Genomic DNA, 72,089 nt, shown 5'->3' with positions numbered 1-72,089 from the left:
TCAGATCTTTTAGTAAATGTAGAAGTACTCAGATCTTGTAATTGAGTAAATGAAGAAGTACTCAGATCTTGTACTTGAGTAAATGTAGAAGTACTCAGATCTTGTAGTAAATGTAGAAGTACTCAGATCTTGTACTTGAGTAAATGAAGAAGTACTCAGATCTTGTACTTGAGTAAAAGTAGATGTACTCAGATATTGTAGTAAAAGTAGAAATACTCAGATCTTGTACTTGAGTAAATGTAGAATTACTCAGATCTTGTAGTTAAAGTAGAAGTACTCAGATCTTGTAGTAAATGTAGAAGTACTCAGATCTTGTACTTGAGTAAATGTAGAAGTACTCAGATCTTATACCTGAGTAAAAGTAGATGTACTCAGATATTGTAGTAAAAGTAGAAATACTCAGATCTTGTACTTGAGTAAAAGTAGAAGTACTCAGATCTTGTAGTAAAAGTAGAAGTACTCAGATCTTTTAGTAAAAGTAGAAGTACTCAGATCTTGTACTTGAGTAAAAGTAGAAGTACTCAGATCTTGTAGTAAAAGAAGAAGTACTCAGATCTTGTACTTGAGTAAATGTAGAAGTACTCAGATCTTATACTTGAGTAAAAGTAGATGTACTCAGATATTGTAGTAAAAGTAGAAGTACTCAGATCTTGTACTTGAGTAAAAGTAGAAGTACTCAGATATTGTAGTAAAAGTAGAAGTACTCAGATCTTGTAGTAAATGTAGAAGTACTGAGATCTTGTACTTGAGTAAATGAAGAAGTACTCAGATCTTGTACTTGAGTAAATGTAGAAGTACTCAGATCTTGTAGTAAATGTAGAAGTACTCAGATATTGTACTTGAGTAAAAGTAGAAGTACTCAGATCTTGTAGTAAAAGTAGAAGTACTCAGATCTTGTAGTAAATGTAGAAGTACTCAGATCTTGTACTTGAGTAAATGTAGAAGTACTCAGATCTTGTACTTGAGTAAATGAAGAAGTACTCAGATCTTGTACTTGAGTAAATGTAGAAGTACTCAGATCTTGTAGTAAATGTATAAGTACTCAGATATTGTACTTGAGTAAAAGCAGAAGTACTCAGATCTTGTAGTAAAAGTAGAAGTACTCAGATCTTGTACTTGAGTAAATGTAGAAGTACTCAGATCTTGTAGTAAAAGTAGAAGTATTCAGATATTGTACTTGAGTAAAAGTAGAAGTACTCAGATCTTGTAGTAAAAGTAGAAGTACTCAGATCTTGTAGTAAATGTAGAAGTACTCAGACCGTGTACTTGAGTAAATGAAGAAGTACTCAGATCTTGTACTTGAGTAAATGTAGAAGTACTCAGATCTTGTAGTAAATGTAGAAGTACTCAGATATTGTACTTGATTAAAAGTAGAAGTACTCAGATCTTGTAGTAAAAGTAGAAGTACTCAGATCTTGTAGTAAATGTAGAAGTACTCAGATCTTGTACTTGAGTAAATGAAGAAGTACTCAGATCTTGTACTTGAGTAAATGTAGAAGTACTCAGATCTTGTAGTAAAAGTAGAAGCTTCAGATCTTGTAGTTGAATAAAAGTAGAAGTACTCAGATCTTGTAGTAAAAGTAGAAGTACTCAGATATTGTACTTGAGTAAAAGTAGAAGTACTCAGATGTTGTAGTAAAAGTAGAAGTACTCAGATCTTGTAGTAAATGTAGAAGTACTCAGATCTTGTAGTAAATGTAGAAGTACTCAGATATTGTACTTGAGTAAATGAAGAAGTACTCAGATCTTGTACTTGAGTAAATGTAGAAGTACTCAGATCTTTTAGTAAATGTAGAAGTACTCAGATCTTGTACTTGAGTAAATGTAGAAGTACTCAGATCTTATATTTGAGTAAAAGTAGATGTACTCAGATATTGTAGTAAAAGTTGAAGTACTCAGATCTTGTACTTGAGTAAAAGTAGAAGTACTCAGATCTTGTAGTAAATGTAGAAGTACTCAGATCTTGTAGTAAATGTAGAAGTACTCAGATATTGTACTTGAGTAAATGAAGAAGTACTCAGATCTTGTACTTGAGTAAATGTAGAAGTACTCAGATATTGTAGTAAATGTAGAAGTACTCAGATCTTGTACTTGAGTAAATGTAGAATTACTCAGATCTTGTAGTTAAAGTAGAAGTACTCAGATCTTTTAGTAAATGTAGAAGTACTCAGATCTTGTAATTGAGTAAATGAAGAAGTACTCAGATCTTGTACTTGAGTAAATGTAGAAGTACTCAAATCTTGTAGTAAATGTAGAAGTACTCAGATCTTGTACTTGAGTAAATGTAGAAGTACTCAGATCTTATATTTGAGTAAAAGTAGATGTACTCAGATATTGTAGTAAAAGTCAAAGTACTCAGATCTTGTACTTGAGTAAAAGTAGAAGTACTCAGATCTTGTAGTAAAAGTAGAAGTACTCAGATCTTGTAGTAAATGTAGAAGTACTCAGATCTTGTACTTGAGTAAATGTAGAAGTACTCAGATCTTGTAATTGAGTAAATGAAGAAGTACTCAGATCTTGTACTTGAGTAAATGTAGAAGTGCTCAGATCTTGTAGTAAAAGTAGAAGTACTCAGATCTTGTACTTGAGTAAAAGTAGAAGTACTCAGATCTTGTAGTAAAAGTAGAAGTACTCAGATAATGTACTTGAGTAAAAGTAGAAGTACTCAGATCTTGTAGTAAAAGTAGAAGTACTCAGGTCTTTTAGTAAATGTAGAAGTACTCAGATCTTGTACTTGAGTAAATGAAGAAGTACTCAGATCTTGTACTTGAGTAAATGTAGAAGTACTCAGATCTTGTAGTAAATGTAGAAGAACTCAGATATTGTACTTGATTAAAAGTTGAAGTACTCAGATCTTCTAGTAAAAGTAGAAGTACTCAGATCTTGTAGTAAATGTAGAAGTACTCAGATCTTGTACTTGAGTAAATGAAGAAGTACTCAGATCTTGTACTTGAGTAAATGTAGAAGTACTCAGATATTGTAGTAAAAGTAGAAGTACTCAGATCTTGTACTTGAGTAAAAGTAGAAGTACTCAGATGTTGTAGTAAAAGTAGAAGTACTCAGATCTTGTAGTAAATGTAGAAGTACTCAGATCTTGTACGTGAGTAAATGAAGAAGTACTCAGATATTGTACTTGAGTAAATGTAGAAGTACTCAGATCTTGTAGTAAATGTAGAAGTACTCATATATTGTACTTGAGTAAAAGTAGAAGTACTCAGATCTTGTAGTAAAAGTAAAAGTACTCAGATCTTGTAGTAAATGTAGAAGTACTCAGATCTTGTACTTGAGTAAATGTAGAAGTACTCAGATCTTGTAGTAAAAGTAGAAGTACTCAGATATTGTACTTGAGTAAAAGTAGAAGTACTCAGATCTTGTAGTAAAAGTAGAAGTACTCAGATATTGTAGTAAAAGTAGAAGTACTCAGATCTTGTAGTAAATGTAAAAGTACTCAGATCTTGTACTTGAGTAAATGAAGAAGTACTCAGATCTTGTACTTGAGTAAATGTAGAAGTACTCAGATATTGTAGTAAAAGTAGAAGTACTCAGATCTTGTACTTGAGTAAAAGTAGAAGTACTCAGATGTTGTAGTACAAGTAGAAGTACTCAGATCTTGTAGTAAATGTAGAAGTACTCAGATCTTGTACGTGAGTAAATGAAGAAGTACTCAGATCTTGTACTTGAGTAAATGTAGAAGTACTCAGATCTTGTAGTAAATGTAGAAGTACTCATATATTGTACTTGAGTAAAAGTAGAAGTACTCAGATCTTGTAGTAAAAGTAGAAGTACTGAGATCTTGTAGTAAATGTAGAAGTACTCAGATCTTGTACTTGAGTAAATGTAGAAGTACTCAGATCTTGTAGTAAAAGTAGAAGTACTCAGATCTTGTACTTGAGTAAAAGTAGAAGTACTCAGATCTTGTAGTAAAAGTAGAAGTACTCAGATATTGTAGTAAAAGCAGAAGTACTCAGATCTTGTACTTGAGTAAATTAAGAAGTACTCAGATCTTGTACTTGAGTAAATGTAGAAGTACTCAGATCTTGTACTTGAGTAAATGTAGAAGTACTCAGATCTTGTAGTAAAAGTAGAAGTACTAAGATCTTGTAGTAAAAGTAGAATTACTCAGATATTGTACTTGAGTAAAAGTAGAAGTACTCAGATCTTGTAGTAAAAGTAGAAGTACTCAGATCTTCTAGTAAATGTAGAAGTACTCAGATCTTGTACTTGAGTAAATGAAGAAGTACTCAGATCTTGTACTTGAGTAAATGTAGAAGTACTCAGATCTTGTAGTAAATGTAGAAGTACTCAGATCTTGTAGTAAATGTAGAAGTACTCAGATCTTGTACTTGAGTAAATGAAGAAGTACTCAGATCTTGTACTTGAGTAAATGTAGAAGTACTCAGATCTTGTAGTAAAAGTAGAAGTACTCAGATATTGTACTTGAGTAAATCTAGAAGTACTCAGATCTTGTACTTGGGTAAATGTAGAAGTACTCAGATCTTGTAGTAAAAGTAGAAGTACTCAGATCTTGTACTTGAGTAAAAGTAGAAGTACTCAGATCTTGTAGTAAAAGTAGAAGTACTCAGATATTGTACTTGAGTAAAAGTAGAAGTACTCAGATCTTGTAGTAAAAGTAGAAGTACTCAGATATTTTAGTAAATGTAGAAGTACTCAGATCTTGTACTTGAGTAAATGAAGAAGTACTCAGATCTTGTACTTGAGTAAATGTAGAAGTACTCAGATATTGTAGTAAAAGTAGAAGTACTCAGATCTTGTACTTGAGTAAATGTAGAAGTACACAGATCTTGTAGTACAAGTAGAAGTACTCAGATCTTGTACTTGAGTAAAAGTAGAAGTACTCAGATCTTGTTGTAAAAGTAGAAGTACTCAGATATTGTACTTGAGTAAAAGTAGAAGTACTCAGATCTTGTAGTAAAGGTAGAAGTACTCAGATCTTGTAGTAAATGTAGAAGTACTCAGATCTTGTACTTGAGTAAATGTAGAAGTACTCAGATCTTGTACTTGAGTAAATGTAGAAGTACTCAGATCTTATACTTGAGTAAAAGTAGATGTACTCAGATCTTGTAGTGAACGTAGAAGTACTCACATCTTGTACTTGTAGTAAAAGTAGAAGTACTCAGATCTTGTAGTAAATGTAGAAGTACTCAGATCTTGTACTTGAGTAAATGAAGAAGTACTCAGATCTTGTACTTGAGTAAATTTATAAGTATTCAGGTCTTGTACTTGAGTAAAAGTAGAAGTATTCAGATCTTGTAGTAAAAGTAGAATTAGTCAGATATTGTACTTGAGTAAAAGTAGAAATACTCAGATCTTGTAGTAAAAGTAGAAGTACTCAGATCTTGTAGTAAATGTAGAAGTACTCAGATCTTGTACTTGAGTAAATGTAGAAGTACTCAGATCTTGTACTTGAGTAAATGTAGAAGTACTCAGATCTTGTAGTAAATGTAGAAGTACTCAGATCTTGTACTTGAGTAAATGTAGAAGTACTCAGATCTTATACTTGAGTAAAAGTAGATGTACTCAGATATTGTAGTAAAAGTAGAAGTACTCAGATCTTGTACTTGAGTAAAAGTAGAAGTACTCAGATCTTGTAGTAAAAGTAGAAGTACTCAGATATTGTAGTAAATGTAGAAGTACTCAGATCTTGTACTTGAGTAAATGAAGAAGTACTCAGATCTTGTACTTGAGTAAATGTAGAAGTGCTCAGATCTTGTAGTAAAAGTAGAAGTACTCAGATCTTGTACTTGAGTAAAAGTAGAAGTACTCAGATCTTGTAGTAAAAGTAGAAGTACTCAGATAATGTACTTGAGTAAAAGTAGAAGTACTCAGATCTTGTAGTAAAAGTAGAAGTACTCAGGTCTTTTAGTAAATGTAGAAGTACTCAGATCTTGTACTTGAGTAAATGAAGAAGTACTCAGATCTTGTACTTGAGTAAATGTAGAAGTACTCAGATCTTGTAGTAAATGTAGAAGAACTCAGATATTGTACTTGATTAAAAGTTGAAGTACTCAGATCTTGTAGTAAAAGTAGAAGTACTCAGATCTTGTAGTAAATGTAGAATCACTCAGATCTTGTACTTGAGTAAATGAAGAAGTACTCAGATCTTGTACTTGAGTAAATGTAGAAGTACTCAGATCTTGTAGTAAAAGTAGAAGTACTCAGATCGTGTACTTGAGTAAAAGTAGAAGTACTCAGATGTTGTAGTAAAAGTAGAAGTACTCAGATCTTGTAGTAAATGTAGAAGTACTCAGATCTTGTACGTGAGTAAATGAAGAAGTACTCAGATCTTGTACTTGAGTAAATGTAGAAGTACTCAGATCTTGTAGTAAATGTAGATGTACTCATATATTGTAATTGAGTAAAAGTAGAAGTACTCAGATCTTGTAGTAAAAGTAAAAGTACTCAGATCTTGTAGTAAATGTAGAAGTACTCAGATCTTGTACTTGAGTAAATGTAGAAGTACTCAGATCTTGTAGTAAAAGTAGAAGTACTCAGATATTGTACTTGAGTAAAAGTAGAAGTACTCAGATCTTGTAGTAAAAGTAGAAGTACTCAGATATTGTAGTAAAAGTAAAAGTACTCAGATCTTGTAGTAAATGTAGAAGTACTCAGATCTTGTACTTGAGTAAAAGTAGAAGTACTCAGATCTTGTAGTAAAAGTAGAAGTACTGAGATCTTGTAGTAAATGTAGAAGTACTCAGATCTTGTACTTGAGTAAATGTAGAAGTACTCAGATCTTGTAGTAAAAGTAGAAGTACTCAGATCTTGTACTTGAGTAAAAGTAGAAGTACTCAGATCTTGTAGTAAAAGTAGAAGTACTCAGATATTGTAGTAAAAGTAGAAGTACTCAGATCTTGTACTTGAGTAAATTAAGAAGTACTCAGATCTTGTACTTGAGTAAATGTAGAAGTACTCAGATCTTGTACTTGAGTAAATGTAGAAGTACTCAGATCTTGTAGTAAAAGTAGAAGTACTCAGATATTGTACTTGAGTAAAAGTAGAAGTACTCAGATCTTGTAGTAAAAGTAGAATTACTCAGATATTGTACTTGAGTAAAAGTAAAAGTACTCAGATCTTGTAGTAAAAGTAGAAGTACTCAGATCTTGTAGTAAATGTAGAAGTACTCAGATCTTGTACTTGAGTAAATGAAGAAGTACTCAGATCTTGTACTTGAGTAAATGTAGAAGTACTCAGATCTTGTAGTAAATGTAGAAGTACTCAGATATTGTACTTGTGTAAATGTAGAAGTACTCAGATCTTATACTTGAGTAAAAGTAGATGTACTCAGATATTGTAGTAAAAGTAGAAGTACTCAGATCTTGTACTTGAGTAAAAGTAGAAGTACTCAGATCTTGTAGTAAAAGTAGAAGTACTCAGATCTTGTAGTAAATGTAGAAGTACTCAGATCTTGTACTTGAGTAAATGAAGAAGTACTCAGATCTTGTACTTGAGTAAATGTAGAAGTACTCAGATCTTGTAGTAAAAGTAGAAGTACTCAGATATTGTACTTGAGTAAATGAAGAAGTACTCAGATCTTGTACTTGAGTAAATGTAGAAGTACTCAGATCTTGTAGTAAAAGTAGAAGTACTCAGATCTTGTACTTGAGTAAAAGTAGAAGTACTCAGATCTTGTAGTAAAAGTAGAAGTACTCAGATATTGTACTTGAGTAAAAGTAGAAGTACTCAGATCTTGTAGTAAAAGTAGAAGTACTCAGATCTTTTAGTAAATGTAGAAGTACTCAGATCTTGTACTTGAGTAAATGAAGAAGTACTCAGATCTTGTACTTGAGTAAATGTAGAAGTACTCAGATATTGTAGTAAAAGTAGAAGTACTCAGATCTTGTACTTGAGTAAATGTAGAAGTACTCAGATCTTGTAGTAAAAGTAGAAGTACTCAGATCTTGTACTTGAGTAAAAGTAGAAGTACTCAGATCTTGTTGTAAAAGTAGAAGTACTCAGATATTGTACTTGAGTAAAAGTAGAAGTACTCAGATCTTGTAGTAAAGGTAGAAGTACTCAGATCTTGTAGTAAATGTAGAAGTACTCAGATCTTGTACTTGAGTAAATGTAGAAGTACTCAGATCTTGTACTTGAGTAAATGTAGAAGTACTCAGATCTTATACTTGAGTAAAAGTAGATGTACTCAGATCTTGTAGTGAAAGTAGAAGTACTCACATCTTGTACTTGTAGTGAAAGTAGAAGTACTCAGATCTTGTAGTAAATGTAGAAGTACTCAGATATTGTAGTAAATGTAGAAGTACTCAGATCTTGTACTTGAGTAAATGTAGAAGTATTCAGATCTTATACTTGAGTAAAAGTAGATGTACTCAGATATTGTAGTAAAAGTAAAAGTACTCAGATCTTGTACTTGAGTAAAAGTAGAAGTACTCAGAGCTTGTAGTAAATGTAGAAGTACTCAGATATTCTACCTGAGCAAAAGTAGAAGTACCCAGACCTTGTAATTGAGTAAAAGTAGAAGTACTCAGATTTTGTACTAAGGTAAAAGTAGAAGTACTCAGATCTTATACTTGAGTAACGGCCCGTCTATACTACAGGCATCAAAAAATCTTGAAGCTGGACGTGTCTGAGGCTTGGCGATTTCTCGCGCCAAAGGCAACCAACAACCAATCAGGAATCTCCCGCCCGCCCCCGGCATACAAAGCCTTGTTATGCCCTGTATATTATGCTACATTACTAGCTTTCCATTCAATGTTAAAACGAAGTAAACTGGATATAAACTCCCAAAACAGTTGAAAACCTACCAGTTTCACCAACTATGCCTGGTTCCTCCGGTTTAGGTCCCGGTAGGTGAACAGAGTACAGTCATACAGGACTGGGACACTTGCCGCGGCAATGATTAATTTATCCTCCATTTTATGACATATGGAAAATAGTCAAGACCTGCGGTATCAGCATACACGCGGTTTGATTGGCTAGCGCTTGTACTGGCGGGAATTGCATAAACGGGATTTGATTGGCTGATGCCAAGCATCGAGCCTCAAAAGTTGAACATTGTTCAAGTTTTGATGCTGATAGATGCTCGTGATGCTTGCAAAGCCATGCCATGCTCCCCACAATGCAGTTCGGCGAATATTAAAATCTTCTACGTCACCCCATTCAAGTGAATGGGCGAAGCGTTGAAAGCATTTTTCGATGCCTGTAGTGTAGACAGGCCGTAAATGTAGAAGTACTCAGATCTTGTAGTAAAAGTAGAAGTACTCAAATATTGTACTTGAGTAAAAGTAGAAGTACTCAGATCTTGTAGTAAAAGTAGAAGTACTCAGATCTTGTAGTAAATGTAGAAGTACTCAGATCTTGTACTTGAGTAAATGTAGAAGTACTCAGATCTTGTAGTAAAAGTAGAAGTACTCAGATCTTGTACTTGAGTAAAAGTAGAAGTACTCAGATCTTGTAGTAAAAGTAGAAGTACTCAGATATTGTAGTAAAAGTAGAAGTACTCAGATCTTGTACTTGACTAAATTAAGAAGTACTCAGATCTTGTACTTGAGTAAATGTAGAAGTACTCAGATCTTGTACTTGAGTAAATGTAGAAGTACTCAGATCTTGTAGTAAAAGTAGAAGTACTCAGATATTGTACTTGAGTAAAAGTAGAAGTACTCAGATCTTGTAGTAAAAGTAGAATTACTCAGATATTGTACTTGAGTAAAAGTAGAAGTACTCAGATCTTGTAGTAAAAGTAGAAGTACTCAGATCTTGTAGTAAATGTAGAAGTACTCAGATCTTGAACTTGAGTAAATGAAGAAGTACTCAGATCTTGTACTTGAGTAAATGTAGAAGTACTCAGATCTTGTAGTAAATGTAGAAGTACTCAGATCTTGTACTTGAGTAAATGTAGAAGTACTCAGATCTTATACTTGAGTAAAAGTAGATGTACTCAGATATTGTAGTAAAAGTAGAAGTACTCAGATCTTGTACTTGAGTAAAAGTAGAAGTATTCAGATCTTGTAGTAAAAGTAGAAGTACTCAGATCTTGTAGTAAATGTAGAAGTACTCAGATCTTGTACTTGAGTAAATGAAGAAGTACTCAGATCTTGTACTTGAGTAAATGTAGAAGTACTCAGATCTTGTAGTAAAAGTAGAAGTACTCAGATATTGTACTTGAGTAAATGAAGAAGTACTCAGATCTTGTACTTGAGTAAATGTAGAAGTACTCAGATCTTGTAGTAAAAGTAGAAGTACTCAGATCTTGTACTTGAGTAAAAGTAGAAGTACTCAGATCTTGTAGTAAAAGTAGAAGTACTCAGATATTGTACTTGAGTAAAAGTAGAAGTACTCAGATCTTGTAGTAAAAGTAGAAGTACTCAGATCTTTTAGTAAATGTAGAAGTACTCAGATCTTGTACTTGAGTAAATGAAGAAGTACTCGGATCTTGTAGTAAATGTAGAAGTACTCAGATCTTGTACTTGAGTAAATGTAGAAGTACTCAGATCTTGTAGTAAAAGTAGAAGTACTCAGATCTTGTACTTGAGTAAAAGTAGAAGTACTCAGATCTTGTTGTAAAAGTAGAAGTACTCAGATATTGTACTTGAGTAAAAGTAGAAGTACTCAGATCTTGTAGTAAAAGTAGAAGTACTCAGATCTTGTAGTAAATGTAGAAGTACTCAGATCTTGTACTTGAGTAAAAGTAGAAGTACTCAGATCTTGTAGTAAAAGTAGAAGTACTCAGATATTGTAGTAAAAGTAGAAGTACTCAGATCTTGTACTTGAGTAAATTAAGAAGTACTCAGATCTTGTACTTGAGTAAATGTAGAAGTACTCAGATCTTGTACTTGAGTAAATGTAGAAGTACTCAGATCTTGTAGTAAAAGTAGAAGTACTCAGATATTGTACTTGAGTAAAAGTAGAAGTACTCAGATCTTGTAGTAAAAGTAGAATTACTCAGATATTGTACTTGAGTAAAAGTAGAAGTACTCAGATCTTGTAGTAAAAGTAGAAGTACTCAGATCTTGTAGTAAATGTAGAAGTACTCAGATCTTGAACTTGAGTAAATGAAGAAGTACTCAGATCTTGTACTTGAGTAAATGTAGAAGTACTCAGATCTTGTAGTAAATGTAGAAGTACTCAGATCTTGTACTTGAGTAAATGTAGAAGTACTCAGATCTTATACTTGAGTAAAAGTAGATGTACTCAGATATTGTAGTAAAAGTAGAAGTACTCAGATCTTGTACTTGAGTAAAAGTAGAAGTATTCAGATCTTGTAGTAAAATTAGAAGTACTCAGATCTTGTAGTAAATGTAGAAGTACTCAGATCTTGTACTTGAGTAAATGAAGAAGTACTCAGATCTTGTACTTGAGTAAATGTAGAAGTACTCAGATCTTGTAGTAAAAGTAGAAGTACTCAGATATTATACTTGAGTAAATGAAGAAGTACTCAGATCTTGTACTTGAGTAAATGTAGAAGTACTCAGATCTTGTAGTAAAAGTAGAAGTACTCAGATCTTGTACTTGAGTAAAAGTAGAAGTACTCAGATCTTGTAGTAAAAGTAGAAGTACTCAGATATTGTACTTGAGTAAAAGTAGAAGTACTCAGATCTTGTAGTAAAAGTAGAAGTACTCAGATCTTTTAGTAAATGTAGAAGTACTCAGATCTTGTACTTGAGTAAATGAAGAAGTACTCGGATCTTGTAGTAAATGTAGAAGTACTCAGATCTTGTACTTGAGTAAATGTAGAAGTACTCAGATCTTGTAGTAAAAGTAGAAGTACTCAGATCTTGTACTTGAGTAAAAGTAGAAGTACTCAGATCTTGTTGTAAAAGTAGAAGTACTCAGATATTGTACTTGAGTAAAAGTAGAAGTACTCAGATCTTGTAGTAAAAGTAGAAGTACTCAGATCTTGTAGTAAATGTAGAAGTACTCAGATCTTGTACTTGAGTAAATGTAGAAGTACTCAGATCTTGTAGTAAAAGTAGAAGTACTCAGATCTTGTACTTGAGTAAATGAAGAAGTACTCAGATCTTGTACTTGAGTAAATGTAGAAGTACTCAGATCTTGTAGTAAAAGTAGAAGTACTCAGATATTGTACTTGAGTAAATGAAGAAGTACTCAGATCTTGTACTTGAGTAAATGTAGAAGTACTCAGATCTTGTAGTAAAAGTAGAAGTACTCAGATCTTGTACTTGAGTAAAAGTAGAAGTACTCAGATCTTGTAGTAAAAGTAGAAGTACTCAGATATTGTACTTGAGTAAAAGTAGAAGTACTCAGATCTTGTAGTAAAAGTAGAAGTACTCAGATCTTTTAGTAAATGTAGAAGTACTCAGATCTTGTACTTGAGTAAATGAAGAAGTACTCGGATCTTGTAGTAAATGTAGAAGTACTCAGATCTTGTACTTGAGTAAATGTAGAAGTACTCAGATCTTGTAGTAAAAGTAGAAGTACTCAGATCTTGTACTTGAGTAAAAGTAGAAGTACTCAGATCTTGTTGTAAAAGTAGAAGTACTCAGATATTGTACTTGAGTAAAAGTAGAAGTACTCAGATCTTGTAGTAAAAGTAGAAGTACTCAGATCTTGTAGTAAATGTAGAAGTACTCAGATCTTGTACTTGAGTAAAAGTAGAAGTACTCAGATCTTGTAGTAAAAGTAGAAGTACTCAGATATTGTAGTAAAAGTAGAAGTACTCAGATCTTGTACTTGAGTAAATTAAGAAGTACTCAGATCTTGTACTTGAGTAAATGTAGAAGTACTCAGATCTTGTACTTGAGTAAATGTAGAAGTACTCAGATCTTGTAGTAAAAGTAGAAGTACTCAGATATTGTACTTGAGTAAAAGTAGAAGTACTCAGATCTTGTAGTAAAAGTAGAATTACTCAGATATTGTACTTGAGTAAAAGTAGAAGTACTCAGATCTTGTAGTAAAAGTAGAAGTACTCAGATCTTGTAGTAAATGTAGAAGTACTCAGATCTTGAACTTGAGTAAATGAAGAAGTACTCAGATCTTGTACTTGAGTAAATGTAGAAGTACTCAGATCTTGTAGTAAATGTAGAAGTACTCAGATCTTGTACTTGAGTAAATGTAGAAGTACTCAGATCTTATACTTGAGTAAAAGTAGATGTACTCAGATATTGTAGTAAAAGTAGAAGTACTCAGATCTTGTACTTGAGTAAAAGTAGAAGTATTCAGATCTTGTAGTAAAATTAGAAGTACTCAGATCTTGTAGTAAATGTAGAAGTACTCAGATCTTGTACTTGAGTAAATGAAGAAGTACTCAGATCTTGTACTTGAGTAAATGTAGAAGTACTCAGATCTTGTAGTAAAAGTAGAAGTACTCAGATATTATACTTGAGTAAATGAAGAAGTACTCAGATCTTGTACTTGAGTAAATGTAGAAGTACTCAGATCTTGTAGTAAAAGTAGAAGTACTCAGATCTTGTACTTGAGTAAAAGTAGAAGTACTCAGATCTTGTAGTAAAAGTAGAAGTACTCAGATATTGTACTTGAGTAAAAGTAGAAGTACTCAGATCTTGTAGTAAAAGTAGAAGTACTCAGATCTTTTAGTAAATGTAGAAGTACTCAGATCTTGTACTTGAGTAAATGAAGAAGTACTCGGATCTTGTAGTAAATGTAGAAGTACTCAGATCTTGTACTTGAGTAAATGTAGAAGTACTCAGATCTTGTAGTAAAAGTAGAAGTACTCAGATCTTGTACTTGAGTAAAAGTAGAAGTACTCAGATCTTGTTGTAAAAGTAGAAGTACTCAGATATTGTACTTGAGTAAAAGTAGAAGTACTCAGATCTTGTAGTAAAAGTAGAAGTACTCAGATCTTGTAGTAAATGTAGAAGTACTCAGATCTTGTACTTGAGTAAATGTAGAAGTACTCAGATCTTGTACTTGAGTAAATGTAGAAGTACTCAGATTTTATACTTGAGTAAAAGTAGATGTACTCAGATCTTGTAGTAAAAGTAGAAGTACTCACATCTTGTACTTGAGTAAAAGTAGAAGTACTCAGATCTTGTAGTAAAAGTAGAAGTACTCAGATCTTGTAGTAAATGTAGAAGTACTCAGATCTTGTACTTGAGTAAATGAAGAAGTACTCAGATCTTGTACTTGAGTAAATGTAGAAGTATTCAGATCTTGTACTTGAGTAAAAGTAGAAGTATTCAGATCTTGTAGTAAAAGTAGAATTAGTCAGATATTGTACTTGAGTAAAAGTAGAAATACTCAGATCTTGTAGTAAAAGTAGAAGTACTCAGATCTTGTAGTAAATGTAGAAGTACTCAGATCTTGTACTTGAGTAAATGTAGAAGTATTCAGATCTTATACTTGAGTAAAAGTAGATGTACTCAGATATTGTAGTAAAAGTAAAAGTACTCAGACCTTGTACTTGAGTAAAAGTAGAAGTACTCAGAGCTTGTAGTAAATGTAGAAGTACTCAGATATTGTGCAGACTATATACTGTGCAGCGGGCTGCGGAGGAGAATACTGTGTGGTGAGCAGTTCTACTTGCGTGCCGATCCTTTGCACGTTAGCGGAGAGGTTCCGGAGAGTCTCCACTACCTCACGGAGAACCACAGCGTGATGCCCCACGAGAGCGCCTGGACTGGCCAGGGCTTGGCTGAGTTCGTCCGCAGTCTTGGACTGGTGGCCTGTGTCCGCTGGGTCCATGCTGGCCAGATCGTTCTGTTACGGTATCTGAGAGGACCCAAACGCAGGACACGGCAGAGTGTTCAAAAAGGGTTTATTAGTGAACAAAAGGTGCGGGAAGGATAATCCGGCAGGAGTGGCGAGGAAGTGGAGGCTGGTGACGACAACACGGCGGTCAGAGAATGATCCTGGAGCACAGGAAGAAAACACGTTAGCGTCAGAACATCTAGAAATAAGGTAGCTGATAATGCTGAGTAGCCTGGAGGTTTACCACTGTGGTTTAACAACGATCTGGCACCGACAGGTTGTGGAGCCTCTGCTGATATGCCGTTGTAGATGGCTGATGAGAATCAGGTGTGAGGGTGAACAGCTGATTGCAGCAGTCACATGCATTCCGGGGGCCAGAGCGGGCGACGTTGAGGCGCATCTTAGACTGCTGGCTAAAAATTAAAAAAAAATAAAAAATAAAAAATAAAAATAAAATAAAAAATAAAAAAAATAAATAAATAAATAAACGTAAATACAGTAGGATTGTTATTCACGTCGGTGGTAATGATGTTCGTTTACGCCAATCAGAATGCACCAAACTTAATGTGGCGTCGGTGTGTAGTTATGCTAAAACAATGTCGGACACCGTAATCTTCTCTGGTCCCCTCCCCAATCTGATCAATGATGACATGTATAGCCGCATGTCATCATTTCAGCGCTGGTTGTCTTGGTGGTGCCCAGCAAACAATGTGGGCTTCGTGAATAATTGGACAGCCTTCTGGGGAAAACCTGGTCTGATTAAGAGAGACGGCATTCATCCTACTTTGGAAGGTGCAAATCTCATTTCGGCAAACATTTCAGGGCTCTATGGACTTAATCCATGACAAACTGGAGTTGAGACCAGGAGGCAGAGTCGCAGTCTTACACGCTTCTCTGCGCTCTCTCCTAGGCAGTCATCCATAGGAATCCCGAACCCAATAAAATACTGAAGGATTATTTGAATTATTTGAAGTATTAAAGTAACGGGGTATGACAGGAAAGTAAAATCTGGTATATTCATTTTGGTGTCACCTTATATATGTTCATGTGTGTTAAATTTGAAGGGACAAAGTATCCTTTCCTCCCCCAATATATTGAGGTGAAGTCCTTGTGTATGGAGAGAGAGGTGAGAAGGGGACACCATATTTGGGAATAGTGCCAGACGCTGGAATGTTTCCCTCGTAAAAGAAGGGTGTGTTTACACAGGCTTGAAGCAGATGTGTGTGTGTGTTTTCATTGCAGTAAATAGATCTGCTACATGATTACTGGTCAACTATACCTCTGTTCTTATTCTTTCATGTGTGGGTACTAAATGGCTACAAACATTGTGGAGAAATTAGCTTAAACATCTTTTATTACTCCATATGAAATGGAAGCAGTTTTTATGACAGGGACGAGAGAGGTGGGGGAGGTAGCGCATTCCGAGGAGTTTCAGCATGTCAATTGTCAGGGGAATCGACTTGTTTTCAATAGAGGTGTGTGGTTAGTTACTTTGTGTTAATAATAGCAGTATGTGTAAAGGAAGCTGGAAATATACAATGTGAAACCTTTTATTTGAAGTAAAGATGTGAACAATAGCTCAAACAAATGGAAGGGCCATAGGTAAGCCTGTGAGAAGTTTGACTATTTGAAAAGCATCTCTAATACTGCTTAAGAGCATAGGTAATGTGTTCCTCGTTGTTATTGATATGAAAGTAATTAACATGTATTACGTATATTTAGCCAACTATAACAACTATATCTTAAAACATACTTTTAACTTGTGTGTGGCAGTCAGGAGGCGGGAAGATGGACTCGGACAAAGGGCCATAAAGGAGATGTGTGTGTGCTGGCTACAAGCTGCTGTGTCGCACTGATTGGGTGCGACAGGCCATGTGTTGGTCTCTGCCAATAAGATGACCTCGGGGGGAAAGCACGTACACCTCCTCCTCCTGTGTTTTAGTATGAAAGACTGTGTTTTCCTTTGGTTCGCGCTCTTGTTTTTCACCGGCCGTTCCTGAGACCTGTCTCACACGGGTGGTAGAACCTGAGCCCGGAGTACTCTGCAGAGTGCTTCGTGATTTCTTTGTATTTGTATCGTTACTGTATATCATTAAAGCAGGATTATTGTTTAACTTGTATTCTGGTGTTTCTTAATCCCTCCCTTTTCCCGAATTCACCTAGCTTGTCAAACGACACGCGGAGACGAGGTTGGTTTGCAACATCCTCCAAATCTCCAACAATACCCAATATTAACGCTGTGTGTGTCTGCCCAAGGACAATTTAAGGTAAAACCTAATAGAGGTGTCATACATAATAACCTAATAAAAGTAAATGTAACAACTACTACAGTGCAACAAAACAGGAAGATTAAATGTGGTCTCTTAAACATAAGATCTCTAGCATCTAAAGCAATACTGGTAAATGATTTAATATCAGATTATAATATTGATATAAGCTGTCTCACTGAAACTTGGTTGAGACATGAAGAATATGTCAGCATAAATGAGGCCACTCCACCCAGCCATATCAATACTCATATTGCCCGAGGCACGGGCCGAGGAGGTGGAGTTGCAGCAATCTTTGACTCAAGTTTACTTATCAATACTAAACAAAAATTAAATTATACCTCCTTTGAAAGCCTCATTTTCAGTCTTACGCATCCGACCTGGAAAACTTTGCAGCCAATCTTATTTGTTACAGTGTACCGTGCACCAGGTCCTTATTCTGAATTCTTATCAGAATTCTCTGAGTTTTTATCAGCTTTGGTTCTTAAAACAGATAAAGTAATTATCGTAGGTGACTTTAATATTCATGTTGACGATGATAAAAATAGCCTTACTGTTGCATTTAACTCTATATTAGATTCTGTTGGTTTCTGTCAGAGTGTAAATAAACCAACCCACTGCTATAATCACACTCTTGACCTTGTTCTGACTTATGGTATTGAAATTGAGCAACTATTAGTTGAACCGCATAATCCTGCTTTATCCGACCATTTCTTAGTAACTTTTGAAGTACTGTTACTAGACTACAAAGCATTAGCCAAAAGCTCCTGCAGCAGAAACCTATCTGTTAGTGCTATAGCCAAATTTAAGGAAGAGATTCCACCAATACTTAACTCGATAGCATGTCTGCATGTAGGGGAGGAAACTTATACAAAATGTACACCACCCCAAATTGATCATGTTGTTGATAGTGCTACAGATGCGCTGCGAATAAAATTAGACTCTGTTGCTCCTTTGAAAAAGAAGAAAATAAAACAACATAGATTAGCTCCATGGCATAATGCCGAAACCCGCAAAATAAAGCAAAAGTCGAGACAACTTGAAAGGATATGGCGTTCCACTAAACTTGAAGAATCTCGTTTAATTTGGCATATTACTCTCAATGAATATAAGAAAGCACTGCGTAAAGCGAGAGCAGCATACTACTCTTCATTAATAGATGAGAATAAGAATAATGCAAGATTTCTTTTCAGCACTGTAGCCAGGCTGACAGAGAGCCACAGCTCGACTGAGCCTTCTATTCCCATAGCACTCAGTAGTAATGATTTTATGTGCTTTTTTTAACGATAAAATTGTTACTCTTAGAAACAAAATCAATGACCTCTTGCCTTTGACCAGTATAGTGTTATCAACAGCTCCCGGAAACGTAAGTTCTAATAATATTACACTAGATAGTAAACTAGAATGCTTTTCAGCCATAAACCTTGAACAATTAAATTCAATGATTCTCTCTTCTAAACCATCAACGTGTATCTTAGACCCGATTCCAACTAAGCTGTTAAAAGAAGTTTTTCCATTAATTAGCACTTCTTTATTAAATATTATGAATATGTCTTTATTATCAGGCTATGTTCCAAAATCATTCAAAGTAGCAGTGATAAAACCGCTTCTTAAAAAGCACAACCTCGATCCAGAGGTTTTAGCCAACTATAGACCTATTTCTAATCTTCCGTTCCTCTCAAAAATTCTTGAGAAAGCAGTCGCAAAACAGCTGTGTGATTACTTAAGAAACTATGATTTATTTGAAGATTTTCAATCTGGCTTTAGAACACAACATAGCACAGAGACAGCTCTGGTTAAAGTCACAAATGACCTTCTAATAGCCTCAGACAAGGGACTTGTCTCTATTCTTGTTTTGCTCGATCTCAGTGCTGCATTTGATACTATCGACCATGATATCCTATTGCAAAGACTAGAGCACTTAGTTGGCATACAGGGAACTGCTTTAGGCTGGTTTAGGTCTTATCTATCTGAACGCTCTCAGTTTGTACGTGTCAACGATGAATCTTCCATGCAAACCAAAGTTAGCCATGGAGTGCCACAGGGCTCAGTGCTTGGACCTATTTTGTTCACCCTATATATGCTTCCGTTAGGCAATATTATAAGGAATCATTCTGTAAACTTTCATTGTTATGCGGATGGTACTCAACTATATTTATCAATCAAGCCTGATGAAATTAATCATCTAAATAAAATTCAAGACTGCCTCAAGGACTTAAAAACGTGGATGACCTTAAATTTTTTGATGTTAAACACGACCAAAACTGAAGTTATTGTACTTGGCCCGAAGAATCTACGAAACAAATTATCTAAAGATATATTAACTATGGATGGCATTAATTTGGCCTCCAGTGAGACTGTAAGGAATCTTGGTGTTATATTTGATCAGGATTTATCCTTTAACACCCACATAAAATCCATTTCAAGGACCGCCTACTTCCATCTACGTAACATTGCAAAAATCAGGCATATCTTGCCTCAAAACGATGCAGAGAAACTAGTCCATGCATTTGTTACTTCAAGGCTGGATTATTTTAACTCCTTATTATCAGGGTGTACCAAGAAGTCAGTCAAGTCGCTTCAGCTGATTCAAAATGCTGCAGCTCGTGTACTAACCAGAGTTAGGAAAAGGCACCACATTACTCCTGTTCTGGCTGCCTTACACTGGCTCCCTATAGAACACAGGATAGAATTTAAAATTCTTCTTCTCGCCTACAAAGCCCTTAATGGGCAGGCGCCATCTTACCTTAAAGAACTCATTATACCCTATTGTCCTACTAGGGCATTGCGTTCCAAGAATGCAGGGTTGTTGGTTGTTCCTAGAGTCTCTAAAAGTACAATGGGAGCCAGAGCCTTTTCTTATCAAGCTCCACTTTTGTGGAATCAGCTTCCAGTTTGTGTTCGGACGGCAGACACCCTATCCGTTTTTTAAGAGTGCGCTTAAGACCTTCCTTTTTGATAAAGCTTATAGTTAGGGCTGATTAGATTCAGCCCCTAGTTTTGCTGATATAGGCTTAGTTTGTCGGGGGACATCTTACTTCTTCCTTCTCTCTGTCTATACCTGTGTACTCTCATGTTCCGATTAACCCAGCTTCCCCAAATGTCTTTCTTTTTGGTGTCTATATACGCCGGGATCCGGAGTCATGGATGATCCTGCGGTCCTGTGTCATGGATTGCGAGTCCTGGATCTTGAGTCGTGGCTGCGGTCCTGGATCATAAGTCCTGGATGGATATCCTCGTGGATTCATCTTCTTATTATACACACATGCATTTCAAAACATTTGGACTACCTATGTTGCAAATGTATTATCTTTTCAATTTACACACGGCATCTATTGCACGTCTGTCCGTCCTGGGAGAGGGATCCCTCCTCTGTTGCTCTCCCTGAGGTTTCTCCCATTTTTCCCTTTAAACTGTGGGGTTTTCTCTGGAAGTTTTTCCTTGTACGATGTAAGGGTCTAAGGACAGAGGGTGTCGTATTGTCATACTGATATTCTGTACAAACTGTGAAGTCCACTGAGACAAATGTAACATTTGTGATATTGGGCTATATAAATAAACATTGATTGATTGATTGATTGAGTGAGCCGGGAGCCAGAGTGACAGCCACCACGCCCACACAACAGGCAAAGGGAAAACATCCCCAAGGAGGCGGCTGGAAATGGACAGCCACCACAGTACCCCCCCCTTAAGGGACGCCTCCAGGCGGCCTACCTGGTCTACCAGGTCTACCAGGGTTATCCCGGTGGAAGTCCCGTACCAGGGACGCGTCGTCGATGTTTCGCCGGGGAACCCAAGACCTCTCCTCCAGGCCATAGCCCTCCCAATCCACGAGATATTGGAATCCCCTTCCACGGCGACGAACGTCAGACAATCGCCTGACGGTGTAGGTTGGGTGACCATCGATGATGCGGGGGGGTGGGGGAAGAGTCACTGGAGGAGACAAGGGGCTGCTGGCAACAGGTTTTAGCAGAGAAACATGAAAAGTAGGGTGAACCTTCATGTGTGGGGGAAGCTTGAGCTTGACTGCAGATGGGTTAACAACAGAGTCGATGATGAAGGGGCCGACATAACGTGGCGTGAGTTTTTTAGACTCTGTCTTGAGTGGGAGGTCTTTGGAGGAAAGCCAAACACTCTGACCTGGTAAGTAGTTGGGGGCCGGGGTCCTCTGACGGTCTGCGATGAGGCGGTTGCGGGCAGCGGAACGGAGCAGGGCGGCTCGGGTGTCCTTCCACACCTTACGACAGCGTCGAAGGTGGGTCTGAATGGAAGGAACAGCAACTTCCTCTTCCTGTGCTGGAAACAGGGGTGGTTGAAAACCCATGGCACAATGAAAAGGTGAAATACCTGTGGCTGCATTTGACAGGGAGTTGTGGGCATATTCGATCCATGGCAGATGTGGGCACCATGAAGAGGGGTTCCTGAAAGCCACACAGCGGAGAGCCGCTCCCAGGTCCTGGTTGGCCCGTTCCGTTTGCCCGTTTGTTTGAGGATGATAACCCGACGACAGGCTCACCGATGCTCCCAGAGCCCGACAGAAGACTTTCCAAACGTGGGAAATGAACTGGGGACCCCGGTCAGAAACGATGTCGGTGGGGATTCCATGTAGTCGAACAACGTGGTTGACCAGAAGATCTGCAGTCTCTCGGGCTGTGGGAAGCTTGGGGAGAGCAACAAAGTGTACCATCTTGGAAAATCTGTCCACAATAGTTAGGATGATGGTATTACCTTGTGAGAGTGGAAGTCCAGTAACAAAATCCAAGGCCACATGCGACCAAGGGCGACTAGGTACTGGCAGCGGGCGAAGCAGACCAGAGGGAGGTTGGTGGGAGGACTTGGCGCGGGCACATACTGTACAGGCAGCAACAAAGACCCTGGTGTCTTGAGCCATGGAAGGCCACCAGAACCGCTGTCTGAGGATAAACAGTGTGCGATGGACACCAGGATGACACGAGAGATGGGAGGCGTGTGCCCACTGCAGGACCTTGGAGCGGACAGAGATAGGCACAAAGAGATTATTAGCTGGGCAGTTACCTGAGTTAGGCTGCGCCCGCTGAGCCTCCTTAACAAGTGACTCAATCTCCCAAGTAACAGCCGCTACCACGCAGGAGGCAGGCAGGATGGTGTCTGGACCGGCAGCTGGTTCTTCGGAAGCAAACTGGCGAGAGAGAGCGTCCGGCTTGAGGTTCCGTGACCCTGGGCGGTAGGTAAGGGTGAATGAGAAGCGACCGAAATACAGAGCCCATCGAGCCTGACGGGAGTTAAGGCGCTTGGCAGTTTGGATGTAAGCCAAGTTTTTGTGGTCTGTCCATACAATAAAAGGGAGCTCAGCTCCCTCCAGCCAGTGTCTCCACTCCTCTAGGGCAAGTTTGACAGCCAGCAGCTCTCTGTTACCCACGTCATAGTTTTTCTCAGCTGGAGTGAGGCGGCGGGAGAAAAATGCACAAGGGTGTAATTTTTGGTCTCTTTCCGAGCGCTGGGAAAGAACTGCGCCTACCCCGGTGTTGGAGGCATCAACCTCCACAACGAACTGGCGAGAGGAATCAGGGTGGATGAGCACAGGGGCAGTGGTGAAGAGTCTCTTTAGCTCCGAGAAGGCTGCATCGCACTCTGGGGTCCAGGAAAAGCCAGTTGTAGGGGAAGTGAGTCTGGTTAAAGGGCCCGCCACTCTGCTGTAGTCTCTGATGAAGCGCCGATAGAAATTGGCGAAACCAAGAAACTGTTGAAGCTGTTTCACTGAGGTTGGTTTTGGCCACCCTGCCACTGCTTGGATCTTCTCAGGGTCGGCCCTAATCTTTCCTCCCTCAACGATGTAGCCCAGGAATGAGACTGTGTTGACATGGAATGCGCATTTCTCCACCTTCACAAAGAGTCTGTTTTCCAGGAGTCTCTGCAGCACCTGCCTGACATGGATAATGTGTTCCTCCTGGTTACGAGAGAATATAAGGATGTCATCCAAGTAGACGAAAACTGATCGGTTGAGGAGGTCACGGAGCACATCGTTAACCATCGACTGGAAAACTGCTGGGGCATTCATCAGTCCAAAAGGCATTACCAGATACTCGAACTGACCGAGTGGTGTGTTAAAGGCCGTCTTCCACTCGTCCCCTTCTCGGATTCTGACGAGGTGGTAGGCATTGCGGAGATCCAGTTTGAAAAAAATTGTGGCTTCCTGGAGGGGTTCAAAGGCAGAGTTGATGAGGGGTAATGGATATCTGTTTTTTACAGTGATGGTATTAAGATCCCTGTAATCAATGCAGGGCCGCAGTGAGCGGTCCTTCTTGGACACGAAGAAAAAACCAGCTCCGACCGGGGAGGAGGATGGGCGGATGACACCGGCAGCCAGGGAGTCATGGATGTAACTCTCCATGGATTTCCTCTCAGGGCGAGACAGGTTGAACAGACGGGAGGAAGGCAGAGGGGCCCCGGGAAGAAGGTCAATGGGACAGTCGTAGGGTCGATGAGGGGGAAGAGAAAGAGCTCGCTGTTTACTGAACACTTCTCCCAGGTCATGATATTCAGTGGGGACAGATGACATGTCAGGCGGCTCGATCTTGGGTGGTGGAGTGGCGGTCTCTGCAGGCGGTAGGGCAGACTGCAGGCATGAGGATAGACAAAAACAACTCCAACTAAGGATTTTGCCAGTTACCCAATTAATCTGGGGGTTGTGTGTTCTTAACCAGGGATGGCCCAACACTATGGGGGCATGAGGTGAGGAAATTAGGTGAAACTGAATAACCTCACGATGGTTTCCAGACAGAATGAGGTTTACTGGCAAGGTGCGGTGAGTGACTTGGGCCAGGAATTTACCATTAAGAGCATTAGCATTAAGAGGTGAATCTAACACTTCGGAGGGAATTCCTGCCTGAACTGCAATATTAATGTCCAAAAAATTCTCGTCCGCCCCCGAGTCCACTAAAACGAGCAGAGGTAGGAACTGTTGGTTGCAGCAAAGCACGGCTTCTAGCTGCGTTCTGGGTCGGGGGTTGAGAGAGGAGGAAGGGCTCGCCAGAATCCCCACACCTACTGACGAGCCTGACCTTTTGGCAGATTAGGACAGGAGGAAACGAGATGGCTGGTTTGGCTGCAATAAACACATTCCCCAGCCTGGATCCTTCTAGCACGCTCAGATGGTGAGAGGCGGGCCCTTCCCACTTGCATGGGCTCGTCTTCTGGGGGTGAGGCCGTGTAAGGAATCGGGAAGGATCTGGAGATTGGGGCAGTGGCAGTCCCAATTTGGGGATCAGGTGAGGAGTAGCTGGGATTGGGGTGACGGCTATTCCTATCCCTACGTCTCTCTCTGAGGCGATTATTAATCTTGATAGCTGTGGCAATTAAATTATCCAAGCTAACTGGATCATCCCTAGCAGCTAGCTCGTCTTTAATTGCTTCGTTCAGCCCCTGAAGAAAAATATCCTGCAATGACTCGTTATTCCAGCCTGAGTCTGCAGCAACTGTTCTAAACTCAACTGAGAATTCGGCTACACTACGGGAGCCCTGCCGGAGAGAAAGAAGGCGCGTGGAAGCGTCCCTCCCTCGTACCGGGTGATCAAAAACTTTTTTCATTTCGGAAATGAAAGTATCAAATGATAAGCAAATGTGTGGCTGGCTCTCCCTAACAGCTGTAGCCCAATCTAAAGCACTCCCCTTCAACAGACTCATTACGTATGCTACCCTAGCCCCATCTGTATGATAAGTACTGGGCTGCTGCTCAAAAACTAACGTACACTGGAACAAAAAGGCTCTACAAATCCCCAAATTTCCAGCGTATCGCTCCGGTGTGGGAATGACGGCCTCTCGTAGCTGATAGAGAGGTGCGGCAGGAGCGGGAGGAGGGGCTGCCGGCTGTGCAGCGGGCTGCGGAGGAGAATACTGTGTGGTGAGCAGTTCTACTTGCGTGCCGATCCTTTGCACGTTAGCGGAGAGGTTCCGGAGAGTCTCCACTACCTCACGGAGAACCACAGCGTGATGCCCCACGAGAGCGCCTTGACTGGCCAGGGCTTGGCTGAGTTCGTCCGCAGTCTTGGACTGGTGGCCTGTGTCCGCTGGGTCCATGCTGGCCAGATCGTTCTGTTACGGTATCTGAGAGGACCCAAACGCAGGACACGGCAGAGTGTTCAAAAAGGGTTTATTAGTGAACAAAAGGTGCGGGAAGGATAATCCGGCAGGAGTGGCGAGGAAGTGGAGGCTGGTGACGACAACACGGCGGTCAGAGAATGATCCTGGAGCACAGGAAGAAAACACGTTAGCGTCAGAACATCCAGAAATAAGGTAGCTGATAATGCTGAGTAGCCTGGAGGTTTACCACTGTGGTTTAACAACGATCTGGCGCCGACAGGTTGTGGAGCCTCTGCTGATATGCCGTTGTAGATGGCTGATGAGAATCAGGTGTGAGGGTGAACAGCTGATTGCAGCAGGTGAGCCGGGAGCCAGAGTGACAGCCACCACGCCCACACAACAGGCAAAGGGAAAACATCCCCAAGGAGGCGGCTGGAAATGGACAGCCACCACAAAAAGTAGAAGTACCCAGACCTTGTAATTGAGTAAAAGTAGAAGTACTCAGATTTTGTACTAAGGTAAAAGTAGAAGTACTCAGATCTTATACTTGAGTAACGGCCCGTCTACACTACAGGCATCAAAAAATCTTGAAGCTGGACGTGTCTGAGGCTTGGCGATTTATCGCGCCAAAGGCAACCAACAACCAATCAGGAATCTCCCGCCCGCCCCCGGCATACAAAGCCTTGTTATGCCCTGTATATTATGCTACATTACTAGCTGTCCATTCAATGTTAAAACGAAGTAAACTGGATATAAACTCCCAAAACAGTTGAAAACCTACCAGTTTCACCAACTATGCCTGGTTCCTCCGGTTTAGGTCCCGGTAGGTGAACAGAGTACAGTCATACAGGAATGGGACACTTGCCACGGCAATGATTAATTTATCCTCCATTTTATGACATATGGAAAATAGTCAAGACCTGCGGTATCAGCATACACGCGGTTTGATTGGCTAGCGCTTGTACTGGCGGGAATTGCATAAACGGGATTTGATTGGCTGATGCCAAGCATCGAGCCTCAAAAGTTGAACATTGTTCAACTTTTGATGCTGATAGATGCTCGTGATGCTTGCAAAGCCATGCCATGCTCCCCACAATGCAGTTCGGCGAATATTAAAATATTCTACGTCACCCCATTCAAGTGAATGGGCGAAGCGTTGAAAGCATTTTTCGATGCCTGTAGTGTAGACAGGCCGTAAATGTAGAAGTACTCAGATCTTGTAGTAAAAGTAGAAGTACTCAGATCTTGTAGTAAAAGTAGAAGTACTCAGATCTTGTACTTGAGTAAATGTAGAAGTACTCAGATCTTGTACTTGAGTGGGGAAGGCTCTGGCTGTTTCTGCAGCCTCTGCTTCTACCTTCTCCCCCCACCCCGATACCAGCGCGTGCCTGCTGTAAAAGGCAGGTGCACGGGCTCTCACTGCCACTAACTCTGAGCCTGGCTCCCGAGCAGCACGTTCTCCCCGGCAGTCCGCCAGCAGATGAAAAACACCCACGTCTCCGCCTCTTCCGAGGGACGAGGGAACCGCGCAGGGGGGGGTCTGCTGGAGGCTCCTGCCGGGTGCTCCGTACTGCGTTTCACTGGGACCTGGCTCGAAAAACTTGGAACCTTGACTCCAGTGCGGTGTGGCGGCCTCGACCTGGCCGTCCACCGTGTGCCTCCGGGAACCTGATTCCCCTGCCTCCTCCGGGGGCAGGTGCGAGGGGTTCAATGCCTCCTCCCCCCGCTGCGGCGAAGGCCGGAGCTGGATGGAGCGCCCGGAGGTACTGTTATCCCCACGTTTTCGTACCCAAAACTGTCTTGTGAGCTCGTGGCAGAACCATGAAACAAAAAACAATCAATGTATCGGACCCATCACCAGCCCCGCGTTGGTGCGGAGGTGGGACCATTTTAACCAGGTGGTAACCCAAGTCCTCCCCTTGGTCCGTGTTCCCTGCATTGAAGCATCGGACACATGGTTACAATCACCGGTTAGCTAACGCATATAAACGGAGAAACAGAAAACCATTTAAATACAATTCATTGTATGTGTTTTAGGAAGGATGTTGTCCGAATGCCCGATGTGCAGACTCTGCTATCTGGCTTTGAATAAGCACCTTAAGCACAAACATGCAGTGCGGAACCTGGAGGAAAGAGGCATCATTCTTAAAATGGCCAGTGGCAGAATAAATGTTCGGACCAAACCCTGTCCCATCACAGGGTGTTTGTATGCTGGGAAGAGACTACACCGTCATGTAACTCGTGACCACCCTGAGTTCTCCCGAGATGAGGCACATCAAGTCATGGCAAGGCTGAAGCAGAGTGTGGCCATGCAGTTGCTCCATGACCTCCGAGAGACTAATCCCATCATTGGAATGGCTACATCATTGGATATGGACAATGAGGAGGAATACCCGGTGCACCCTCCACCCTTCTCCCCCCATACCGAGTGTGACGAAGAGGACTGCAGGCAGGTGAGGCTGGAAAATGTGGCATTGAGGGCTCAGAAGGATGCCCTCATTGATGAGTTGAAGACCCTGCGCTCCAGGCTGAAACAGGGGCTAAAACCCAGGAAGCAGAGTGCCACTGCTGCTCTGCTTGAGGAAGACGAAGAATGTATACGATTTAAGGGCCTAGCAATCTCAAGTACCCCCGGCATGAACACAGTAGCCTCCGGCAGCAATACCCCTCTCAAGACCCTGGTGAAGACTGTGATGCGGTCCCCAGAAGCCTCCGGTAGTGAGACCCCGGTGAAGACTGTCATGCGGTCCGTAGAAGCCTCCGGTAGTGAGACCCCTCTCAAGTCTGTGATGCGGTCCCCAGAAGCCTCCGGAAGCAAGACCCCGGTGAAGACTGTCATGCGGTCCGTAGAAGCCTCTGGTAGTGAGACCCCTCTCAAGTCGGTGATGCGGTCCCCAGAAGCCTCCGGTAGTGAGACCCCGGTGAAGACTGTCATGCGGTCCGTAGAAGCCTCCGGTAGTGAGACCCCTCTCAAATCTGTGATGCGGTCCCCAGAAGCCTCCGGAAGCAAGACCCCGGTGAAGACTGTCATGCGGTCCGTAGAAGCCTCCGGTAGTGAGACCCCTCTCAAGTCTGTGATGCGGTCCCCAGAAGCCTCTGGTAGTGAGACCCCGGTGAAGACTGTCATGCGGTCCGTAGAAGCCTCTGGTAGTGAGACCCCTCTCAAGTCTGTGATGCGGTCCCCAGAAGCCTCCGGAAGCAAGACCCCGGTGAAGACTGTCATGCGGTCCGTAGAAGCCTCCGGTAGTGAGACCCCTCTCAAGTCTGTGATGCGGTCCCTAAAAGCCTCCGGTAGTGAGACCCCTCTCAAGTCTGTGATGCGGTCCCCAGAAGCCTCCGGTAGTGAGACCCCGGTGAAGACTGTCATGCGTACCGTAGAAGCCTCCGGTAGTGAGACCCCTGTATGCCAGAAGACCCGTGCGTCTGTCTCCAATAAGCTGAAAGCTAATCTGGCTAAGGACTGGCCCTCTCCCCGAAATCACTGGTCCACTGGGAAGGGACGGGGGAATACCATACTTGAAATCACGTTGCCTAAAATCATGGAGACGTTCATTCAGACATACAGAGGTCATTGTGAGGGTGTCGCACCGACAGTAAAACGGAAAGAGAATTGTATGTCCAATGTCAGCCGGATAAAGATCTTCCTAGTATTCATGGCCCATGGTGTTGACCGGCTGTCAGACTGGCTGTTTCTAAAAGACACAAAGAGGGTCCGTGGCTGGAGCGAGTATATTTCAAAGTCGGGCCGGGCAGTCACAACATCGCTGTTGTTCCTGAAGACTGTGAACCATTTCCTGTCTGCGTCAAAGCTCCGGGGGTGCAGGCTCACCCAGTCTGATATGACCCACATCATCAGAGAGGTGACAGCCAACATGAACAATTTGAAAAAGTCCGTCACTGTCCACCAGTTTAAGGTGAAGAGGAACAAGCTGGATCGTCTGCCGAGCCAGGCGGAGCTTCTCGCCGCCATGGCGGCCGCTGAGAAGTGCATCCCTGATCTCCTTGATCTGATGGCTAGCAATCCGACCTCAATCACCCAGTACCTGCTATATGGCTATCTAACCCTCCATTGGAGCCTCCTGTATGGCCACCTTCCGGGTGTGTACGCAAACATGACCAACACGGAGGTCTTTGAGGCGGACAGAAGGGGCACTGCTGAGGGCTACATCATCCACGTACAGGATCACAAGACTGCAAAGACATTTGGCGAAGCACAGCTGGTGCTTACAGTAAAGGAGTTTAGCTGGGTCCTGCGGTGGATGGTGATAAAAGAGGGCTTGTCGGGTCCTCAGAGTGAATTCTTCCTTTTCACAATGGGGAAGCACGCCTCCAAGAACCTGAACGCTCACTTGAAGAGGGCTTGGGCTGATGCTGGGCTAGAAACAGTCGTCACCTTCACCATCTTGCGCACTGCCCTGGCTGACAATATCAAGCATCACCAAGATCCAGAAACTAGGTCGATTGACGCTAGGTTTATGTGTCACGACGTAAGCACTGCAGATCGGTTCTACGCGAATACGCCTGGAATAAAGGAGGGATTGAAGATCCGCTCCATGTTCAGGGCGGCAGCAGCTGCAGCAGCATCATCAGAAGGAGGTCTACCACCGTCAGCTACCTCCGAAGAGGGCTCAGGGGCGGAGAGCAGCGATACCTCTTCTTCAGGGCCGGTTGATACTCCTGATGAGGGGACAGGGGCCGTGGAATCAACCTTTTTTCCCCGGTGCACCGTACAAGTTAGACGGCTAATATGGCCCCCAGGCCCCTGCTAATCATGTTTTTATTATGTTTATTATGTTTATTATGTATATTTTGCATACTGTTTTTGTAAAAATCGTGTGATAATTAAATAAATAATAAAACATTAGTATAACCTTGAAAGTTCCCAGGGGCAAATACAGCGCCAGGTATCAGACTATTTAAACAATGTTTACCCATGATTAAGACACCTTCCCTGGCTTGTAAAATGCGGTGATGCGCCCTGGAGGTATCAGACTATTTTAAACAACTTTTCCCTGCCTTTCAAACACGTATCCCTGGGTGTTTTAGCCTGTCATTTTGCAGGATATCATTTAACATTGACCCTCTCCTGAAAATGAACAGATTCTGTGCATTTCCGGGAGAGGTTACATGTTAAATTATATCCTGCAAAATGACAGGCTAAAACGCTCTTCCATACGTTTAAAAACACTTTTCCGACTATTTTAAACAACTTTTCCCCGCCTTTCAAACACTTGTTCCTGGGTTATAGCCTGTCATTTTGCACGATATCATTTAACATGGAATCTCTCCTGGAAATGGACATATTCTGTGCATTTCCAGGAGATGTTCAATGTTAAATGATATCGTGCAAAATGACAGGCTACAACTCTCTTCCAGACGTTTAAAAACACTTTCCCCGACCATTTAAACATTATTTCTGGCTTGTAAAGTGCGGTGATGAGCCCTGGTAGTATCAGACTATTTAAAGGGTTACCGGGAGCATGAGAATATCCTCCAAAGAAGGGGTGGTGGTGTCATGAAGAAGGCAGAATATGGATGCCGATGTGCGGACGGTAAAGCACCGCAAAATCCACCCCCTTTAGGGTTACCAGGGCCATGAGGTTCTGTAGGGTGTGATCATCTGGGTCTAGTCCGTGGGGGAGTGCTTAAGTCCGGGGGCCCGGGGACTCACGGTGCACGAGGTTATGGAAGTGCCACTGTTGCCGGAGGTCCTTAGTCCGTCCTTTGGGGCTCTGTGAGGGGCTACAGAGAGGTGATTTTCCCGGTCCTTCTCCTGGAGCTTTGAGATAACCTGATCTCCATGTGAGGGAGAGAGGCTGGAGGTCATTAGGCCGTCCTTTGGGCCTCTGTGAGGTGCCAAAGAGAGGTGCTTTTCCCGGTCTCTCTCCTGGAGGTGTGAAAAAACCTGTTTGCCCGTGTTAAGAAGCCGAGCTGGAGCTGCTTCGGGGGTCTGTGAGCAGCCACAGAGAGGTGCTTTTCCCGGTCTATTTCATGGAAGCCTGACATGAGCAGAGTGTGCATGCTTTGAAACTAATACACCCACGCTTAGCATGCTATTTTAGGGTATAAATCTTATCTTATCACCATGGATGTACTTAAAAAAAGCTTACAGCACCGGGTATTCCCAGGCGGTCTCCCATCCAAGTACTGACCCGGCCCGACCCTGCATGACTATGGGTCTCTGAAACAATCAGACTTTTACCACACTGTTATCAGGCTTTAATCCGATTTTTAGCACTCTTTTCCCCCGAAGCAGCTCCAGCTCGGCTTCCTTACACGGGCAAACAGGTTTTTTCACACCTCCAGGAGAGGGACCGGGAAAAGCACCTCTCTGTAGCCCCTCACAGAGCCCCAAAGGACGGACTAAGGACCTCCGGCAACAGTGGCACTTCCATAACCTCCTGCAGCCCCTCCATAACGGTAATAATGATTAGACCAGTTGGGACATGGCAGCATCCCACTTCTCCTGGTACACCATATCGTTAAATGAGCTCAGTAATGTACTGCACAACATCACATGGGTAAATGAGCTACGTAATGCCCTGCAAAATCACATTTGGTTTATTTCCAAAAAGCCTGGAAAAAACACATATATCCGTCATGTCCTGTAAAATATTATTCTTTGTTTATTTCCATCCTTCAGGCAAATACACATATCTTTGTCCGCTCCAGGAGCACAGTCGAACCCGCAGTTTGTAGGAACCGACCGCCAAGCACCGGAACCTGGACCCGGGGAGGAGGCCCTCCGATGGCGGGCTGGACACTAGCCGTAGAGGAACACCCGGGCGGGACCAGGCATGTCCCTCTTTGCAGACAAGGATATATGCACTACGGGATTCGCTGCACTTGAGTCATGGTGCTCAGAGTTAGTGTGTTACCCGGAGGTGCATGGTGGACGGTCAGGGCGAGGCCGTCACATCGCACTTGAGTCATGGTGCTCAGAGTTAGTGTGCTACCCCGGAGGCGCACGGTGGACATACACGGGGCTGGTGAGCATGGCGCGGTGCACCTGGCAGGAGCCTCCAGCAGGTGAACCATGACAGAGTGTGGTTGCTCCACAAGTGGTATACGAGCCAAACTGCACTTGAATCAGTATGTACAAAAATAATGTGTCCCCTGACAACTGCCATTGCATTTCTCCACTGTCACAAATTAAGACTTAACTTTTTGGAGAACTGTAGAAAATGGGTAATCGTGTTACAATCTATCTGAAAATTGTATCTCATAATTCCTTGACAACTCCTGCATTCCTCCAGAGACCAGTTTGGCAAACTCAAAGTTTTGCAACCATGACAGAGTGTGGTTGCTCCACAAGTGGTATACGAGCCAAACTGCACTTGAAGCAGTATGTATAAAAAATAATGTGTCCCCTGACAACTGCCCTTAAATTTTTCCTGAGTTTGGGAAGATCCATGCTGTGGGGTTTCCGGGCAATAAAATGTATCCGAGTCAGAGTGCACATGGAGCGGATGAATTCCTCCATGAGGCGATCGGCCTTTCCGGAGTGCAATTGCGAGGGACGCCATTGGACCGAATCTTTAGGAAAAGAAAAATGAAATTTGATGGGAGGGGACACTTTACATATTGACAGAATGCCAATGAGGATATTGGCTCCCTCGTGTGGTCGTATACTGTAGTGTGATGTGAACACCTTGATGTTGTTGTCAATCAATCAGTTTAGGTCTATTTTCACCAAATGTATTAGTAAGGGAGCACCTTGCATTTAATTGATAGCATTGCAGTTTTCTGTCATTATTAATTGTATTATTATTAAAGTATATCATTGTTGTGATTTATTCCCATTACTGTAGTTTTCAATCAGATGTGAGAATTCTTTCTTCTCCCTAATGACATTTATTTACATGTCACTGCTATCTTTCTAAAGGCACAGACTTATGTTGTGTTATATGTATATTTGTACACACATAATTCATGATATTTATTCATTAATGTACTTATTGTTTCCATTGAAATAAAGCTTATTTCATTCAAATGTCTCTTTTCTTCAGTGAGATATCTTTATGGATTTCCTTATGACTTGAGAGTCTGATTAAAGTGGTTTAATATTTCTGAGTCGTACTCAAGCAACTTAAATGTTTGCTTTTGGGCAATGTCATCTGAACGTTTATTTAGATAAACAAATGAATCCCCATTACTGCATTTAATAATTCATATTTCACGACTCGCTGTTACTGTAGCACTGACCACTTTATTGTATAAAGTGCATTTAATTGAAAACACCATAGTGTTACAGTTAAATGATGTACAATTATAAGCACAATTATGTACTTAAAAGTATTTACATATAACACATTTCTCTATAATATCAGATAAATTAGAATGTAACAATTGCACTGATGGCTCTGTGTTTTTTGTCACTAATATTATATTCTAGTTTGCACTGCCTCCACGGCTATGGTCATGGCATGGTAAGAACTGCTCTGTATTCCTAAAGTTTGACCTTTCTGGCAAAATATTTAATTGATTGAGTATAAATGATGGCAACAGCATAAACTAAGGTAAACACAGGTGAAAAAGCTCAAGTGGATACAAATCAGATGCATGAAACACATTGACTTTTGTAGATCCCAGGATTTATTTGTCATCAGCAGGTATGAATCAAATGTTAGGGTATCAATGACTTCTTGTAAACTAACATTTGTTGTTATGCAAGTCAACAACGAGATGTCACTCCACTGCAAAAGAAGAACAGGAATGATCCAGCTATTGAACCCAGTTGGATCGTTTAGGACTTTTTCTGAGCAACCATTCACCTTCATTGATTCAGTATAAAGGATGGCAACAGCATAAACTAAAGTGGATACAAATCAGATGCTTGAAACACATTGACTTTTGTAGATCCCAGGATGTATTTGTCATCAGCTAGAATGAATGAAATGTTAGGCTATCAATGACTTCTTGTAAACTAACATTTGTTTTTATACAGGTCAACAACAACAACAACAACAACAACGAGATCTCACTCCACTGCAGAAGAAGAACAGGAACGATCCAGCTATTGAACCCAGTTGGATTGTTTAGGACTTTTTCTGAGCAACCATTCACCTTCATTGATTCAGTATAAAGGATGGCAACATAAACACAGGTAAAAAAGCTGAAGTGGATACAAATCAGATGTACAATTATGTACAGGGAGGCTGTGGCGCAGTGCGTTGGTGTTGGGATCAGGGGAGCACAGGTTCAAAACCCACTGCCGTCAGCATGTCGTTGTGTCCCTGGGCAAGACACCTCACCCCCACAGTATTGAGTATGTATGTCGCTTTGGATAAAGCGTCTAACAAGTATCATGTAATGTAATGTACATAAAAGTATTTACACTTTTTACATTAATGACGTACATATGAATGAAAACTATTTACAATATACATCAAATATAAAAGTCGACATGAAAGATAAACTTCATCCCAAATAGCTCCTGTGGGGATTGCCCACAGTATTGAGTATGTAAGTCGCTTTGGATAAAAGCGTCTAACAAGTAACATGTAATGTAATGTACATAAAACTATTTACATTAATGACGTACATATATACATAATAAATATAAAACTCAACATGAAAAATAAAAATGATAAAACAGCAAGTTGAAAAACATTTAAATGACTATTTACAATATTTACATAGCAACAGGTCATTGCTCCAAGGCGTCAACAACAGCTGTGAAATGTTTGTAACTGTTGTACACTGTGTTCTCCAGACCCTTTGATGGAGACATCCTCTTCACAGGGCAGAAGCAGGCTGGACAGCAGGAGCAGGCTGCACAGCAGGAGCAGGCTGGACAGCAGCAGCAGTAGCAACATGTTCAGGCCGCACAGGAGTGACCTTTGTTTTTCGGGGATGGCCAGCAGAGGTTTTATAACCAGATGTATGTTTTTTTGCAGCAGGCCGGGCGGCGGCGGCGGCAGCAGCGGCAGCAGCAGCAGCAGCAGCAGCAGGCCGGGCGGCAGTAGTAACAGCAGGCCGGGCGGCAGAAGCAGGCCGGGCGGCAGAAGCAGGCCGGGCGGCAGAAGCAGGCCGGGCGGCAGAAGCAGGCCGGGCAGCAGCAGCTTCTGGCCCGACAGCAGTGCCTCCAGGTCGATAAGCAGTTTCTCTGGGCCTTCTCTTGAGCATATCTAAAAATGTACCAAACAAAGCACATTTGAATTAGGATTATTGTTTTTTTACATGTTTTCTTTCATATATCAACTGTGTCTCACTTGCCTTCTTCCACAGCCTGGCTCGCAGCTGCCAGGTCAGCATCATCCCCTGACCACGAGGATGAGTCCTGCATTCTCGTCTGAGAAACAAAATAAAACAACGCATTTAGCAGAGGAGTGCTTCAAATATCAGGAGTTTGAACAGTTGTTATCGATATGACAGTATGATGTGACCATGATTTTCAACTCTTCCTATATAATCAATTAAACACTTACTTGTTCCTTGTCCATTATGTATTTCCGGAACCTCTTTAACTGCACACTGGTAATGTGGGTCACTGGGGTGTTCAACCACCTCTTTACAGAACTATATGCCTTCTGTATCCTTTCCCTCTGGACATCACTGAATTTCTCAGGGCTGTCCTTTTGGGATTGGTACTGGGCATAAACTTCCCACACCTCCAGAAAGGTGTTGCTCTCAAATCCCTTTTGGCCATAGATGCACCTGTCCACATTGGCCTCGAGGAGACAGGAGACTTGTGGGAAGCTTTCTGCATAATCTGTGAGGAAGTCTTTTACCCACCGGTTCCCCACATCTCCCTTCCGGTGTGGGTCTTCCACTTCTGCTTTGTGCTTATCAAGCAGACTGCAATAATAAACATCCATTTAGTGTCATCATCATAATAGCACTGCAATTGTGATGAGGAGAAAAGGAACTTTGTAAAGATGAGTACTAAACTTTTATAATAGCCATGGTTTAACACAATACATATATATTCATTATAATCGTAACAACAAAATGGTATTCAAACGCTTAGCAAACAATTGCATTAAATATAATATACTTACAACTTTATGTAGCCCACGTCATTTGCCACTAGCCAGTGAAACGGTGCGTTCAAATACTTGCCAAATGGCAAGACCAGCATTCCCAGGCACTGCTGGCGTGAGGGCTTATGGGTCCCTTTGGCTCGAAGGAGCTTCTCTGCTTTGGCCATGGCAGTGGCCTCACTGAGCAGCTCCACCGGAGGTGTGGGAAAAGCCTTTCCCTTATCCCTATAGCAACGGGCCTCTTTCGATGGCACCGCAACAGCCTGCTGTCGATCACCTGGAGCTTGGGGATTGAGGATGCGGAGAAGTGGTGTCGCCATCTCTGGTTCTCACTGTAACGCGAGACAAAAACAACATACAGAACTTGTATACCAAAACATGTTAGTTTACAAGAGGTAATTGATACCCTAACATTGGTTATACCAGATAGATAGATACTTTATTAATATCCCAAATTGGGACATTCTTATGTTAGCACTGTGTTCAGGCATTAAAACGGTGGAATAAAGTATTGACACAATTACATTTGAATAAAAAGAAACAGCAAATAATATAGGCTATAATAGTATAAACGTGTAGTATAAATATATCAACAGTAGAGAAGACATATGTCACAAATAATACATCATTTGTACTGTTGGTATGTTTATACTACACGTTTATACTTTATATTCTTATGTAAAGTATATCAACGTGTAGTGTATGTATTTATACATGAGTAATAGTCTGTTTTTGAATGCAAAATAGAAGGTCGACGGACCTTATCATTAAAATGATCAATGAATAAATGAATGAATGAATAGCGTAAGAATACATCAATAAAGATGTCAATGACAGAAGCTACAAATGTACTATCACAAACAGTAACCGGACACTGTTCAAAATGGCAGCGTCAAATTTTCAACTACAACTAGCGTTGACAAACGATAACGACTGTACTGTCAATTTCTACAGTAATGTAACGGTAAACACAAGCAGCAATGGGCTGGTTAACCCGCGAATAGATAGATAATGACAGAAAGTGAGCCTTAAAATGTAGTGGGTTATATACGTTAAAGCGTAATATTATACAACTAGTACGTTTCATTGAGCGATGCTAACCTTTAACTAGCGTCCGCGGTGACGCGACACGAAGCCTTTCACTTTTAAAAGTAATGACATGACATACTGTACACAAGATACTGTATCACTGATCATGACAGAAAGTTTGCCTTAAATTGTAGTGGGCAACGTTATAGCTTTTAAAACTAGAGTTAATGGAGGTTTCATTGAGCGACGCTAACCTTTAACTGGCGTCCACGGTGACAGGGCGCAGCAGTGCCTGTCAATTTTAACAGTAATGACATGATATACTGTACACAAGATAACACGGATAATGACAAAGTGTGCCTTGAATTGTAGTGGGTAATGTTATAGCATATAAAACTAGAGTTTGATAGATATTTGAATAAAATACGCTTTCCCTAAACTAGCGGCCGTTAGCAGTAACACGGCCGTGGCCCGTCGGGTCATTGCCAAGGTATACACAGTAATGAAAAACACAAAATAACAGAAATGTTTCCGAAGTATGTGGTGGTGTAAAGTATACTTTCAATACGTTTTCAAAAAGAAAAAGACAAGAAAACGCAGCCTACTGTACCTTTCGACCCAAGTCTTCTTCGCTAGCGATATTCGCAGCAAACGAGAAGAAACGAAGTGGTGTGCTAAAAACTCAGTTGTTGACAGCACAGCAGCGAAAAACACAACAATCGACGATATGAATAATAGACACAGTGCACAGGAAGGATCTATTCTCTATTCTCATGCTAATTGTTAAAACTGTATTGTACAGTAATACCGCTGTTTCTCTCGATGGAGATTTGCATAGCGGACAGCCCGCCCACTCCAAACACTCCATTGGACAGTACGACTGTAGACTTCCAATCACATGCGAGTACAGTGACTGTAGACAGTTAAGCCTTCTGATTTGCCAAAAGTCTACAGTCGGAGTCCCGCCTCCAAGCTCCATTGGACAGTACGACCGTGGACTTCCAATCGGATGGAAATGACTGTAGACTTTTGTCGAATCAGAAGGCGTAACTGTCTACAGTGACTGTGGACATTGCGCTCCCGTAGACTCGAGCTCTGCGAATGAAGATACACAGCCGTTTTTTTTCTGAGTCCTCTCAAAAAATGGGTTTCTGATTTCGTGCAGACAGTAGTCTGGAAAAGATGAATGAGTTTTTTTGACAGAGAAGGGGGGGTTTCAATTCCCCTCTCCGTTGCAACTTGCAACGGAGAGGTGCAAAAGTCTCCCGGGCTTCGGCCCGAAGGGTTGAGCTTAGTTTAGCCCCTCCTCTGTTGGCTCTGTTGGTAACAAGCCTAGCTCTTAGCCACACTTCTGCCTCCACCTACTCCTCCCCTTCCACTTAAACTCCAGAATCCCTGTATTCCCCTGATTGTTTTGGGCTCTCACAATTAAATCTCCCACAGCACAATTCCCCAGGTTACCCCAGCCTTGCCCCCTACCTATTGGTGGACCTACTCCCCTTCCTTCGGCGGCTGCCATTCTAGCTAATGGTGACCCTGACTGCCCCCCCCCCCCTCCCCCCCCCAACTACCTAGGAGTAGCCAAATAGTTTGGCTCTAACCTTTCCTTCCCCTCTCACCTAACCCTATACTGTCAAACTTAACCCATCCCTTTTCCTTACCCTAACCATAACCACTCCCCAGCCCCTTACCTAATCCTAACCTTTTTTCCTCCCCAAAACCTAACCTTAAACTCTCCTACCCCCTAGGATTAATTTAAACCCCTTTTCTATTATAAAAATAACAGCATTGGTTTTATCCTATTTATCAAACCAGATAAGAAACATGTGCCCGTGCCTCTCCCCTGTCACCACTAGATGGTGACAGGTGACCTTTATTTCTTACCTAACCCTAATGGCTGTGCGAAGTTGCTGGATATTGGCAGGAACTGGAACACGCTGCCCCTGCCTCAGCGCACTCTCAGAAGCCGAGTGCAGGTTGAGGTCCATCCGCTCCCTCGGACCGTACTCGACCGTCTGGGAGCCGATGGGACTGGGTTCTTGACCTGCCCCTCAGTCTCTCCTTCCTCCCTCCGTGCCACCCTCCCCACAATGCGCGTGCGCGGGAGTTGTGTGTGAAGTCTGAGAGCGTGGAGCTCCCGTATAATTTTTTTTGAGAAATCAGGTTATGATCAGATGAGCAAGTTGATCACTCAAAGTTTATAGCGAAATATGATGTGGGGAATGTAATGCCACCGAAGAAATCAAATAAAAAGGCTAAAGTTCCATTGAATGAGAGCAGCGGTCTTTCGGGAGTGAGTGACACACAAGCAGCAGAGGAGAACGCCATAGAGAGCAGGGCCTCGCAGGTGAACCACTCGGAGCTGTCGGTACTAATACGCTCCATAATAAGAGAGGAGATAGGGGCTGCTTTCGAGAAATTCCAGCCGCAGCTTGATACTTTAAAGGGAGAACTTGACTCATGTTGTCAGAAGCTCGGTGATATGGAGGAGGGGATAACTGACATGGATTGTAGGGTTGCTATACTCAAAACTGCAAATGGCAATCTAATGAAGGAAAACAAAGAGTTCAAAGACAAAATAGAGAGGATGGAGATTCAAAGCAGAAAGTTTAATCTACGTGTGATTGGACTGAAAACGGACATTGAGAAGAGCGATCCCATTGCCTTTGTGACAAACTTTTTAAAGGAGGTGTTCGGAAGTGAGCTCTCACGGCAGTCGAGATTGCATACAGGATTGGGCAGGGGACTGATTTGAGACCCAGACCTATGATTGTCACTATGCAGAGATATCAAGCTAAGGAAGCTATCTTGAAGCTGGCAAGAAGCAAGGGAGAGATTATTTTCCGTGACATGCGAGTGAAGATATTTCCTGATATTACTCCGGATATTGCCAGGAAGAGAGCCCTATTCAATGACTTCAGGATGAAGCTGCGCAAGGCTGAGGTGAGGCATGGACTATTGTTCCCCGCAACGCTCATCGTAACCTTCAATGGACAAACCAAACTTTGTCGGGACTGTAGTGAAGCAGAGCATTTCTATAAAACAGTGATAAGCCCGGTTTCAGTTCAAACCAGAAATGAAGGTGGGAAATGACTGATTGACATGACCTGATAGATGGTATGATTATACATATAGGAGAAGAAATTAATTGTATTATGGAAATGGAAATTGTTGCAGTTTTGGTGATTTCCACAATTGTTTTATTTTCTTGTAGGCCAATATTCACTGGTCTATGAGTTATCTACTCATTAATTTGAAGTTATTTACTTCATCATCTGCGAGTATGAATGTATGTTTATTAGATTTTGAATAGAGACAAATTTCAACTTGTCTCTAATGTTGTTCATTCCTCCTAAAATGTAATTTTGATGTATTGATTAGATCTAGTATTGTGAGCCATTACCATGAATCTATTTCATACTATTATTTAAAAAATGTTTGGGAGCTACCGGGAGGCTCGTCTAATTGAGCGAGTGTGTATGCACATTTATTGCAAACTATGTGCAGATAAATGTTGGGTTATGTATGTGATGGTGTGTGTGGTTGAAATTGTGTTACATGTATGTTTTAGTTCAGCTCTCATTTTGATAGGAAGTGAAAAAGAGATAACATTTAAATTTCCATCTTAATGTTGAATAAGTTACCAAGTAAAGGGTTTAAATTGGCTCATATAAATATATGTAGTCTAAGAAATAAAGTGTCTGAGATAGAAGAAATATTATCATGTGGTATTCATTTGTTAGCAATGTCTGAAACTCATGACACATTTAATGACGCTGCTGTGGATATTGATGGATATAGAATATTTAGAAAGGACAGGAATGCATATGGAGGTGGGGTGGCAGTATACATTCAAAAGCAAATGCCAGCTAAAGTGAGATGATTTGATGTCTGCTGATATTGAAGTACTTTGGTTGCAAATTTATTTATCTCACTTGAAATCTTTGTTGGTAGGATGTTGTTACAGACCTCCAAATGCAAACTTAATTTATTTAGACAAATTATGTGAAATGTTAGACAAAGTTTGTGATCTTGACAGAGAGATTTATTTTATCGGAGATTTAAATATTGACTGGAATATGTTGCACTGTGCCCTTAAAAACAATCTGCAGACAATAATTAATACATGTAACTTGGTACAAATGGTGACTAAACCTACTAGGATATGCATAAAGAAAGATGGGTCAAAAAGTGCAACTTGTATTGATCATATATTTACTAATTTTAGTCATGTATGTTCTCAGGCAATATCAATTCCAGTATGGTGTTCCGGTCATAATTTAAGAATTATCGTGAGAAAGACAAAGGTGCAAAAAGCTGGACCAAAAGTAATTGTGAGGAAATCAATGAGATATTTTAGTGAAGAGTCATTTATACAGGATGTTCAAAAGATATGTTGGAAACATGTTTTTGAGAAAGTCGATCCGGATGATGCTCTTGATGTCTTTAATTTGTTATTTATGCAGGTGATTGATAAACATGCTCCACTTAGAAAACAGACTGTAAGGAACTTTAGAGCACCCTGGTTAGATGAGGAACTAAGGGATCTAATGAAACAAAGAGATGATGCAAAAAATGTAGCTTTCTCATCAAGTTATGAGTCAGATGGGCAAATGTATAGAAGGTTAAGGAATTATGTTACAGCATTAAATAAAAAGAAAAAACAGTTGTATTATGGAAATAAAATTAAAGAGATAAAGGATGACAAGAAAAAACTGTGGAGTTTATTGAATGGCATGGGCCGTAAGCCGAAATCCACCTCAACATATTTTGAGGTGGATGGGACATTTTTGACAAAACCAGTACAAATTGCTAATCATCTGAATGATTATTTTCTTGACAAAGTAAAAAATTTGAAGAGAAATATGAATCAAACTATAAATAGTAACTCCACATTTCTAATAAAGGATTTAATTATGAAAAATAAGAAGTGTACATTTAAAATAGAAAAAAGTGACAATTACAGATGTTGAATGTCTACTAGGTAAATGTAATGATAAACCACCAGGAGTGGATAATTTAGTTGGTACATTTCTTAGATATTTTGCTAATTTTGTTGCAGAGCCTATCTGTCTTATAAATCTGAGTATTGATAAATGTATTTGTCCACAGGCATGGAAAATAGCAAAAAGTATTGCAAAAAATCCAGCTGGACAATTTTCTGGTGCAAATAGCCGTCCAATAAGTTTATTACCAGCATTAGCAAAGATAATGTAGAGAATAATTTTCAATCAAATACAAAAATACTTTGAAGGTAACAAACGTAATACTGTGTATCAACATGCTTACAGACCTGGCCATTCCACATGCACCGCTTTAACACAAATGACAGATGACTGGAAGGGCGAACTAGATAATAGGAAGTTAGTGGGTGCAGTACTACTTGATTTTAGTTCTGGTTTTGATGTCATTGACCATTCTTTGTTGTTACACAAGCTGGAACAATATGGTTTTAATTTTGAAACGCTGAGGTGGTTAGAAAATTACCTGACAAATCGAAGTTAAACTGTTCTTTTTAATGGAAGTCTCTCAAAGATGAAAACAGTCACTTGTGGAGTACCTCAGGGTAGTTGTTTGGGACCACTTTTATTTTCTATTTTTACAAATGACCTACCATTAGTGTTAGAAAAAGCAAAAATTGTAATGTATGCAGATGACTGAACAATATATTATGCAGCATCAACTACAAGAGAGTTGACAAATGTTATGAATAAAGATCTACTACTGATATCGGAGTGGGTCATAAATAATAAGTTGGTACTTAATGCGGGAAAAACAAAATCGTTATTAATAGGATCAAATCATCAGTTAACAGGTGAAACAAAATTGCAACTACATTTAAACCATATTGAAATTGAACAGGTCAAGGAGACAAAATTGCCAGGCATAACCTTGGATCATAAATTATCTTGGTCTAAACAAATAGATAATGTTGTATGTAAAATGGGAAGGGGTGTGTCAGTTGCAAAAATAATTGTAAAATATTTGCCTATGGATGTCAGTAGACACGTTTTGGATGCTTTGGTTCTGTCGCAGCTTGATTATTGTTTGGTTATATGGTCTAGTGCTGCTGAAAAAGATTTAAACAAACTACAAGTAGCACAAAAAAAGGCAGCACGATGTGCACTGCAGTGCTCCTACAGAACCAGAGTCACTGAAATGCTGGAGACATTGAAATGGTTAACTGTCAGACAGAGGTCAACTTATATTTTATTACATTTTGTCAGAAATATTACAGTGACTCACTCACCAGATATATTATCACAAAGGTTTATAGCGCAATATGCACAACATAACTATCAAACACGACATACAATTGAAGGAAGGTTTGTATCACCCAAATCTAAATCAAATATGGGAAAGAAAACAGTCATGTGCAGAGCCAAGATCAGCTGGAACTCTTTACCGGTTCACATCATTCAGGAACATTCTCAAGTACATTTCAAAAGGTTGCTAAACAATTATTTAAGTATTATAAAGTAAATTTGAACTGTGCCTGTGGCTATGTATGCATATATTATGATGTAAACTTATTTGTATTTACTTTTGTTTGGCCTTAGGATGGCGATAATTGGATGACCATTTCAGTTTTCACTTCATTTCACTGTAAATTGCATGCAATTATGAGCTGTTTTGTTTTGTTTTAATTTTGTTGTATATATTTGTATGTATGTTTTGAGTGTGTGAGGACCCCAGGAAGAATAGCCAATGCTCATGCTAGTGCTAATGGGGATCCTAATAAAGACAAAGACAAAGACAGTAGATACCCCCTTAATACAGACACCTACCTCCCCTTCCCATCTCATTTCCATTTCTTCACCTCCCTCTCCACCCTCCATACAGATACACAGGAATGTTGCTCTCCCCTGCAGTAACACTATCTCCTCTTTTTCACCTCCAGTTCTAGACAACAACCAGCAGAGGGAGCCAGAGCTGTTTGCTGTGGAGCCCCTGGAAAGCATACTGAGCCCTGAGGTGGATGTAAACATAACATCAGTGATGATGAAAGGCCCACTGAGAGTCAGTTTGACTTCAAGCCTAATATCTGAGACAACCACCTCCCATTCCACAGGGGTCTTTGCAGCGGCACCTGGCTCCCCCACACGCCCGGAACCGTACACACATCCCAGAACTTTTAAGAAATTACAGTTATGGTCGTTGGAGTTGCTGAAGAGGACCCTTATTGTCGGGGACTCCAATCTCTCCCGCATCCCCCCCTTTACAGACCCTCACCTTCAGATAGATAGCTTTCCGGGTGCTAAATTCCATCACATAACCTCGATTCTCAATAAACTTCCTCCATGTCACAACACCTCACAAGTTATAATATCAGTAAGACTCAATAATGGACTCTCAGATACTGCACTCTCATCTTCGATTAAACAACTGCACGCCATGTGGAAACAGAGTACTTTCTGCTTTCCAAACGCCACCATTTACATCCCCATCATAAACTTTTCCAACATTCTGACCACCCACCAGCAGACTGCACTCACCACACTCAACAACACCATAGCTTCCAAATACTTCATACCGGAAATAAACCCACTTCTCTTCCATATCACTTCACGTGACAACATACACTGGACCCTGCAGACGGCCGAGATGTTTTTTTTTTCAATAAAAATGCGGTCTTACTTTGACTTGAAGATGAAGTCCATTTGCATATCCTTCTGGACAAAAAACTCTATTACTTTTTTGTAAAAGTCCTCCTTATCTTCTTGTAGTTTCAAAAGTCTATCATAACTCTAATCGATAGATTTATGATTAGAAAATTATAAAAGTAGGGTAGACATGTGGATATTATCAGGCTGAACAAAACGTGCATTTATCTAACAGGTACGTTTTCCCACAGATCTTATTTTGAGCTATTTTCTAAAATCCTATGGAGAAATCTTATTGCTTTTTTGTGGAGGGAACCCATGCGCAGCTTACTTACGGGTTTTAGGACGCGTCTCTCGTCTCCTCTTCACACACCACACTTTTCGCGGCACACGTACTTACAGCCAATCAGCTCTGAATTATGTGAGATGACGTACTGTATGGTGGGGATGGCAGCTCAGTGCCCCTATGGTCATTATTGTTTTGCCACACATATTAAATAGGACAATACTCTGAGCATGCGCAGTGTAGTTTTTACAATCACCGTTCACTTAGACAGTGAGAGGGAGGGGCATGATCGGCTTGTGTCCCACATGGCTCTTAACAGCTCAATAGGCACACATTGTAGACACTAATTAGAAGAACTTAGAAGAAAAGACTAAAACAGCAATGTACAGACAAAACAGATGATTAAACATGAACTTAAAATATATTTTATATTTATTTTAGCATTTTTGTTGTAATCATTATTTGTAATACTTTCTGCTGACACTGTGACCATGACCAGTCGCCACTGGCTATATTATAAGCTGTGTCCCAATTCAGCGGCCGCATCCTCCTGAGGACCCAGCCTCCTGAGGACCCAGCCTCGGACTGCGAAATGAGACGGTCTACGGTCCTTGTACGTCACCGGCAGTTACCCCTACATTTTGCCGGGTTATGGCTAGAAAGGATCCGTCTAATGTAAATATGACGTCACGTTCTCGTTCTAACTCTCGTTGTAATCGGAGCGGCTCGGTTGTAATCGGAGCGGCTCGGAAGCGCAGTCACGTGGCTGAATGTTTACGTTTGGGATGGCGAGAAACTAAACTATATTAAATATGTAAATACTTGTTAGCGGTCTTGCTGTTGAAAGAAGAATGACAACACTGTAGATCAGCAACACTATGGTTTATTTTGTATTCACAGGCAAGTCAACGTTGTTGCAGTAAAAGTCCCAAGATAGCTCCTGGTGCAATAAAATGTATGTTGCATGTTACTGCTGTAGATGTGTTTACCTCTTTTATATCCCGTTGGGTAGTTTAATCTGCAGCAATGCACCATATTCTATAATATCATCATATATGTGTCGCTTTGTCTCTGTCGTATCTTTCAAAAGTAAAGTGAAACAGCTGTTTTCAGCTTTGTGATGATGTATTTTCCAGCTGATCCAAGAGGCTTTTTAAACACCTTACTTGGCTTAAGAGGGAGGGGAATTTTCTCAACACATAAAGGAACACTTTATCCTTCAGTTTATCACAAACATTACATCAACACATTTGGAGATTCTAATTTGAATCCAGTCTGTAATTTGATATTAAGGTTTTAATAATGAAATGCGGTCATGAATCGAGTTCAAGGTTAAGATCATCTTTATTATCCTATGTACAAAAATGAACATACAACATTAATATAACAGTAACGAATAAAACAAAATAACATTATGCAACTCTGATCTTCTTGCTGATACTTTTCAAAGTTAATTTGACATTTGCTCTACTTCTCCTGCTACTGTTTGCTCTGCTTTCAACTTCTCTTTCAACTCTGCTCTTTACTCTGCTTTCCCTGTTTCCTCTTTTCTCCTCTCCTCATCTTCTCCTCAGACTATCCTCATTTTGCTGTATCCTCTCCTCTCCTGTTCTCCTCTCCTCATACTCTCCTCCTTTTGCTGTCTCCTCTCCTCTGTTCTCCTCATCTCCTCTCCTCCTTTTGCTGTTAGATATTTAGACTGTAATGACAGCTTATGATATTCTTTTTATAACTACATCAATCACATGCAATGGATTCAAAAGGTTGTTTTACTTAGCACCTCTTTACAGCTCCAAGCTTCCAACATTCACCTGGCGGTGGTGCCTTGGATGAAAACAACTTTTGATATGATACAATACAACAACAATAGTTAACACCTATCCACAGCAATAAGCACAATGAGAAGACTAATGGTCTCTTTTATATCAGTTTCTATTGGAGTGAAATGAACTGTGCCATGTCACATAGGATTGGAATGGATGATTGGCTGTGTTTTGTGAATATAGAGGAGATGGCAAAAGTAAATATACTTTGTTCTTACCTAAAGCATCTATCCTCCTCTTCGTACCCCTGCCTGCTCCTCCCGCATTAGACTCTGGGGACTTAGCTTTTAAAATCTTGTTCAAGCTGTCCACTCTGTAGTTGGATCTCATGACCTCAGCTTTATGACCCACCCGGCCTGAAAAAGGGTGTCTACGATGGCTGGTACTGAGAGGTGTTATGGTCCTCTTCTGCCTTTTGTGTTTGGGGGGGCGTGAAGGTGAGAGGAAGACTACTGTCATGTGGGGTGTGTTGCTTTACGTCCTCCAAAAGATCATTTAGTCTTGATATCACTGTACACATGAACGTCTCATCCTGTAGGTGGTATGTGTGCTCAGTAATTTCCCGCAATAAGGTCCCACACTGCTGTCGTTTCTTATCTCTTGAGGACTTAGAGTGGTTACCACTGCTCTGATTACAACGAGAGTTAGAACGACGTCTCTTCTCGATGTTCCCGCGATCTTCCCGCGTCCCGCCCACCCCGACCCTTTCCGATTACAGCCGAGCCGCTCCGATTACGAGAGTTAGAACGAGAACGTGACGTCATATTTACATTAAACGGATCCTTTCTAGCCATAACCATTTTGCCGCCCCCGTCACCTAGCAACCAGCTGCAGTCACAAGTGCCGGTAATAATTTCTGACACTAGGCAAAATATTTTCAAACTGTTTTCAAACTGTTTTCAAAACTGTTCAATATGGAGTCAGATCTAGCTGTACTTATTTTGTTGTTATATAATATGTTTAAATTATTTTCCCGAGGTCGCAACAGGCCCCCGTGAAGAGGGCTTCATTCTCCCCGTGCATCTGGATAAGTTGCGCAGTCTGCTCCTTGCTCCCTATCAAAACAAAATTGTTGCAGTAAGATTTGTATAACAAAAGCAGTTAAATAAATAAATTAGCTTTATAATGAATCCCAACAATTTGAAAACCAAACAGGGTTTAGAGATATTTTCACTTCATATTATTTTATGTATGTAATATAAAGAAGACATCTCCAATTGCCCGTATATTTAAATACACAAATTAAATAGGTTTACTTTTCTTTCATGTCGTTTACTATTTGGATAAGTACATTTAAAAACGAATCCAGCTGAAACCGTTGTAGCCGTTGATGGGACGTTACAAGCCATATATCTTTTTTAAAACTCATTCGTCACCGTCACCCGTTGCATCCTGGGATATGGTAGACCGTGGAGTGTACATCATATGTATTCTCTAAATCTGGGGAAAGAAGGCTGCATTTGCGGGCCGCATTCGGAGGAGTCTTGTCTTTTTTTAAAAATTGGAACAGCCTTCGTTTGGCGAAAGTGACGTATGCGGTCTCCGATTGCATCCTCAGGAGGATCCGGCCGCTGAATTGGGACACAGCTATAAGCTCAAACTGTTCAAATAATCAACAGGTTTGGATGATGACATCATGTTGACCTGGATAAGTTCACATGTGTAAAATACAAATCTTTAACCTTGTTAACAAAAAAACCAAGACACAATTGAATGGATCATTGGAAAACAGAATGCTTTCATTTTATTTTTTGCAGGCTGAATGAGGAAATATGTTATACATCTGAAATAAGCATGTCTTCATTCGACTCCATGACATAATGTGAAAGCTGGCTCAGTTCACATGTTCTGGTTTGTTCGCTTTTCACAACCGGAAGGGACTGCTGTAGCTTGAGCCGGGTTAGGAGACACCATCAACACAAAAACACTCTGCTGATGATTATTATTGGGGGGTCAGGGCATAGGCCTGGGACACAGGGAGAGCACAGAAAGATCAGCCCCAAGTGCAAAAGCAACATTTAAAGAAGTCAAACCGCTGCTGCGCTACATCTGCTGGGTGGAGTTCCCGTTCCAGGTGTTGTTCTCGTCCTCGCTGTCCTCCTGGTTCCTCAGCCTGCAGATCTTACCATCTTTCCTGAAGTTCTTGGGCCGCTTCTCCGCAGTGTGATTGGGGAGAGTTTCTCTGACACACACACACACACACACACACACACACACACACACACACACACACACACACACACACACACACACACACACACACACACACACACACACACACACACACACACACACACACACACACACACACACACACACACACACACACACACACACACTTACTTTAAACAACATGTTCTCTGACTGGCTTGGTGCATTTTGTATCGTACATATACGTTCATATCAGTGTGAAATTAAGCAGTGACTGGCTCACCTGTCAGAGGCTGCTGCAGCGGCAGAATAAGAGCTGGGCTGGGGGCCGGGGCCTCTCTGTGCTGCTCCTGGAGGGGGCGGGGTTGCAAACAGGAAGGAGCTGAGGAATCTCCCAAAAGCTAGCACTGGGTAGAGGATTGTGCACAGGAGGGCCCAGACACCGCCCCCTGAGGACTGCAGCACCGTGTTAGCAGGCCTGCCTGTCTGCTGCAACATATAGTACAAACAGGTTTAACAGAGGCTGAGAGAACCCCATTCTAACTGGAGCTCTGCCCTTCACACACAGGGACACTGATAACCACACACACATCAGATCATTTCCCAAATGTTGAATCATGCCTTTAAAAGCAGTGCAACATCACAGTGACTGTTCCGAGCATACTGTGTGGATCATCACTGAGCGTACTCACTGGCAGAAGCACGATGGACGCACTTGGAGTAAGCTCCAGCTCTAGAAAAGTCTTATTCAGGTCTTCGCTGGTGAACTCCCGCCGAGGGAACATGGTTGCCAGCGAGAAGTTGCCGTAACGGTTTCCCACCTCCTGAAATAGGAACACCATCAAATATTTCACAGTGATTTTGCATGAATGCACCGACCCAAATTTCAAGGAAGTTGGGATTTTGTGTAAAACGTAAATCAAAACACAATGATTAGCTAAGTCTTTTCGACCTATATTTAATTGTATACACTAAAAAGACAAGATATGTAATGTTAGAACCGATAAACTTTATTTTGTTTGCAAATATTCACTCATGTTTAATTTGATGCCTTTCAAAAAAGCTGGGACAGAGGCAACAAAAGACTGCGAAAGTTGAGGAATGCTGAAAAGACTCCTTTTTGGAACATTACACAGGTGAACAGGTTATTATGGGGTTTCATCATATGCCGTTGCCATGGCAACGCATCCCTCCCCAAAAAACACGATGTTGTCATAACTCCAATGCAAATGGTCAAAACAGCACCAGACTTCAGATGATGGCTAATGGTCCGGCCCTCAACAGCTCTATGTCAATTATGGGGTGTCATCATATGCCGTTTCCATGGCAACATATCCCTCACCACGAAACACGGTGTTGTCATAACTCCTCTGCAAATGGTCCAAACGGCACCAGTTCACACCGGAATAAGTTCCCTGTGGGAAGATTACGCAAATTAAGCCGCTGACGTCGCTTCTTCTTCTGCTTTGGGTTTACTGGCAGGCCGCAAACCAGTTCACGGCGTATACTGCCACCCAAAGTTCCCGGCCGGAAGTCCCCAGAGTTGGGGACTGGCTTCAGTAGAAGCTGCTGGGACTGCCAGCCGACACCTCCTCATCACTCCACTGCTCCCATGTTTTTTTTTGTGTTGCCATAAGTTATTCTCTCTCCGTTGGTGCGCGGGGCTAATGCTAATGCCAGCAAATACAATGGCGGCTTCACAAAACTTTTCAGAGTTCTACGGGGCGTGGTTTGCAATTTGCCCAGCCAATCGAAATTGGTACTTTTTTCTATCCTGGGGATAGGTGGTACTCACCTATCTAGTGCCTGCTAGAGAGCAGGCACTAAAATACATTTTCCGATCGGCCTGAAATTTCCCACGTTTGCCAACGGCCGAGTCCTCGAGACACCTACGTGACACCTCGACGTGCGGAAAACATCTTACGGAGCGTCGAAGACCCGTTCAACGCTGCTTGCAGCTTTAATTAGTGTAATTTTTACTTTTCTCCTGACATATGTTATGGTCCACAGTTTATTTCCGCGATTTAAGCAAGGTTTTTCTTTGACAGATGTCTTTAAGAAGGCAGGGCTATCTATTCTAATGCAGTGCAGAGATTATGGCTTATCTACATGTTGTTAGCTACAATATATGGGGAATTAAAAATCCGATTAAGAGGAAAAAGATCTTGGGACAATTAAAGAAGCTGGAATGTTCTGTAGCTCTGATTCAGGAAACTTACCTAACCGAAATAGAGCACTTAAAGTTAAAGAGAGAGTGGGTTAACCAGGTTTATAGTGCATCATGTGGGAACAGAAAAAAAGGGGAGTGGCCATCTTATTTAACAAATCAGTATACTACAACAATTAGAAAGTCTTACAGGACATTGAGGGTCGTTATGTTATGGTGATTGGAACGATAGCAGGTCTAAAAATAACTATCTTAAATGTCTTTGCACCAAATGAAGAATGCCCACATTTTTTTTAAAGATTGCAGCCCTAGTGGCAGATAATGGAGAGGGAATAATAATCATAGGGGGGACTTCAATTTTATACTGAACAAAGAAATGGATAGATTACCTTTAACGATGAGACCCCTACCTAAAATGTACAGAAATGTGGTTAACATGATGAGGGAGTTGGGATTAGTCGACATCTGGCATCATTTGCATCGAAGTGACAGAGACTTCACGTTCATGTCCCATGTTCATGGAAGTTACTTGAGAATAGATTACTTTTTTGTATTAAAAAAGGACACATACCGAATAAAAGATAGCGTAATTGAACCAATCACAATTTCAGACCACAGTCCTGTCTCTATGAAAATTAATTTAGGGCTAGATAAATGTTTTAAGTACTGGAGATTCAACGTCCCTACTGGCAGATAACCAGTAGAAATCAAATTGTCTCTATCCGAATACTTTGCCTTGAACGATAATGGTACTGTCTCTCCTTCGGTGCTATGGGATGAGAGTAAGGCCACAATTAGGGGTAACATTTTAGGTTATAGATTAAAGAAGCAAAGACTTGCGAAACAACAAGAATTGGAAACAGAAATTAAAAGGTTAAAGAGGGAACATAAGCAATCTAGAAAAGAGGAAGTACTTAAAAAGTTAAAGGAAGCTAGAATGAAACTGGATGAAGCATTAACATACAAAGCAGAGGGAAATGAAGAAATGAAATGAGAAATAAGGCTAGTAGATTATTGGCATTTCAATTTAGGAAAGCCCAGTCCAGCCGCATAATCTCTAAAATTAGAAATCCCGAAACAAACCAGACAGAAACAGACCCTAAGAAAATATCAGATTATTTTGACAAAATTTTAGGCATATTTGTATAAAGAGCAAATTCAGGAATTTAAGAAATAAATAATTTGTGATTTCTTAAAACCCCTCAAAATCAAAAAACTGACAAATGACGAAGCATCTAAATTAGCAGAGTCTATCAGAGAAGAGGAAATGCAAGAATCCATTGCTAAACTAAAGAACAACAAATCACAAGGAGTAGATGGGTTTGCAGTGTAATACTGTATAGTCTTCGTGAATGATCTTTCCCCTATATCAGGCCTATTCAAATGGCGGCCCGCGGGCCAGATGCGGCCCAGAACCAACTCCCGAGTGGCCCAGCCTCACGTGGCCAAATTCCTACACTAGTACAGACCATGAATGCAACACTCCGCGTTGCATAGAAACCTTTATATATACAGTCTATGATATAAACCTATTTAAGTATACAGTGATAGAAACCACCAAACCACAACGCTAGTGGTTCTAGTAATGGTGGTCCTCTAAAACATGTCTCTCTCAACTCTGAAGCGTAAACAGAGAAAAAATGGTCATTGATCTTGTGGAGCAGATGCGCGCATTCCAAGTCAAGCTGGACCTTTTCGCGACTGACTTGAGCACGGGCCGGATGCTGCATTTTCCGACGCTCCACAAACACATCACATTCCCGGCTGTGATGACATATTTCATTGCAAGGTTGAGAGAACTTTGCCGGTCGATTGGACTTGCTCTGCCCACAGAGGTGATAGGCTTTGCCAGAGACCCCTTCACTGTTGCAAATAGGGGGACGTATCGACCAGGGCAAAGGAAGTGGTCCCCTGCATCGACGAGGGGAAATTTACACTGGAACTTATTGACATGCAGTCATCCGTAACCATGGCACAAGAGTAGCGCACTAACGGGCAAGCGAGGTTTTGAAGTGACGTCAACAAACAGCAGATCCCTAACGTTCAGAGAGTAGCGATCTGTGTGCTCAGTATGTTTGGATCAACATACAAATGTGAATCAAGCTTTTCACACATTAAATCAATACAAAGTAGCACTCGCTGCTCCCTGACTGACAGCGCTCTTCATCAATGTCTTAGGATTGCATTGACATCCTATGAGCCACAAATCACTGCTCTTGTTCAAAACAAAACATTTCACTTCTCCCATTGAGAAAGTCAGCGATGACAAATCACAAATGAGGTGATATTTAGCACCTAGTTTACTATAGTAGACGTTTAGTGTAGTATTCATTCATATGTTAGTTACCCTTGTCCCTTGTTATGGGTTTGTGCACTGAAGGTTTGACAGTTCTTTTTGTATTCACTTAAATGCACTTTGTAATGTGTCTGGGTCAAATGTGACCAAAACGTATGATTTGTTTTTTATTACTTGAAAAGTGAAAAAATAGTATTGCTACACTAGGCTATAGGCTAGCTCTTTTTGTTACATTGGAGCTCTTTAATTGTTTATTAATGCACTTTTTGATGTGCATGTGTCATATGTATCCAATTTTATTTTGTATGCGAGGACATTTATTAAGACTGCTATTATTGTATTCAATTAAATGCACTTTGTGATTGCCTGGTTAAAAAAAAAATAACCAGAATATTTGACTTCTAAAGCAAGCAAATGTAATGCAACTGCACTTTTTTTTTTGTATGCACTTTGAGAAGCCTCAGATTCTGTTAAATTAATGCTAATTTGTTGTGTTTTTATGCACTTATTGACGTACCTTTGTTAGATGAATAATTAATAAAAATTGCATGTTTTTCATCTCAGTAATATGTGTTGGTTTAAAATGTGTCATTACCCTTACCCGCTTTTTACAGGCCGCTGAATGTCTGGCCCAGGTGCATTTTGTAGTTATAAAATCTGGCCCAACTGAATGTGTAATTGAATAGCCCTGCCCTATATTATGCAGAGTATATAATTATGTATTGAATTCAGGAGACCCCCCAAAATCATGGTCGGAAGCTATCATCACAGTCCTGCATAAAGAGGGAAAGGACCCTTGACAATGTACTAGTAAGTAAGGCCCATACTAGTAAGTAATGCTTCTCAGCTTAGATGCTGAGAAAGCATTTGATAGAGTTGATTGGCCATTTCTTGAGCAAACATTGTTGGATATGGGTTTTGAAAAAACATTTACTACATGGATTAGTTTGCTTTACAAGGATCCTGAATCAATAATAAGAGTTAAAGGTCATTGTTCCGATTTCCAAGTAGACTTTTAAATAGAGAGGGGTGTGAGGCAGGGCGACTCAATGTCCCCTCTTCTTTTCGCGCTCAGTATTGAACCCTTAGCTGAGGCTATACGTCAAAATAAACAAATTCAAGGAATAGCGGACGAGGGTGGGTCAATACATAAAATTGCTCTTTTTGCGGATGACATTTTGCTTTTTATAGAACACCCACTAACTTCTATTCCAGCCCTTATGCAAAGCGTGTACAAATACGGAGCAATTTCGGGATACAAAATTAATTAAGGCAATGATGGTAATAGGGAAATGGACCACACAATTAAACAAGGATGTCTCTTACTGCTGGTCCAAGCAGGGGTTTAGACATCTAGGAATTACTCTTATGTCCCACCCTAGGTATTTATTTGACACTAATTATAATACATTTATAAAACAAATAAAGAATAACTTGATACGTTGGGAAATCCTTCCCCTCTCACTATTCGGAAGGGTGGAGACGATAAGAATGAACCTACTTCCTCGATTGCTCTTCCTATTTCAATCCCTGGGAATTCCAGCCTCCATTTTCAAGATGTTAAATAAACTTATCTCTAAGTTTATTTGGCAGAATAAGAGACCCAGACAGAGTAAGACTTAAAACTATTTTCCTACCAAAAGATAAGGGAGGCTAGGGCTTGCCAAATTTAAAACATTATTATTGGGCTGCTCAGTTAACTGCAATACAAAAGATGAGGAAACAGGATGGGCACAGATAGAGCGGAGTGTAACTAAGGGTGTGTCGTTATCAGTTTTACCTTTTATTGATAGGAAAACTGTCAACAAAATAAAAAAAATGAATGGATAAGTCATTATCCATTCATTTATGGACGAGAGGTTATGGACGAGAGGTAAAAAATGGTTAAGGTGCCCAGAATCAATATCAAGAGCAATGCCGATATCAAGAGCAATGCCGATTGTAGGCAATATAGAGTTTCCTCCTTCTACAAGAGATGGAGGATTTAAAAGATGGGCCGATAAAGGTCTAATCACAATTAATCAAATATTTGATGGAACAGAAGTTAAATCCTTTTCCCAACTACAAGAACGATTTGGGCTCCCATCAAATGAACACTATATTACGAGCCACAAGGAGAGAGAGGCAGTTAGAAAAATCTAAACAATATTTGATTAGTATTGCAGAACAGTGCTTCCCAACTAAAAAGCATGTCTCTCACTTATATAAGAGGCTAATGGCGGACGACTCCCAAAATACCTGGAATGTTGTTCTTGCTATACATACAGAAACATACATTCCGGACCAGATGTACAAATTACGGATACTACTATTAATTGCCAAAAAGACGATAACTGTTAACTGGAAAAACGTAAAACCTCCGACAATTATTCAGTGGAGGCACAGACGTAAACAGGTCTACACAATGGAAAAGATGACGGCAAGTCTACAAATGAGAATGACTCCTTTATCAAAAGGTCGGACGGTGTTGAAAGATACCTGGAGGTATAGCTAGTTCAAAACGGTTGTTTTAACTTAATTGAGTTTCAAAAGAACATTATGGAAAATGTCCATGTGTAACCGATCCTGCTCTGCTAAAGATGTGACTCCTCGTTTAAAATGCTTTTACCGGTATTTATTTTTATTTACTTTGCTATTATTCATAATTTTTTTATAATTATCTTATTTATCATGCAAAATGCACTTTTTGATGTCTTTTATACATAAATATGTGTCCCCGGTGTGCCGGGGAACTCACGCAGCGTCAGAAAATAAAACCCTCTCTTTTTTCCTCCGTACCCAAATCTCTAAAAACGGGGCTACAATGGAGCTGATCCAGATTTTCTTCCGATATGACATAATATCGGAAATGTAGGCTGGCTTTACACCCACGGCCCTATCAGAAACGTTGCTATCAGAAACAATGCCCGACCGTTTTGGACGCAATATGGTCGCTGCATGTTTACATTAGCATCGCTAACACTCAGAGCTAACCTGTACTGCACAGAGCATGTGTGTGAAGCATTTATACACACATTATTTGTATGTTCACACAAATATTATTGAGACAAATCTTACCCAATAAAACACAAACAGATGAATGGGTTGTCAGTAGGGATGGGTATTGTTAAGGTTTTAACGGTACTACTACTTTTATCGATACCGCTTATCGGTCCGGTCTTTTAACGGTACTCTTATCGGTTCTTTTAGAGAAAAGAATAAGGTAAACTAACTAAACAAATTGTGAACAAAATTAACACTGCTTTTTATTTAAGTGAAATACATAATATTTCACATCAAAAGAAACAACAATGTTTTAACAAATTGTATTAAATAATCTGATGACAGAACTGTAAACAGAATAGCTGAAACTTTAACAAAATAAATAACTCAGTTACCTCTAATCATTAACCCATGTGTGTATAATTGAGTTAATTCCGTGTGTTGCTGCTAGCATACAAAACACCTGACGTGGAAACGTTACTCGTGGATGGGGCCTGTTTAATACCGGGGCTCGGTACCCATCCCTAGTTGTCAGGGATTTACTGAGGTTATCTGGTATACCTTCAACGTTGGTCATCAGCATGTTTCTCTATTAGCTATAGCATGCTAGTCGACCTAATCTTGTTAGAAACAGGTTGTCTAAAACTGTATGCAGACATTCAATCAACTATGGCTGCTTATCTGTGAATTACAATTTAATTTCAACAATTAATGTTGTAACAACTATGGAACAAGACAAGTGGAAGCACAGCGACAGACCTGAGCCACAAAGAGCATGGCCTCCTGCAGTCTGCTCTGAGAGGGAAACTGGCTGCTGAGGGACGAGCCGTCAGGGAGCCTGAACTGGATCCTCGCTCTGGTACTGAGAGCGCGCGCGCACACACACACACACACACACACACACACACACACACACACACACACACACACACACACACACACACACACACACACACACACACACACACACACACACACACACACACACACACACACACACACACACACACACACACACACACACACACACACACACACACACACACACACACACACACACACACACACACACACACACACACACACACACACACACACACACACACACACACACACACACACACACACACACACACCATGTTTTTCAGCTAATGAGCACTGAGTCACTGTAACGTTCAGACTGACCTCAGTCCAACGAGGACAAAGACGTAGAGCTGAAACGAGAACTAGTCAATCCCATTCAAGCACAGGGTCTAAATCTGGAGATATTCACATTTGTTTTGTATTTTTGTTCAAGAGTGTTTTTCAATTAAATAGCCTGGCTCCTTGATTTCAGATTCAGATTTGGAAATGCTTTCACTTAACCTGGTTTAACAGGAACCGCACAGCAGTACAGTAAGAGAGGCAGTAAGAGTAAAGTAGCCTTACTCATTTCATTGTAAACACTACACATGGCATTGTTTTTGCGCAATGTAAAGTATTTACAACTCCAGATTATTTGTATTTACACAACTGCCTCTGGGTGAAGCAGGACCCAGTGAGAGAGAAAAGAAAATGTGTTTTGGGGTGTTTCTGCCAATTTGGATTTCAACCAAAAAAGAAATAAACAGCAAAGACAGAAATGCCCAATGTATATGCAGAGGACACACCAGCAGGGCAAAAACAACAATAATATGGGAAAAAGGCATTAAAAGTGTTGTTTTTAGTTGTGTTATATGGTCACTTCAGGATGATAAACTGTTCTGGGTCAATTTGTGCTGTGACAAGGTTTAAAGTTTGTAGTTTGTCTCCATCTCTTTACCTCCTCTCCCTGACGAAGGCCTCCTTCCTGGCATCCTGCTCTGCCTGCTGGGCCTGCAGGAGGCTCTGCTTGGTGCTCTTCTCCTCCTCCTGGGTTTTGGCATAGCGGGCTGCTCTGTCAGCTCGGTCCTGCAGAGTGGACATAGCTGGAATATAACCGTATGTGTGCATTGTTTCCAACAATAAAATATTGTTATGAGAGAGAAAATAACCTGCCAGCATGGGACATGGGTCTGTGATATGATTTATTAGTTTGATGTTTTGATTATCATTTGTGTTAAAAATATATTGAAAATGTATTTATTATTGGATTTTTTATTTGTTTGCTCCCCCGCGCTCTCCCTCTGTTTCTTTGTATTAACCTTAAACATTTTGACGGATAAATATATAAAATACTCCTCTGTCTGGCTCCCAAATTTAATTTAATTCTTACAAAACGCTGCACCGGCGTTTAGCCTACAGTAGTACACTTGCACCGCACGCTGGAAAGCAGTAACTCACGGTCTGACTGTCAAACAAGCAGCTGATGCATATCCCCATCCCCATAAATGTTTTAATTATTTTTAGATGTTATGGAGCAGGGGGTACTTTTTGGAGATGTGTCTGTTGTCTTTTACCTGCAAACCAAATCTGCCAATTGATACAAATAAATAACGTGAACCTGAAACCATAAGTGAATGTTTTTTTGTATTGAATACACTGGATAGCTGCTATAAAAAACAAACAAAAAGAAAACGGGAAAAAACGTCTGACGCTCAGGGGTTTTTCTAGAAAAATATAGTATGAGGGCAATACTGTAGCGCTGATCTTGTATATAAGATATATTAATTCTGGCGAGAACATGACAAAGGTATACAAGATGGCGCCACGGACGTAATCAACAACGTGACGTCAGAGCTCCGTAAAATCAAAGCTGTCTCTGCCGTCTGACGATCTATTTGACACCATTTTCATATTTTTGGAGTAATTACACCGTTTTTGAGGAGCAGAAAAAAGTTTTCTGGCGTCACTTTAACATTTTATGGGGAAAATCTGTACGCCGAGAGTAAGAGGGCGCAGCGCCCCTGTTACTTGGTTTAGACAAAACCCTGACTGACGCAGTGGGCTGCTCTTCAAAACAGTCAATAATAGCAAAATTAGGTAAAAAATAAACAGTATGCCTGGTTAGTCTGACTTTATATATGTGTGTTTTTTTGTGGTCGCGAATATAGCTTGAGAAGAACATAGTGGCTTCCAGTACTGACCACTCTGGTTTACAAAGCAGGATCTTAGAATGTCATTTCTTATATGCCATATTGAACCTTGATAACTGGTTTTCATTTCTCAATTTAATTCTGCAAACTGTGATGTCATCTGTAGGTAGGGAAGAGAAGGGAAAGAAAGATAAACTTACCAAGGCAATCTGCTGTCTGACCCGCTCCCTGGCTGCCTTGCCCTCAGCCTTTTCCCTGTTCCTTTCCTTCAGGAGTCGCTTGGTCTTCTCCTCTTCCTGTTGCCTCTTTAAGTCCAGCACGTCTTTCCCCATCTTCCGCCGTTCCATTTCCTTCTTAATCTCATTCTGAATCCCAGGGAACACACAAGTAGGTTAGGGGCATAGTCATAGCTATAATGATTATGTAGTCAAATCAACTCGTTATGAAGACACTCAGTCAGTAAGGCAATGATAATGAGCACTTTGCCATCCTCATGTTTGTCTCCAGATGTGCACAAACCTGAAGCAAAGTTGTTGTTTTTTAAAAAGTTGATTCTTTGGGAAACATCTTGCTATGCACACAGTGCAGTTTGCTTAGGGAGTGTGTGGTTGAGCAAGAGGGAGAGCCATTGTGGATGGACTTTGAGTGATTGGATCAGAGACGAAATTAGCAGTTCAGTTGTAACATAGAACAAAGTGAAAATGATCAGGGGTGTTTGTAGTTAAAAGAGAGTATCAGTGGAAAAACTGGTATTTTTCAAATGTAGGTACCGTTATTTTCTTCTTTTTTTATAGGTGCTTTTTGTTTTCAGTTTATGCTATACTTGTTCAATAAAAGAATGTGGGAATTACTTTACCCGCCATTTTTTTGCAAATAATTTCTTGCATGTGAGCAGTATAGTGAAAGCAGCAGAATTGGGGTTAGAGAAATATCTATTATTAATATTGTGATATTTTGTCATTTCGGAATTTAAATGATTCTAAAAAAGACAGTTGTTTTGGTTTTTTATTCAGAGTACTGCTATGATGTCAGATGTTACATGGACTGTGATAAATGTAGCTGCATATCCCACTGGTCTGTTAACATAAAAAAGGAAAGTTTATTTTACTAAAATACATTTAAAAAAACGGTTGACACTATGATGAAGCACGAGAACTTTGATGCTACATTTCCAGTTAGCTTAACTTGGAAAATTGAGGAAAACAAATGAGCACTCTTTCAGCTTTAAGACAAATCTAATGTGTGGCCAACTACACATATTATTCATATTTCATTTATTAAAGGTACATGACACATGAAAGAAATGCACTATATAGAGATCTTAACAGGCTATTCTCCTTACCTCTTCTTCTCCTCTCTTCGTGTTCTCTCGTCTCTCTTCCAGTTTCTTGGTTAACCTGACAGGACAATATAAAGTAAAATATGACATGACAGTGCATGGCATTGAGTCCTTTCTGTTAAAATTCATTACAATGCAAGCAGTTAAAAGATTTTTGGCTTGTTGACGAGACTGATGGTTGGTTACATTTCAGGTTACATATATGAGGATGTAACTATTATGAGTTGAAAACGATTGGATTCGGACAATTCAATTTATTGAAAACTTTCATTTGACTGAAATATAAGCTTTCAGGAAAATATCTCCTTTGTGAAGCTAATGTTAATTTTTTGTTTACAGCTTTTAGATTTTTCTTTTTAACTATCATCTATATAGTAGTACATATACTTGTTTACAGCTACACTGTCCAGCAGTGGCTCAGTCCGTAGGGAATTGGAATGTGAGCCGTAGGGTTCAAGTGCCCGAACAGACCTAAATATGGAGTGTGGACTGGTACTTGGAGAGGTCCCAGTTCACCTCCTGGGCCCTGCCGTGGTGCCATTGAGCAAGGCACCGGACAACCCCCCCACTCCCCATTGCTCACCGGGCTCTGTACAATAGCCCACTGCTCCTAGTACTAGGATGGCTTAAACGCAGAGAACAAATGTCACTGTGTGAGTTATAGTAAATTCCAGCACTTCACAGCATGTTTAGAGCTATGGATGGGACGTGTGGGTGCGCATGCTATTTGTGTTGGAAAATCATTTTTTCAAGCAATAGACTGGATAACACAAATCTCTGTTTATCAGTTGTGCCCAAATCAACCGGCATCTTTAACTGACTCTTACAAGTCTGGACTCCAAAGAACAGAAGCGCTAGCTAAAGTTTAAATATAATAGTTTTTAAAATGTATGAATATATGATAATATGATGAGAGACTTGCTGACTTCTGTTCACATCCCTGGGAGAAATGATCCCCGACTATAGAACAGATACAACTGGTACTTCTGGTCTGCAGTGTAGCAGCAGTGTGCTGCGGGTTCAGCCCAGAGAACACAATTAAAGTAGCCACGTGAAGTCATCGGTCAGAGGTGAACTCGCAAAAACTAATTTTGTTGAAATGTACTGCTCGTATTTGCCTATTTTGGCAATGGCCTAAGTGTCATGGGATTTTACCAGGTCAATGTCTCTCTATCTTTACTCTGCATGTCCTTATAAATGCATGATCTATAAACTTGTTTTGTATATTATTTATTAAGAAATTCAAATGATATGTTATGACATACATATTTGGAGTTACTAATGTTATGGTGAATTAACTCTGGGCATATAGTAGACTCCCTTCTAGTGAAAGGTTGCATAATGAAGATCTCTATTCTCCGTTTTCTGTCCATCAATTATGCCGCCAAGTAAAGGAACTCGGTTTTGCCTTGGCCTGTCATTTGACGTACTTACCTTTCCACATTATCATCCAGGTGTTCTTCACTCTGCGTTGCATGGTCTGAAGGTGCATTCTCTGCAGTTACGGAGGCTAAAATGCTGCCATCCTCTTCTGTGCTTGAGAGGGATGCTTCATGATACAAACAGAAAGCAGTAGGTTAACTCCATAATTGGCAGCTTTATCCACATTACAAAATCGTTGGGGGCTGGATGGGACTTCAAACACAAAACCATGATTATTTTTAAGAGGGGGTTAAAACTATTCTTATGTTACAATGAACTAATTTCTCTTCCTCTCTTCTATTTGTATCATATTCATATTCCTGTCCCATGAACGCATGTTACCAACTTGGAATCCGTGGGGTTTTTGTTCCTTACCATGCAGGTTGACATGTTTATCGAACTGGGCTGCACCCATATGGGGCGGAGACATGCTCCCAAGCACCTTTTTTTCAGGGCGCCATCAGGTGCAACCAGTTCGCACCAGTGGCGCCATAGTAGTGCTGCGCGATTAATCGAAAAAAGATCGTGATCTCGATTCAGACACCTATGCGATCTCATTTCTAAATTACGGCGATCCTATGACGTCATGCTGATTATTTGTATTTATTATTTGTTTTTATTACTTTGCTTCTGAATAATACCAACTTGCAATGTCAATCATACTTAAACGATGTAAAGCAAATATACTCTATAGATTTAACATTAAAGTACCATGATCGCATGCAAATGGTAGTGTTCTGTCTGTCCCTCCTCCTCTCATGCAGTGTTAATGCTGCAGCCACTAGCGTTGCAAGTTTTTGCGGAAGGAATAAGCAACCAGGTCTATGAAAACAAGCACAAAAGAACATGAGCACTTTAAACCTATATATATCTACAAGCTCACAACCGCAACAACCATTATTACTTACTACCAAGCAACTTTACAGAAAGATAAGCCCAATGTGGCTTATAATAAGTATACCTGGCAACACTCACTGACTGCAGCACGTGAGGGCAGGAGCCGGCAGTATGTTTACAGAAGCGTTAGCATTAGCACTGATTAGCTAAGAGTGACGAGAGCGACAAGTAGTACAAGAAAAACAGAAATGAGTGACACAGAAATGAGTGACGAGGAGGTCGAGGACAATGACAACAACACCTATGAAAATCCCGGTGGCGACTCTGGCGAGAGTGAGAGGGAAGTTGTGCTTGTGCCGAAAAAAGGACCACATTCATCCAGTGTGTGTAACTTTTTTGGATTTGATCCTGATGATGACTTACAAAAAGTCGTCCACTGTAAGCATTGTTCTCGCATGGTCGCAACGACGTCAGGTAACACCACAAACCTATTAAATGACCTGCAACGTCACCATAAAATACAGTATGCTTTAGCAAAGAAGGACAACCCGAAAAAAAAATCAAACCCCCAGACAACGACGCAAACATTCATAAGCCAAACGTTATTCAACGGAACAACATGTTCACACACCTCACGAAGGCACAAAGAGATAACGTAAGCCATCACTTTTTACTTGGCTAAGGATATGGCATCAATAAATACAGTTCAAAATGAAGGGTTCAAGAACTTGATGAAGACGCTGGATAAGCGGTACTCAGTGCCTTCCCGCAACTACTTTTCACATACTGCATTGCCTGCCATGTACTACAAGACTCGAACCACAGTCGAGACAGAACTGAAAGATGTCCAGCACTTTGCGACAACAACTGACCTGTGGTCCAGTTGTACCATGGAACCATATATGAGCCTGACGGTGCATTTCATCACCAGTGATTTCACCATGAAAAGGCGGTGCCTAAAGACAGCTTTCTTCCCCGTGGACCACACGGGCGACGAAATTGCAGTGGGACTAATGGAAAGTCTCCACTCCTGGAGCTTGGATCCGAAAAGGATGGTGTGCATCACTACAGATAGTGGATCAAACATCATAAAAGCATCCGACATAAACAAATGGACAAGGCTCAAGTGTTTTGGCGACAGGCTACATCTGGCTATAGGTGAGCTGAGTACAATCCATCCCACAGTAAAGTCCTCTGTTCATTTAAGTCTGAGAGTGTAGAGTTAAATTAATTAATCAATATTGTACTGAACATGTTTATGTATTTAAAAAAAATATTCTTATTTTATTTAACTAATTACCACCATTTTAAATTGTAATGTATAGTCTAAATATTATAGTACCCCACACAATTTGGGTACATATCTATACTCAGGCTTAAATGAATAGGCCATTTTTTTTATTCCATCTTTCCAGACCCCATACATTTTTCCCTTAGAGATTTCCAAAAATATTTATATAAATTATTTTAAGCCTAGAATCAAGCCATCCAGGATACTGGTGATTCATGACCATAAAACGTTTGATATTGTGGGAAAAAAAAGAAGTTAAAACCGCAAAACAAAGGGTATTTATTAAATGTAAAATATCATATAATTAAATATTCATTCATTTTTCATAGAATAAAATGTTTTATGGTCATGATTCACCAGTATCCTTGATGGCTTGATTCTAGGCTTAAATTAATTGATATACCGGTAAATATTTTATTTTTGGGTATATCTATGGGAAAGATTAATGGGGTCTGGAATGATGGAACCAGAACATGGCTGCCACTGCTATGCCCTATAGTGAGGATTTTACTGTGCATTACTTTTTAGCTATGCCTTAATGAATTTCTGTTATATGTATATATTTTTTTTTTACCATTTTAAACCATTTTTTTTGGTCATGTTTTTACAGCAAAGTTCTCTCTCTCTCTCCTCAATCTACCTGACCGCAAGCTCAAAACGGAGTGCCAAACCTGTCTAGCTATGGTCAACAGGGTCCTTGGACAACAAGAGGCCATTACACGAGTTCTCGCCCGGAACACTGACCGGAGCAAGTTCGCTAGAGGTAACATTCTGACATGGCAAGACATACAGGTTCTTGAGGTGATTGACAAGACACTAACACCACTGGCAGAATTCACAGATGCGCTCTCAGGGGAGCAATATGTGTCTGTCTCCTCTGTGAAGCCAGTCCTTCACCTCTTTGAATCACTGATGGCAGTGAAGGAAGACGACCCTGCACTCGCTCGATTAAAACAACCATCCTGCAGTACCTTCAGGAGAAGTACAGTATCCAAAGACACAGGCGCTGCTCGACATAGCTACAAGTCTGGATCCAAGGTTCAAACTGGACTATGTCAGCGAGGACAACCAAACCACTGTCAAGACCAGACTGAAGGATGAGATGACTAGCATCGTTACTATGGTAACTGTTTAGATTAAATTGTTTAAATGAATTGGAAAAATTGATTTAGTTTATCAACCTTAGTATTTAACTGCTGAGATATTATTTAAATTATCAAGTGTTGAATATTAAGGTTAACTTTTTTATTAAATTATATTTTCCCTTTTCAAGGAGAGTCTCAGCCTCACTCCCACCACAGCTTCCTCCAGTGCCACGCCCCCCCCCCCCCCCCCCCCCGGTGGGAAGAAGAGAAAGACCTTAGGCAGCTTTTTTAAAGTAGCAAAGGGGAACGAGGCAGGCGCACCTGAAGTCGAGCAAGTTATCGACATGGAACTAGGCGCATATCTACTCTCAAGAAATATCGACAGCGAAGATGACCCCTTAAAGTGGTGGAATAACAACAAGGGACAATACCCAAGATTGTCCATGCTGGCCAGGAAATACTTATGTATTACTGCGACCAGTAGCCCTTCAGAAAGGGCTTTCAGTACAGGAGGGGACATTGTAACTTGCAAGCGTTCCTCCCTGAAACCTCAGAATGTCGACATGTTGGTGTTCTTAGCCAAGAATCTTAAAGTGCAGTAGATGGACTGTGCTAGTAGCTAGGCAGCTAGGCTTTATTTACATTTATTCTGAAGCTGTAACTTTATGTTCTGTTCCGTTTTTATATTCAGTACTGACTGCAGTATTTAAGTTAATCCTTTTGATTCAGTGACATTACTACTCAGTGGAGTCTAGCACTTTGTTTAAGTTTATGTTTTTTTCAGTACAAGATCCTTTAAGTGCAGTCGTTGAACGGGGTGCTAGCCGGCTAGGCTTTTTTTTATATTATTATTCTAAAGCTGTGACTGTTTCGTTTTTATATTCAGCACTGTGGTGAGGTATTTTGAGTAACTTAAGTGCATTCCTCCCTGTAACAAACAGATTGGTGTTGTTGTACAGTAGTTGGGTGTCCACTGTGGACAGGTGCTACTGCAAAGTTTACATTTTGTCATTATAAAGCTGCAAAAATTCTATTTTTTATGTCCAGCACTCAGGCAGCAGCAATATCTTTATTTTAGTTACTGTATGTTTTGTTACCAGAGAGACTTGAGTTTAAGTCAAGCACTTTGTTTAAATCCACAGTAGTTGGCTGTCAAATTAATTTTAGTTACTCTATGTTTTTGCTACAAGAAACTGAGACTTGGATTTAAGTCAAGCACTTTGATGTTGATGGTGTCTGTTTAAAGCCACAATAGCTGGCTCCAGGTGCCACATTTTGAATGTAGTAATGTTTGTTCAGTATTCAGAAACTACAGACTAAAGACAAAGTTATGTTTTTGTTACAAGAGAGACAAATGTTGTCTGTTTAAATTCATTGTACTCACGTGACGTCTAAGAGTAAGAGTGAAATAAATATTTTCATTGAAATGATGAGAATAGTGATCTCAATTCTTATGGAGGAAAATCGTGATTCACATTTGAGCAAGAATTGTGCAGAACTACGCCATAGCCACCATATGTAATGTGAGGAGAACCACTTATCACAGCCGAGAGATGTCCTGACTTCCATAAAGAAAAGTGTATGGCAGATATGGAGAAGTTAATGTCACATGACCATCAAAAGCCTCTGCTCTCATGTCAGAAGCACGTTGCTCATAAACTACATGTCTCACAATGCATCTCGTTTTGTGACATGCACACTGAGGCGACATAATATCAGCCGTTTAAAGCATCAGCACTCTGAGTGAGACAGTCAGTGACTAAATGACCCGCTCTGTTAGAGTCAGTCCGGTGTTGCTACGGCTCATTCAGAGACACACATGGATTTGTGTTTTAAAAAAAACTTGCATTATGGTTATTTCCGTACGAGGTCTTGGCTTGCAGAGTGTGAAATTGTTCTCTCTATATTCAGTCAATAAAAAAGGCTGGAGGAACACTTCCGCGATCTCTGTCTCCTCTCTGTTTCTCCCCCCACCCTATAATGTAGGCAATAATGTGATAACAAACATTTTATATATGTATATTTATATTGACTTAAAGATCCCATCGTATGCTTTTCCAGTTATTACCCGCCCCCTTGTATGTTATGTAGCTTTTTCTGCATGTAAACGGTCTGCAAAGTCACAAACCCTCAAAGTACACCCTGTAAACGAGTAAAACTCTAACACAGAAAAGATGTGTCTATGCTGCCCCCCCCACGCCTCATCGTAGATTTTTCTTTTTCCATTTTTTCTTCCGGGGGCCATTGACGTCAGTAAATCTGTTAGAATGTCGCACGCCCAAAGCTATAGAACAATAGGCACACCCTCTGCCAGCCGACCATTTACTGTTGGAAGGCTGAAAGGTTCAGTTAAAAATTGTATCCAGTCATGTCAAGAAAGTACTGTGGTTGCATAGATACACATTTTTGTATACCATCATGTTTAATGCCGTTCCCCAATACTTGATAATTCGCTCGTAAAACACAGGAGGTATGGAAACTAAGAACACCATAGGTGGTACATTTTACAGCTAATGTGATAACAAACACAGTAAGTTTCAGTGTTTCTCCCCCCACACATTATAGGGTGGGGGGAGAAACAGAGAGGAGACAGAGATCGCGGAAGTGTTCCTCCAGAGAGAAGACACGTCTTTTCTGCTTACAGGGTGTACTTTGAGGGTTGACACAACACATTAGTTTTATTTCCTATTTATTTGCTTTGTCCTACGTCAGCAATTTTCTGTATTTTCTGACACTTAATGAGTCTTGCAAACATTTCCCAAATTGGGATCAATAAAGTACCTATCTATCTATCTATCTATATATCTGTATCTATCTCCTTACAGAGGGGAAACACATATGTATGTATAAAAGTCATAAAAAAATGGCATTTTGCATAATAGGTGACCTTTAATGACTGTGCTATCCAGACATACCCACCTTCTGCAGTCCCACGTGCTGCTGCAGGTTGTGAGGCTGCTCCCGTCCTAACCTGCGCTCCTAGAGCTGAAGCTGCGACAGGAGGCTTGCCATCGAACATGCTCGTCTCCACAGGACCACTGGCCTCTGGGAGTTCTGTTACCCCTGTCATCTCCTGGGCATGCATCTTTGACAAAATGGAAAAAGATCATCTTCAGAAAATAATTTAGTAGTAGATTTAGTAGCTTCAGTGGCAGTTCATAAGCAGTATTGGCAGGTAGTATTCATATCTAGGGGTTGTAAAATACTTGCATTCAACGATTACAAAGTTGTTATGATTCAAGAATTGGTACACAACATTGCCCACCCCGGAGCCGCTAAAATGTCTAAAGGCATGCATGTGATTCTTCATCGTGTTTTGTTTTTTTAAACTAGAGAAAACATAAAAAAAGGATAGAAAAACCAGTAATGATCTCCCTGCATCACTGTTTACACCCCCTCCCTGCGGCCGTACCTGCTTTACTCTGTTGATTCTTATCATCAGTTCTTCAGCGGACACACTGCCAGCGATCACCTCCAAAGGGATCCCATTCTCCCCAATAAAGAAGCTTGAGGGTATGCACAGCACTGGATCTTCAAACGGGGGGGGTTAAGGAAGAAGCTCCCAGCAAATGTGTTATATAATAATTATAAATATCATTCTTCACTGATCACAGACATATATAGAACAAATAGTTAAAAAAACGATGAAAGTGGTGGTCAAGAGAAATCTTAGATGCCCTGTGAAAAGAACAGTAAATTAATCAATGTAATGTGGGCTTAAATTAACAGTGCCTATTTGTTTGAAAACAGCAATGAAATGGGTAGTGCTACTATGAGCTTCCCTCAGAGATTAGTGAGTATAAAAAATGGCCTTCTGTAGTAACTCCACCAATATTTAGGGGCACAAAAGATACAGATCTGAGAGAACTGCACACATGGCTCACTGTGGAAGAAATGTTGCAGATATGTTTAATATGCACACAAAAAATACATGTTATTATTCAGTTATGTACAATGACTACACTTAAAGTCCATGTCCACAAAACTATTAAGACACAACAGTTTGTCCAGGACATTGGGAGGTTGAGGTGATAAGCTCTTAAAGTAATGGGTCATCATATTTTACTAATGGTTGACAATAATGCTAAGCGTACTTATCTTGCAACAGAATGAAATGTAATGCATTTAAGTGAACACAATAGTAGTACCTTTTGTCATTGACTTTGATAGCCACACAACAGTTGTGTGCTGCCTCTGAGACTCTGTCATCCTCCCAGCTGGACATCAGCTGTGCGGACTGCTCATCTCCCCCTGAGTACACACATGTCATTCAGTACAAGAACGATCCTGTCAAAATAGGATAGCTAATGCTAGCTCCCGGATGCAATATCATAGAGCCCACATAAAACGACACCATAAAATCGCACAGTGCAAAGTATCTATGTGTTCTTACACTAGTCTACTTTACGGAGAATGGTATACGCACATTAATCAAATCCGCTGGCGCATCATAAACACGTTTGTCAGTGCAGTCAGTCTCAAAGCACTGCAATGGTCATTTCCCAAGTCCTAATGAATCCTCTTTCCTTTCCCCATGACGTCCATGATGTTAAGGAATAGTTGGGTTAAGCTTTTCAGGACTGTATATGTATATATGGCACATCTCGTGAAATTGTGTCTATCTTCTTGGCCTATATTCCTCCAACATGCATAAATACACTACTCTACTATTGTGTGACATGGGTTCACTATGCTAGTTTATGAAGCAGCTTAGCACTATCAGCTACCACTGCTAGCTGGCTAGCGCTTCTAGATGACTATTTACCAATGCAGCTAACAATAGCTATCTGGTTAATGGACAAACACACACATACCTGTAATGACAACGACAAAGACGGAACTCCGCAGTTTAGCCAAGTTAATAGCATCAGGAATGGAGCCATCAAACCAAAACATTTTAATGATCTGTTTCTGTCACTGGTTCGTGACGCTGTTAACGAGATAAACTCGGAAAACTACGGAGTCATCTTCTTCTTCTTCTTCTTTTCTCGGTTTTTGGCAGATTGCGAACAACTTTAAGGTGCATACCGCCACCTACTGTACAAGAGTGCGTATCACCATATCAACCACTTGTGGAATTATACCACTGTGTTTACTTTGTTTTTAAATTCTTCCAATCAATCCTGTTTCACTCAAATACTTAAAAATGGCCTTCCTGGTAGCTCTTACCCCATCACCTTCTGTTCCCAGTGTCCCCATCAGGCTCCACTCCCTTCCTGCCTCTATGACCCTGTCTCTTAGTTTTTCCCTCTCTGTTTTGTACATGTTGCAGTGTAATATGTGCTCCACATTTTCTTTCATTCACACCCCCTGCATTTTTCAACTTTGCTTTTTCCCATTATAAACATTATGCTGTTTAATCCTGTATGATCCAGTCTGAGTCTAGTGATGGTGATCTCCTCCTGTCTGTTCATTTCTGTATCTTTGTTATGACTGATTTCTGTAACTTGTGCTATCTCCTCCCTTTCAGATCTTCCTCCCACCTTTTCTGCCATATTTCCAAACCCTTCTTAATTATTGCTTTTCGTTCTCCTTTCCCAAGTGAAACTGGAATTGCTATTGTAACACATTTTGCTAACTTATCAGCATGTTCATTCCCTTTAACCCCCTCATGTGCAGGCACCCAGCATAACTGCACATCTCAAGGTTCAAGGTTCTTTATTGTCAAACTAACATAGCTACAGAGTAATTATGTCGTTGAAAATCTTAGGTCATAGGCTTTCCAACAATACAACACAATAATACAGATAAGCAGACAATATTAAAGTATATTATATTAAAAGTAATAAAAAAAGAAAAATAGTTCTAAAGAAAGTGAGTAAGTGGAATAGTGCAATACGAGTCTATACAAGTTATTGGAATGATATATTAGATAATAGATAGATAATTACTAAGTAGCAGATGAATGTTATGAAATTGTTTCAGCAGTTCAGTTGTTCAACAGTCTGATTGCCTGCAGGATGAAGCTGTCTCTGTGTCTGGTGGTATTACTCCGGATGCTGCGGTAACGCCTGCCAGACGGCAGCAGACGGAACAGTTTGTGGCTGGGGGGAGGGGGTATTTTATAATCCTGAGGGAGTTCTTCCTGAGCCGCTGGGAGTAAAGGTCCTCCATGGATGGCAGCTCCGTCCTAGTGATGTGCTGTGCCATTTTCACCACCCTCTGTAAAGCCTTACGATTAAGGGTGTTGCAGCTGCCGTATCAGGCCGTGATGCCTCGAGGCACCTCGTCTCCTGTTGGCTGTCCGTCCGACGCCAGCTTCCGGGTTCTGTTGGCGAACCAACCCACTCAAGTGTCGTTGGAGGTCCCGCAGACTGCCCTTCTGCCGGGGGTCCTGCCAACCCCATGTCCTGAGCCGTTGGAGGTCCCGCAGACTACTCTTCTGCCGGGGGTCCTGCCAACTCCATGTCTTGTCACGTTGGAGGTCCCGCAGACTACTCTTCTGCCGAGGGTCCTGCCAACTCCATGTCTGGTCCCGGTGGATATCCCGCAGACTACTCTTCTGCCGGGGGTCCTGCCAACCCCAGGTCCTGTGCCGTTGGAGGTCCCGCAGACTACTCTTCTGCCGGGTGGCCTGCCAACTCCATGTCGTGTCCCGTTGGAGGTCCCGCAGACTACTCTTCTGCCGGGGGTCCTGCCAACCCCATGTCCTGAGCCGTTGGAGGTCCCGCAGACTGCTCTTCTGCCGGGGGTCCTGCCAACTCCATGTCTTGCCACGTTGGAGGTCCCGCCGACTACTCTTCCGCTGGGGGTCCTGCCAACTCCAAGTCCTGTCGCGTTGGGGATTCCGCCGACTGCTCTCCTGCCGGGGATCCTGCCGGTCCTGTGTCC

General features: G+C 40.9%; 2 protein-coding genes across 4 annotated transcripts; both read right to left on the bottom strand.

Annotated features, from left to right (window-relative positions):
• Positions 1-33,736: 33,736 nt before the first annotated feature.
• LOC307030763 (uncharacterized protein) lies at positions 33,737-38,889 on the bottom strand. Of its 2 annotated transcripts, none has more exons than XM_079667406.1 (5): positions 38,867-38,889; positions 35,972-36,285; positions 35,399-35,768; positions 35,187-35,262; positions 33,737-35,098 (listed from the first exon to the last, which is right to left on the bottom strand). In XM_079667406.1, the coding sequence occupies exons 2-5, from the start codon at positions 36,271-36,273 to the stop codon at positions 34,707-34,709; spliced, it is 1,140 nt and encodes a 379-aa protein (XP_079523532.1). In that variant the 5' UTR covers positions 36,274-36,285; positions 38,867-38,889; the 3' UTR covers positions 33,737-34,706. The 2 variants fall into 2 exon arrangements, with proteins under 2 accessions (XP_079523532.1, XP_079523531.1); XM_079667405.1 differs by lacking the exon at positions 38,867-38,889 and adding an exon at positions 37,593-38,239.
• A 9,515-nt stretch (positions 38,890-48,404) lies between these two features.
• Positions 48,405-70,249, bottom strand: ubxn4 (UBX domain protein 4). 2 transcript variants are annotated; one of them, XM_079663968.1, is made up of 13 exons: positions 70,073-70,249; positions 69,407-69,509; positions 69,113-69,141; positions 68,671-68,789; positions 68,178-68,343; positions 62,058-62,172; positions 60,627-60,681; positions 59,485-59,649; positions 58,093-58,220; positions 57,051-57,153; positions 49,539-49,670; positions 49,130-49,332; positions 48,405-48,877 (listed from the first exon to the last, which is right to left on the bottom strand). In XM_079663968.1, exons 1-13 carry the CDS (start codon positions 70,152-70,154, stop codon positions 48,739-48,741), a joined length of 1,539 nt encoding a protein of 512 aa, XP_079520094.1. In that variant the 5' UTR covers positions 70,155-70,249; the 3' UTR covers positions 48,405-48,738. The 2 variants fall into 2 exon arrangements, with proteins under 2 accessions (XP_079520094.1, XP_079520093.1); XM_079663967.1 differs by having other exon boundaries at positions 49,130-49,335; positions 70,073-70,247.
• Positions 70,250-72,089: the final 1,840 nt, after the last annotated feature.

The sequence above is a fragment of the Notothenia rossii genome (assembly GCF_949606895.1).
Source record: "Notothenia rossii genome assembly, chromosome: 2".
Classification (NCBI taxonomy): Eukaryota; Metazoa; Chordata; class Actinopteri; order Perciformes; family Nototheniidae; genus Notothenia; species Notothenia rossii.
Note: the sequence above shows the minus strand (reverse complement) of the source record. Positions and strands in the feature narration are given on the sequence as shown.

What these genes read in the sequence shown, in the direction of transcription:
- LOC307030763 (XM_079667406.1), bottom strand. Translation starts at nt 36,273, where the DNA reads ATGGCGACACCACTTCTCCGCATCCTCAATCCCCAAGCTCCAGGTGAT. An exon ending in GACGTGGGCTACATAAAGTT is followed by an intron (nt 35,769 to 35,971) that starts GTAAGTATATTA and finishes TTATTATTGCAG; the next exon opens with TCTGCTTGATAAGCACAAAG. An exon ending in ACATAATGGACAAGGAACAA is followed by an intron (nt 35,263 to 35,398) that starts GTAAGTGTTTAA and finishes TTTGTTTCTCAG; the next exon opens with ACGAGAATGCAGGACTCATC.
- ubxn4 (XM_079663967.1), bottom strand. Translation starts at nt 70,154, where the DNA reads ATGTTTTGGTTTGATGGCTCCATTCCTGATGCTATTAACTTGGCTAAA. An exon ending in TCAGACAGCAGATTGCCTTG is followed by an intron (nt 58,221 to 59,484) that starts GTAAGTTTATCT and finishes TCCACTCTGCAG; the next exon opens with GACCGAGCTGACAGAGCAGC. An exon ending in CCATGCTCTTTGTGGCTCAG is followed by an intron (nt 49,671 to 57,050) that starts GTCTGTCGCTGT and finishes TTCCTATTTCAG; the next exon opens with GAGGTGGGAAACCGTTACGG.